The sequence below is a fragment of the Sciurus carolinensis genome, chromosome 9 (assembly GCF_902686445.1).
Source record: "Sciurus carolinensis chromosome 9, mSciCar1.2, whole genome shotgun sequence".
In the NCBI taxonomy this organism is placed as follows: Eukaryota; Metazoa; Chordata; class Mammalia; order Rodentia; family Sciuridae; genus Sciurus; species Sciurus carolinensis.
The window spans coordinates 18,448,193-18,520,281 of NC_062221.1; the positions used below are offsets into that span (position 1 = coordinate 18,448,193).

Genomic DNA, 72,089 nt, shown 5'->3' on the forward strand with positions numbered 1-72,089 from the left:
TCTTATTGGTTTCCCTCTGAATGTAATTTGATTCTTTTCTCTTGCGGCCTTTAAAATTCTGTCTTTATTTTGTATGTTAGGTATTTTCATAATAATGTGCCTTGGTGTGGGTCTGTTGTAATTTTGTATGTTTGGAGTTCTATAAGCCTCTTGTACTTGGTTTTCCATTTCGTTCTTCAGATTTGGGAAATTTTCTGTTATTATTTCATTGAATAGATTGTTCATTCCTTTGGTTTGTTTCTCTAAGCCTTCCTCAATCCCAATAATTCTCAAATTTGGCCTTTTCATGATATCCCATAGTTCTTGGAGATTCTGTTCATGATTTCTTACCATCTTCTCTGTTTGTTCCACTTTGTTTTCAAGGTTAAATATTTTGTCTTCAATGTCTGAGGTTCTGTCTTCCAGGTGTTCTATCCTATTGGTTATGCTTTCTATGGAGTTTTTAACTTGGTTTATTGTTTCCTTCATTTCAAGGATTTCAGTTTGGTTTTTTTTCAGTATCTCTAACTCTTTATTGAAATGATCTCTTGCTTCCCGTATTTGGTCTTTTAACTGTTGATTGGTGCGATCATTTAATGCCTGCATTTGCTCTTTCATCTCCTCCTTCAATGCCTGCATTTGCTCTTTCATCTCCTCATTAGCTTCCCTGATCGTTTTAATTACGAACATTCTGAACTCCCTTTCTGACATTTCTTCTGCTGTGCTGTCATTGGGTTTTATTGATGTAGTATCTAGGTTTGTTTGGGACATTTTCTTCCCTTGTTTTCTCATAATGGTCAGTTGTCAGTGGGACCCTGAGATATTGCAGTTTTCCGCTATTGGCTTATAGTGTCCCGGTAGATTTCCAGTGTATCACCTCCCAGCCTTCAGTAGCCTGATGTCTTGGAGGAATCTGATAAAGCAGCTCATTCGAAGAATACTGCCCCTAGCCCCCTACTGGTTCCACGTTTTGGAACTGGCTCTGTGCGGAAATGCTCTCACTGTGGGCCTGCACTGTGCAGCTGGCCGTGTGGGAAAAGCCCACTGCCGGAGTGTGGAAGACTACCTTGGGAAGACTCAAGCTGCCCTGCCCAGCTCTGCTAAGCCACCTCTATCTGGGCCTGCCACCCGGGCTGAGCTTTACCCAGTGGGCAGACTCACCCGTGGCTCCACTTCAGTCCGAGTCTCTCAATGCCTCCCCTTCTTAACTCCTGGGTTGTGGAGCGACCGGGGGTGCAGTCTCCCTCTAGGCCGCCATCTTGGATCGCCCCGTGAAGAGAGCCCGCAGCCGGAGTGGGCAGAGCCGCCTGAAGAGGTCTCCGGCTGCCCTGCCCTTATCCCTGAGGCTGATTGCAGATCGAGGTTCTCCGCTGGTTCTTTGCAGGAGTACACTGCACTGCAGCAGCTCCGGGACTCGGAGCCTGCTCTGTTCAGACAGGCTCTCACTAGCGGGCCAGTTCCGTTCCGAGAACCTGGAGAAGCTGGCTGTGTGGGCGGGGCCCACCGCCGGAGTGCGCAGGACTGCCTGTGGATGACTCTAGCTGCCCTGCCCGGCTCCGATAAGCCACCTCTATCTGGGCCTGCCACCCGGGCCGAGCTTTACCCAGTGGGCAGACTCACCCGTGGCTCCACTTCAGTCCGAGTCTCTCAATGCCTCCCCTTCTTAACTCCTGGGTTCTGGAGCGACTGGGGGTGCAGTCTCCCTCTAGGCCGCCATCTTGGATCGCCCCGTCGAAGTTTGAGAACTTATTAGAGGCTCAAAGGTTAGACTTCTACAGCTTTTCTTTTTCTTTTTTAAATTTGTTCTATTTAGTTATACATGACAGAAGAATGCATTTTGATTCATTGTACACAAATGGAGTACAACTTTTCATTTCTCTGGTTGTACACCAAGTAGAGTCACACCATTCATGCAGTCATACATGTACACAGAGTGATGATGTCTGTCTCATTCCACTGTCTTCCCCTCACCCCCTCCTCTCCCCTCATTCCCTTCTGTCCAATCCAAACTTCCTCCATCTCTCCTCTGCTCCCCATTATGTATCAGCATCTACTTATCAGAGAAAACATTTGGCCTTTGCTTTTTTGGGATTGGCTTATCTTACTTAGCATGATATTCTCCAGCTCCATTCATTTACCTGCAAAAACCATAATTTTATTCCATTGTGTATATATACCACATAAGGAAATGTATATTTCCTGATACAACTCACAGGACTATTTGAGTCTTGGACCCATCCCTAAACCTCTTCCTGTAGCCAGAGTAGTGTTATCTAACCATAGGAGGAAGTTGAAAATGAATTCCAAGAAAAGGTATAGAGAGTGGGAAAAAATCTTTATCACCCACACTTCAGAGAGAGCACTCATCTCCAGGATTTGTATATTTCCTTATCCATTCATCCGTTGAAGGGCATCTAGGTTGGTTCCACAGTTTAGCTATTGTGAATTGAGCTGCTGTAAACATTGGTGTGGCTACATCACTGTTGTATGCTGATTTTAAGTCCTTTGGGTATAAACTGAGGAGTGGGATAGCTGGGTCAAATGGTGGTTCCATTCCAGGTTTTCTAAGGAATCTCCATGCTGCTTTCCAGAGTGGTTGCACCAATTTGCAGTTCCACCAGCAATGTGTGAGTGTACCTTTTCCCCCACATCCTCGCCAACACTTAATGTTGCTTATATTCTTGTTAATTGCCATTCTAATTGGAGTGAGATGAAATCTTAGTTTTGATTTGCATTTCTCTAATTGCTAGAGATGTTGAACATTTTTTCATATATTTGTTGATTGGTTATATATCTTCTGTGAAGTATCTGTTCAGATCCTGAGCCCATTTATTGATTGGGTTTTTTGTATTTTTGCTATTAAGTTTTTGGAGTTCTTTACAAATCCTGGAGATTAGTGCTCTATATGAAGTGTGGGTGGTAAAGATTTTTTCCCACTCTCTATACCTTTTCTTGGAATTCATTTTCAACTTCCTCCTATGGTTAGATAACACTACTCTGGCTACAGGAAGAAGTTTAGGGATGGGTACAAGACTCAAATAGTCCTGTGAGTTGTATCAGGATTTTTTTCTCTTGCAGATATCAGAAAAGAGATGCTTCTTTTTATCTAGTTTCCCTCACTGAAACAGGAGCAACCTTCACTGCTACTCTGTGGGACAATCTTCTCAAGAAGCAAACCAACAAGTGGGGCACAGTGGCTCACACCTGGGAGGCTTGGGAGGCTGAGGCAGGAGGATGGCAATTTCAAGACCAACCTTAGCAACTTAGTGAGGTCCTGTCTCAAAACAAATATAAAAAGGACTGGGGATGTGGCTCAGTGGTTAAGTGCCCCTGGGTTCAATCCCCAAATCCTCAATACCAAAAACAAAACAAAAAACCCCCAAAACTGAATAAAAAGAAGCAAAAGAAGCAAACTGACAGAGGGGAAAGCAAAACTGAGGTGAGGGCAGAGAAAGGTAGAGTCTTTTATGATTCAGCAGTGCCTGAAGCCAACTCTGGTCACATATCTGCCAGTTACATAAACCAACATCCTATTTGTGTTAAAGTTGTCATAGTTGGGGGCCTGTCACTTAAAAGCATCCTTTACTTGCATTTTTCCATTATTGTTATCAGCCACATTTTATAGATGAGGAAACTGAGACTCAGAAAACTTAAATGCTTTTCTTAAGCTAATAGCTATGATGTGATGTGACATGGAGTTGAGGTTGGGTTATTCTGAATTTGCAGTTCACACTGTTCCTATAGCTTGAAGAGTCAGGGAACCAGCTTACTGAGCTGGTCAGCCAACTCTTGACAGCATCAAGAGGGCAGGCATTGGCTCAGGGACAGGCCAATGACATTGGACACTTCAGACATGTGCACTCAGGTTCGGGCAGACTTAGACCCCCACACTTCATGCCTGTTTGCCCTGGGAACCCCCTTTCATTAAGACTTTCCAACTTGCAGAATCCACTAACTGGGCTGGACCTAGACCAAGTTGGCTCCCAGTTGCCAGGCTGCTTCTGGCAAGATGAATTCAACTTTGAGGTGCTGAGACTTCCCACTTCCACTTCCCAAAGCTCAGGAAAACAGAACAGAAGATATTCAAAAGGCAGATAACGGTGTTTTTAATACTTGAGTAACAAAACATGCAGGTCAATATTCAATGCATATACAATAAGAGCAACAAAATTATAAAGCACAGTCTAACTACATGGAGGCTTTCAAACAATTAAGTGTTGAATAGAGAATGTGCCAAATGAAAACCCAACTGAGCCTTCAGCCTCAGACCTGATCAGGGACTTTCTGGTGATAGGGGAAAGCTCCTTGTGACCCATGGCCTTCATCTTGCAGGGATGAACCTGCTAATTCCAGCAAGATTATCTAATGGGGTTTCTTCTTCCTATTGCAAGTCAGAAATTGTGCCTTCAACTCAGTTCCTGAGAACCTTAAAAGTCTCCATGCCCTAGATTTCTTATTTCCTCCTCCTTCCCCCACCTTCTCTCAAATTGGATTATCTATCTGTTCATACTCTGCCTCAAGCCATGAGTTCCCGGAGTGTCTCTCCAATTTGGCCTAAAACCCTTACTGCCACAGTGGGAGGGTCTCTGAGTTCACTGCTCTGGCTCTTAGTGAAAACTACTACTTCCTTTTATTTTTTAAATATTTTTTTAAATGTTGATGGACATTTATTTTATTCATTTATTTATATGTGGTGCTGAGGATTGAACCCAGTACCTCACACATGCTAGGCAAGCGCTCCACCACTGAGCCACAACCCCAGCCCTACTCCTTCCATTTTAATGGGCCATGATCTGGTCTTTATCCAGCATGGTCCATTTAACCTGAAGACCCCTCAGTATTCATCAAGCCCCCTAGAGGCCACTTTCTTAGGCACTATTGATGTAAGGATTTTCTTTTCCTCTAAATAATAATCCCAAAGTCAGATTCTTCCAGTGCCACTGCTCCTCCCTGGTTTGGTGGCTTTCAGATTGCCTTTACCTCCATTTCTAAGGGAGCCTGTTCTGGCTTTGGTGCTGGGATGAGGTTCTGGTGTCCTGGAAGAAGGAGTTAAGGTTTTCTGTTCAAAAGGGCAGTGATACAAGCACTGGGCAGGGATGTGGCTGCAAAGAACTCTCAGTTCAGCCTACAGCTCAAATATTTCAACCCAAATATTTCAATTTAGTGAAAGGAACAGCTCTTAGTGTAAGTGCTACTGTCAACTGCTAGTGTGGACACAAAACATTAAATTCAGTCTCACCATTTTTTTAGGGGAACTTATTTTTAGCCACTTCCTAGGAATTTCTGCGTTCCATTATTTGTCTTTTACATGATTTTCATTTATTATCATGTATAATCAGGCTCGGAGGCCTCAGAAGGGAAGAATTAGAATCAGCGAGCTTTTTGTGGAATTTGGACTTGTATGTGACTTCACAAAGTAGTACAATATAGACAATGTCAAAGACAGTATTTTTTTCATTTTCTTCTTATCTATGTGTAAGGGTCAAGCTAAGTCACAAATACACACGGGGGTGGGGGGAGAGAATCATTTTGCTAATAGATTTCCGACTACACTTAGATTATAAAACATTCTTTTCTCAGTCCCCTAGGCCCAATTTCTGACTTGCAGAATCCCACTGGATGATCTTGCTGGAATTAGCAGATGCCAACAGATGCAGAAAGGTTTGGTTGCCTCAACTAGAAAATCACTTTGGTCCAGTAACTTTTAAGGTCATAGCAAAGAAAACTCAAGAGAGTGGGCTGGATAGATGACGCGTTTCCCTATCATTTCTTCTCCATTTAGTGTTTATTAGGAGCCAGTTGGGAATGGGAGAGGCAAAAATCAAACAGCAGAAAATAATGTCTTTGGATCTACTTTCTTTTTTTCCTTTTAACAAGCTGGAAAATAGATGGTCAATGGGTTTATTAAATAGAAGGAGCAGGAAGAGTCTATCTAAATCAAAGTGTCAGGGAGTCAAACCACATTCTATCATCAGATTTTAAAAGTTATATTAAAAAATAGTGTTTTGGACAATGTGAACTGTATGGCCTCTACTTTACAAATGATAACTCAGCTGTTTTGTGTTGGACTATTTAGAGACAGAGACATGTAGCCAAGACCATCTGGCCTCAGAACAGATGAAATCAAGTCTTTCTAACTTCAGACTCTGAGTCAAAAGCAATAAGGAATCAAGATAGAGTCTCCTTGTTTTGGTGTGAACTCTCTTGGGGGAGGGTTTCTTCTGTCCATTCTGAAGGATCTTAGAACATTACACGTAGTCATACTTGGAAGGAGGAGATTGTCCCTCATCCTCTGTGTGGGCACCCCCATCATATATCTTCTTATTTTTAGTGTTGGAACCAAAGCCAGTGCTGGCCTTGAAGCCTCCAGACTTGTAGCCAACATTGTGACCCGAGGCATGATAAGACACGGCTTTGTAGCTGAAAGAAAAAGAATTGTTCCATAACCACAGATGTTCACAGGAGGACAGACACCCTGTTACACTGAATTGTCTCAGACCTATTAGTCTGGGGCAAACTAAGATGTTTAGTGATCTTGCTCTTTGAGATACTAGTTTTTTCTCTTTCTTTTTTCTTTTTTTGTCTCTAGGGCAGGATTTCTCGCTTTTATATTAGAGCTTCACTGTGCTGGTATTTGGTGACTAATGAGTTCTCTTAATCTTGAAGGTGAACTACAAGCAGAAGAATCATGGGACTTGTGAGTTGGAAGGTAGTTATTATGTGCAACCCATCTCCTCCAGTTTTCTTATTTTATGGATAAGGTAATACAACTGCTATGGTTTGATGATGTACTTTTCAAAATTCACATTGAAACTTAATCACCACTGTGGTGGTATTAAGAGATGGGGCCTTTGAGGAAGTGATTAAGTTATGAGGGATTAGGGCCTTAGATGAGGGATTGATGTTGAAGGAGCTGTCTCTTGCCCTGTGAGGACAGCGCTCCTTCCCTCCAGAGAAGGCAGCAAAATGGTGGTCATCTTGGAAGTGGAGACTGAGCCCTAACCACACACCAAGCCTTGGTCTTGGGCTTCCCCACCTCCAGGACCATGAGAAATACATTTTTATTGTTTATAAATGAACCATTATGTGGCATTTTGTTATAGCAGGCCAAATGGACAAAGACAGAGAGGACAAATGACCCATTGGAGGTCACATGGTTAAGTTAGCAGTAGAACCACACTGGAATTCAGCTCTACCAACTCCAGGTTCTTTGTGGAGTTAGAGTAGGGTTGCTCAACAGCAGTGCTGTTGACATTTTTGGAATTGGATGCTTCTTTGTTATGAGGGAACATGCTGTGCATTGTAGGATGTTTACTCTGGCCTAAACCTACTAGAAGTCATTATCACTTCCCCCTGCCTCCCACCACAGTTGCAGCAATCAAAAATGTAAAGTGTCTTCAGATATCGCCAAATATCCTGGGAGGTGGTACAAATTCTTTCCCAGCTGAGAACTACTAAGTTGTGGAATATTGGAGTGAGAAGCAACCTAGAGGGATGCTTTTCTTTTCCTTCAAATAATAACACTCCTAAATATTCCCAGGTTGAAATCTTCCTGTTCTATTCTTTAGAAAAAGAGCAAGTTATCATGAACCTTTAGTCAATAAATTTCTTCTGAGTACCTGGATTAATCATGTTGGCTATAAATTATATATTAAAATGGATTCTGAACAAACGAAGTGTCTAATTGCATTGGGGAAAGACGACTCACTTGGTATCATCCTGTGTCAGGCCACGGCAGGCGATACACATCATCACGCCCCCAATTAGTGTGAGTCCTCCAGCGACCCAGCCCACGAACAGAGCTGCACCAAAGGTGTACCTGGGTGGGGTAATGGTGAATGTGAATGAAACTGACTCAACTTTCCAGGCTCTTCCCACTGCCCCTAGTCATGGCCATTCTGTTTGTCCCCATGGTTCTTTGAGCTCTTATTATGGATCAATAATACTCATCTTTCCTTATCTCAGGTAATGTTGTGCTATAGTTTTTGTGTTGAATGACTCCCAAGGGCCCATGTATTAAAGGTTGGTCCCTGGATGGTGTGATTGAGAAGTGATGGAATCTTTAGGAGGTGGGATCTCCTAAAAGTGGGAGGTTCTTAGGTCAATGTGGGAGAGACTTCCAAGAGGATTGTGGGACCTTGGTCCCCTCTCTGTTTACTTTTTGCTTCCTGGCCATGGGGTGAGCAGTTTGCTCTGCCACACATTCTCCTTCATTGCTATCTGGAAGCCCCATCAGAGGCCCAAAGTAATGGGTCCACTTGATCTTGGACTGGAATCTCCAAAACCACGAGCCAAAATAAACATTTTATCTTTATAAATTAATTATCTCAGGTATTTCATTATAGTACTGGGAAGCAGACTAATATATCTTGCAAATATTCATGCAAGTAGGAGTATTATCTTCTGAAAGAACTAGGTTGAAGTGATTACTCATTCACTTTCTCTTTTGTTCAACAAGTATTTGTTGAGCTCCTTATTACATGTGCAGAACTTCCTTGGCACTGAGATAGGGGATGAACGAAGTAGATAGAGACCCTACCCTCCTGGTGCTTCCTGTTCTAGCCCACACTAGAATTCTAACCTGGTGGTCTGACTCCAAAGCTGGTGCCCTTTGCTGTGAGAACTGCCTCCAATAGGACTCAATTACATCAAACCAAGAATGAGAACAAAATCTCCTTAGAATAAAATAATTTCCAAATGGACATTTTTGGATGGTGAAGAGAGGTATCCCTAACTCCTCAGTGACCAAAAACTGTTAGACTGTTAGAATGCCAGTGGGTATCTTGATGCTGGCCAGTAACTTGATTTCCATCTCCAAAAGACCCGGCAGAAAAAAGGAACCAGCATGATGGATGCCACCCTGAGAGGTTTCCTCTTGTGCTCCTCCAAGAACTTGGGGGCTGTTCGTAGGATACTGAGAATCACTAATATATTTAAAATATACTACATGAACTAAAGACATTATGCCAGCAGCACACAGATGGCATTATGTGTGCAGACTTCTGCAACTAAGAATATGATATTTTAGATGTGCTTGAAAAGTATACAGATTTCAATATGATTAAAATAAACAATATAAGACTTGTGGGCAAGTGTAACACATAGGGCAGAACTGGTTGAAAGCTCAGATAAAAAGTTCTGGGAGAAAACTACTACATAGGCTATTTTAATTTCCTTTGGACTGGGAAAAAGATATTTGGTTTGAGGGTAGCTGCCTTGGAATGAAGAACCCTGTCCTAACCCCATGTTCTACCTAGTGTTGCTGGGGAATGAATGGCAGACCCCTTCCTGTGGCTCCTCCTATGGGGACCTTGGTGACTTTTGCAGCCCTGGTCTCTCCACCCTAACACAGACAGAGTCCATGTCCTTGATGTCCCTATATTTGGTTGAATGGCAATATAATGCTAATGATAAAACAATAATTGCTACCATTTATTGAGCTCTTACTGATATTGTGGTAAGCATATATTTCACCACCATCTCATTTAATTCTCATAATAGCCACTGTAATAGGATTTATCATTGTCATTTTACCAAAGAGAAGATTGAGGGTCAGAGAGTTAAGTAACTTCTCCAGACTCTCAGAAAGGACAAGGCACTGTCAGGATTTAAATTCAGGTCACTCTGCCTTCAAATCCCTCATTGTAATTGTTAAGCTATACTTTCTTCTGTGATGGGAACAAGGTTCCTTTTCACCTTAGACACTCTCAGTCAAGGTTAGCAAACTTAAACATTTATGTGGGATAGGTGAGGAACTTAAATGAGTGAAGTAACTGGATATAAGAAAATATTTAATTTTCTTGATTCTTATGGGAAGGAATCCTATAAGCACGATGATAAATGGCTTCAGAGTTGGACCCTTCAGTGGGGCCGAAGGAAACTGAGAGTGTGATGCCTTGCTAAAAAGGACAGGTGCCTCTCCACTGCAGAGATGGCTGCCCTCTGAGAGTGAGGGTCCAGTGCTGCCAGGTCTTCTGATTTTTTTATACAGAGAGCTGGAAAAATAGGTGTGTGTGTGTGTGTGTGTGTGTGTGTGTGTGAATGTGCACACGTGTGCTGTGAAACCTGTTCCGGTGCTCATGGTGCTCTGCCCCTTCAGCCACTTCTGTGTGTCTCTTCCTGGCCTTATCCTACTGGCCCTGTGACTCTCCCTGGATTTGCTGCAGCTCCTGAAGCCACTTTGCCCTTGTGACAGCTCTGAAGCATGGAGGCTCTTTAGATCGGGGTGGAGACCACCCTGAGGTGTAACCCACCTTGCAGAGCTCCCATGAGGACCAGCCTGACCCTGAGACTCACGCCTGGCTTCCCCTTTCCTGTCTCACTTCACCCCTTTCCTAACCACTCGTCCCTTCCTCCATGAACTCTGGCCCAGGCATCTCCTCAGGATCCATTCCTGAGGATCCTAACGTGGGATGCTTTGAATTTTAAAAGTTGACGATTAATTCAGATTATAAGATGAAAGGTTTAGGCTAATACAAAATTGCTGTGTGCAGTGTGAGGCCAGGGAGTTTGCAGCCCTGGTCCAGGGGTTAGGTTCTGCCAGTGTTATAATGCAGCATCGGTACAGGTGGGGGACAGGTGAAGGAGAGGTGTACAAATGGAGCATTGAACCCAAAACCCCATCAAACGAGCTGCAAAGATCCTTCTTGTCAGCTGGGCTGTCTTGTATGATTTCTGGATAAGAAAGTGAGAAGAAAGAAGGAAGGGGAAAGACAACTGCACAACCATGGAGGGAGAAGTTAGGAACGCCTTTCAGAATCTAATTTTCTTATAGGACTGAAGTGGCCTGCCCAAGGGACAGGAATGGGTGCTCAGGAGATGGAGTGAAGGAGTGGTAGTGTCAGGCATTAGCTCTGGGTGCAGAGGAGGTGGTGGGTGTCTCCAGGTATTGAGATATTCCTGGCAGGTGGGGGTTTCTAAGTAGGATGGCCAACCATTCTGTTTTGCCTGTGATAGAGAAATTTCCCAGGAGGTACGAATTCTAGTGCTAAAACTAGGAAAGTCCTAAGAGAACTGGAATGAGTTGGTCATCTTCTACTTCTAAGTTACCCTGGCAACTAAGAGACCTTCAGGAACATGGCAGAGAACAAGGGCAGCTTATGGGGACCATTTCCTTCTTATTCTTGAAGCAAAGTAGAAGCATAGGTGGGGATTGGAGTTCCAGGGAGCCAGACAGGGGTATATTTGTCACCTCCTCATACCCTACCTGTACCTCATGTTGGTTGGCTGGAGAGATACCAAGTGCATCCATTGTAGAGAGGGAAGTCACTTTGGTGTACTATTTATATCATTCTCCCATAACAAGATCTTCCTCCTTCAGGATTTCACCATTGCTTCTTGTTATCCAACACATCCATTTGAAGTGGCTAAGTGAATACAGGTGTTGGTATTGCTTTTCCATCTTTTTAAAGTTCTACTCTTCTTTGGGCATCATATTATAGAAAGGTTTCAATTCTCTTTGCTAGACTGTGACCTCTGTAAGAGTGGGGACTTGTCTATGTCAAGCACTGAGAACACTTCCTGGTCCATAGGTGCCCAATGCACTTACAGAACAAATGAATGAATGGGGGAAAGAGGCAGTTGTACAAGGAAGAAGCATCCCTTTTCTTGCCTTGCTCATTTCTATTCAAGCTTTCACCTGTTCCTAGCCAGGTTCTCATTATGGACTGTAAATGTAAGTTGAAGTTCATTTACATGCCTGGGTTAATAGTGCCTGTTTCATTGCCATTACAATGGGGCCTGTGTAAGAGTGTTAGATAAATACTGTGAACTGTCACTGTATTTCAATGCAAATGTCAGATCAGCCTCAAGTCATATCGCCAAGGATATTTCACTGAAACGAAGTTTATGAATTTATAGATCATTCTTGATTTATGATATGGCATGGTTGCTGCTGATAAATTTTTGCTATTTCAGGCCCTGACAATCACATTAGGCACATGTGTTTAATCAGATTCTTACAAAAGTATTCACCATGGAATGGAGACACGGATTAGGAATTTACCTGGTCTGAACAGTCTGTACCATCCCACCCATGCTGCTGTACATGCTAGCCGAGGACATCCAGAAGTTGGTAACCAGCATGTTGGCAAACACAGACACGCCAATAATTGCACACACACCTGTGGGCAAAGAACAAGAAAGCTTCAGAGTCAGCTTTAAGGGGTTGCGATCTTTCTGAGGAAGTTTATGCTTCCATGAGCTTAAATGAGCAGGCTTCAGAATATTCCCCTCCTAAAAAAGAATGGTCAGTCCAACCAATGATTATTGAATTCCTGTTATGTGCCAGACTGGGCAAGGTACTTATCTCTTATCTCATAATTCTGGTAGGATGTGTGTGTGTGTGTGTGTGTGTGTGTGTGTGTGTATGCACAGAAAGAGATTCCATGCATGTTGGAACCAAGGATAAAATGCTTTGGGTCTGATCTAGATGATGTCAAGAGCTTGTCCCTTGCTAGTGCCTCAACAGGAACATGACTTTTAGGGATCCAGTCACAATACTACCTTAGGGTTGAGCCTCTTGTGTTTGGGTTGGGGTGGTAGCTGAGAGAGACAGTTATGGTTTGGATCTGAATTATCCTTGTGTTGCAGGTTTAGTCAGCAATGCAGCAATGTTTGGAAAGTGACTGGATCATGAGGGCTTTCACCTTGTCACTAGGTTTAATCCACTGATGGATTAATAATTTGAAGACATTAGTGGGGGGTGGTGGAAACTTCTGGAAGTGGGGCCTCAGAGGAAGTGGTTACTGGGGGTATGTACTGGAAAGGTGTATCTTGTCCATGGCCCTTTCCCTGTCTCTCTGTTTTTCTCTGCTTCCAGCCTGTCATGATGGAATAGTTTTGCTCCACCACACCCTTCCACCATGTTTTGCTTTACCTCAAGTTCAAAGCAATAAAGCCAGTCAACCATGGACTAAAACCTTTGAAACTACATAGAAAAATATTTTTTTCCTCTTCTAAGTTGTTTTTCTCAGTATTTGTGACAGTGATGAAAAGCTAACACTGGGACCTTAGCATTCATGATGGTTCTGTAGAGTCTTATTAGGCCTCCACACTCAGATCTTGAATCCCAGGGAGAAAAGGTCTGAACCATGTTCCATAGCAGGGAGGGAGCACATTTCTTCTACCAGAATGATTTTTCTTTGACATTCCAGAAGCGTGTTTGAGACTGGGAATTCATGTTTACCTGAGATAATGAACACAATTCCAGAGGTCAGTGTCATTTTGGCCTTGGCGGAGTCCTCCATGTTGCCAATGCGGATGCACTTCAGGGCAAAGATGGACACCAGGAGGCCGATGGCACCCAGTACTATGCCCACGATCATTAGGGCTCGCACTGCCTGCAGCATGGCTGTGGGACAAGGGGAAAGACACAAGTAGAAATTAGACCACCCCAACATGGTTGATTAGGTTCTAGGTTAATAAAACTCAGCAACCACAATTAACCAGCACCTCTGAGGAACAGTAAGTCCATAAGAGAACTCTGTCATTGTCAAAAGATGTGGAACTGTGGGAAATGCAAAACATGCCACTTAGAATCCTTGGACTGATGTAGGATATGGACGCAAATGTCTACCAAAGGAGAAAATTATGAATGGTTGGAATTGGGAGGACCCTTGGAATTCTATTTCATTTCTTCATTTTAAAACTTGATAATTTGGGGTCCAGAAAGGGAAAAGGATTTGCCTAAAGTAGCAATCAAATTATTGATAGAGATTATAGTGAAACCAAGTCTCTCTGACTCTTAACCAGAATATCTTTCTTCTCTTTCCATGTGAGTTCTAAGCTTCATATAGTTGTGTCCACTTGAGGAAAATTCACTATTACTTTATAGCATATTATGAAGTCAGGGTTACCAAGTGAGAAGTCAAGTGTACTCCATTTTTTGATTTCCAAAAACAACTATGAAGGACATGGTGAGCTGTGGGTGTCAGATATGTATAAAGAAGATTGGTATATCAATACCAGGCCTTTCAACATGTTGATCACAGCTTATCAGTAGTTGACATTCTAAAAATCAGTTATAGCTGTAGATCCTGCTGGATCCTCCTATAGTGACTATACCTGCAGACATTGTTTCTAGTGCATCCTTGAAGAGCAGCAGCTCATCACAACAATTATTTACTGAGCCCCCACAAGTGGACATGGGATGATGGTATGTAGCAGGTCAGACCTGTCTCTGGCCTCAGAGAGTTTTTGACAAAGCGTGGAAAGGCAGTCATTCCATTACAAGTGTGGTGAATTTTACAAGGAAGACACATTAGTTTTGGTGTCTTCCAGAGGGCAAGTCTGCTAGCTTGGGTCAGTCTGCTTGAGTTGACCACAGAGCTGTGTAGCTATACAATGATCTGGACACCAATTGTTTTATCCCAGGATCTCCCTTTTTCTTCTCTGAAGCACATGACTCCTGAAGGAGCTGCCAAATCTTATATCTGTGCTTTTCAAAATTTTAGTTTCTATGCTGTCACAAATTGCTGCTCTAGGAAAAATACAAAATCACATGCTTGAGTGTCATGGAAATGGCAAATTATTATAAAAATTTAGAAATGTTTATTTTCAGTTTTGATAGCAGAATTGTTCAGTTGGATAACAAACAGTTTGTGTACCGGTGTGGTCTATAGGACACATTTTGAATAGCACTATTGACCCTAATATCTTGTCCCTTGACCACAGCATGGGCATTTGACTCAACCCACACAAAGGAGACCCTTATGTAGGATGTATGTACTTTGGAAACAGAAGCATCAGGTCAGTCTCTCTTCAGGTGCTGAAAGACCTAATATATGGCTCTGGGAACCCATATGGAGAAAGCTGCTATATAATGACAACCAGATGAAATTCAAGAGGGAGGTACAGTCCTGATGGTGGTTGAGCTCTGGGCTCCAGCAATTCTTGAAATCCAGGCACATTCTTTCCTTGGGATCCAGGAGCTATCACAGCATTATTATTTTTAAAAATCCCCTTATCTCTTGAAGCTAATTTATGTTGGGTTTCTAACTTGTGAAAGATGGTTTCATCAGTGCCTAGAAATGCTAACCCATAAAGCCTTATCCTTAATGGAGAGTTTCCACCCCTCAGGGGTCACGTGAGCGCAGTGTTGCTGAAGCCACTTGGAGACAATATCTCGTGTCTAGTCTTATGGCTACAAAGGCACCAATCCCACGATGTGGAGTCAGAGAAGGGGTGAAGGAATCAGTTTTCTTCTATTTGAAATAGCTGAATTTTTTCTAATTATGTAAACAATAAATGGTCATTATAAAAATTGCAGAGCCTATAGAGAACCATACACTGGAAAAAACCTAAGAACTCTTCATCTCACTTCTTGGAGATGACTTTTAGTATCTTGGCAAGTAGTTTCCCAGGAAGGTATTTTTAAAAAGGAGAAAAAAGCACCAGCGAAGGCCACACTACTACTTGGACCCAACAGAAATGCAGGTGGTTAAAGACCTTGAAAAGTATAGTAATAAGGGGACTGTCAGGTTCACCCAAAAGAGGTGTCTTTCCCATCCTCAGGGAGACCAGTTAATGATGCCCTGCAGAATTCACACTTGGGAATGGAAAAAACAAGCAAAACCCAGGGAAACACTTAACATTTTTTTTTCTCCTTGGGAACACCAGGGGACCTGCCCACAGTGCTGCAGGCAAAAGGCTCAGAGGATGCTGTAAACCAAGCAGGAGGTCTGTCCTGCCTTCCCTGTCATAGCCAGTTGCTGCATTTGACTGAGAGCTATTAAAAAAATTCCATCCACATTTAAAAAGCCCTGTAATGCAGATAATAAAATTAACTCCATTGTATAGTTGAAGAAACTGAGACTCAGAGGTGAAGTTGCTTGTCTAAGGACACACTCCAAAGGAAAGGCTGATCTGGAGTTTCAAACACAGAGCTGTCTGTCTCCAAATCTTGCTTTCCCATCACAGCACATGACTTTGAGGTACCTCACTCTGGAAAAACAGGTAGAGTTCTGGTACAGGGATCACAAAACTAATAGAATGTATTCTCCAAAGTTGGAGACTTGGCCAGAAAATACCATACTCTAAATGCATGCTAAAAATGTATAAAGGGACATTCTTCCAAAATTGTCTTGGGAAATAACCTATCCTGGGAAACCATTTGTAAATGTGATGCTCAAGATGAGGGCATTCCCATCTGACCAATCACCTTGGGAAAATTTCCATCTCAGGCAAAGCCAATGCTAGTGGTTTGGCCATGCACTCTAAGGTGTGTATCACAAAGCAATGTGTCACGATGCAAGAATTGGCAAACAATGAGAAATATTGAAAAAGAAGAGGTAGATCATGCAGAATTCACTGAAGTGGCTTCTGCAAATAAAAGCATGGGTCATCAGCTCGAGTATTCATTTATATCTTTGCCTTCAAGCCAGCACACATTGGCAAAAATCTCTGTATCATCAAGTAATATACACTCATCCATGAATTCATTTATTCATTCATCAAGTATTTTAAAGCCCAGATCCTCTGCAATGGCTTTTGCCAGATGCTGTAGAAGGTCTACAGTTTCATGAGAAATAATCTCTGCCTTCAAGCCTTTTAAAACCTGAGAAGATGATGTTTACCGGAAGTCCTAACCTCCAATTTCTTTTCACCTTGAGAGTACCTTGGCTGAGTAAACACAAAAGAACCACTTGTGACAGTAGCCCAGGGTGTGGTTACTTCTCTTTGACATACTTAGTTAAACTGTACATCGACCCTGTGATACAGGGCGGTGGTGCAGAGGACATTTGTGGGGCAGCCCCTGCCTTCAGGAAATAGCCTCAGAACTGATCTGTTTTTGGATATTACTCTCATGAAACTGGGTGTTAGGAAAAAGAACAGACTTAGACATTCCTCCATCTTGTTTCCAAGGGCCTCTTACAAACTTCAGATCTACCCAGGAGCCTGTTAGAAGTATAAATATCTGTTCTAGTTCTGATTTTTTTTTTTAAGCCTGAAGCTATTCAGAGAACAAAATAACTTATTCCTTTTGAAAAGCACTTGTCGAGGTATCTGGTTAAAATAAAATAACCAAAAGTAAGCAAACAAGCAAGCAAGCAGCCAGCCAAACAAAAAATAATTAACCAAGTGAGGTAAAAGATACCGCTTCCTCGTTCTGTGAAAAACTACACATATCCCCACCTTCAGCAAGGTACTCTGCTGATTGTGTCATTTTAATATTTGTTCCAGAACACATATCATGTATGTACTGTGGCTGTGGCCGAGGAACGTGGTCTTCCCTGATATCGTTGGATGAGAACCAATGGGGGATGCTGGCAGGTGGGAGGGGAAACACTGTGGGTTTGCCAGTGTGAAGAGTTGGCTATTGGTGTGTGAAGAGTTGGCTATTGGGACTGGAACCCAGCTAGTTTGCCCTGGTTAGCCTTTGTCTCAGGCTCTCAGAAGCTCTTCTGTCTTTTGCTGGTCAGGTTTGCATAAAGCCTCATAGCTTTCCTGTTCTCTCTAGATCTCAAGATTTCTGATGAACCCTGAATCCTGTTTTGAATCAGGGGTCCACCATGACCCTGAGCTCCTTTTCATTTTTTTTTAAGAAACTCTTTCTAGTTGCTTATATCCCACCTTATGCCTTTGGTTTGAAAAGACACAATATTTCTTTATATCTTGTGAGGCCATTGCTAGAGCCAGAAGTCTGTGCTTGGGTGGATGAACCAAGATCTTACCTGCTTTGGAAATCAGGGCCCTTGAAGAGTTCTTCTGGGAATGGGAACTCTGCTGGGCGCAGGTGTCAGGAAGTGGGAGGAAATGTGCCCTGCCAATCATTACTAGAGACCCCTTAACCTAGTAATGATCCTGGGGAATTGCAATGTAGTGTTTTGAAGTTCCCTACCAGTTGGAATATTCTGCCACCTGGGATTCAAATTTTTCTCCATTAATAGGTAAACAGAGAAACTGCCCCCCAAAAGGTAGGTTTCTCTTTTCAGCATTCTGTCTCTTATTTGATATTCTGATCAAGAGGCCTGGTCTTATCAGCTGATAAAAAGGGAGTCAACTGGCTCTGAAACCTGATTCCCTGCACCCACGGTGTGACTCCTGCATTCTTCCCAATGAGTAAGGAGGTGTTATCGGACGTGAAGGGCGGGCAGGATTGAGGCTGAAAAAAGTAAACAGTGAAAAGGGAACTCAGTGTTCCCTCCCTGTTGCAAAATGTCTCATTCTGTTAAAATAGCCATGGACTGACAGGTGAGGCGCGCTCAGGTGTGATTCTCAGTGCGGCTGTACCTGAGCATCTCCTGGGGAAACTTTGAAAGACATAGTAATGTTTTGACCTCACCCTTGAGACTTTCATTTAGTTGTTTGATTTCATTAATTTCAAGGAATAATGTAGGAAAAAGAAGGGATCAGAGTGGGAAGTTGAGAGGAAAGAATTCCAGGGCTGACAGTACTGAGATGTCTAAGGGTGGGGCGATGAGGCAGCAGTTCGCTTGGAGCCAGAGATCTGGTCCGGGGCTTTGGTGGGGCAGGGAAAGGACCCACACCTCCAGGCAGCCTGGCCTCAAAGTAGAGGCAAGGAGAGCTGATGGAGGAGAAAGAAGAAGGAAGTCTGAGGCTCACCCCAGATGAATGTCCCTTCAGAAGAAGGTGTAAGAGCCTAGATTCTCCAGAGATCCCAAGGAACCCACATGGAGGTCCGCTGTGGCCCATGAAAACCTACAGAGCAATGTGATGCCACGTGAACGTCATCAGGCACGCCGTTTGACCTCATCCAGGTCTGCACCCTCAACTCAGTGGTATAAAGATATGTCTTGCATTAAGATGTTTGGATTATCAGATACCACTTAAGCCAGGCTTGATAAGTATTCATTTTCTCCTCATCCCTAAAAGAATCTGTCCCTTGCCAATCCTCTTGCTTTGCCTTTTAATGACTGTTCGCAAACCTGAATCTTCTCACATGGTGATAAAATCAGACTGAGGATTTGAAACAGTCACATATATGGGATTGTGGTGATGGAGAGGGGAAGAAGTTTGAGAAGAGGAGCAAGAGGAAGGCCAGGCCTAGTGGCACCAGGAGGCAATCAGGATAATCAGTCACAAGATCTGGCTAGTGATGAGCAGGGAGCCAGCTGATGGAGAGGCAGAGGCTGCCATAACTTATCAGTGACTTAAAGTTCTCCCTGTTATGCAAACTCAGTCGCTAGAAATGTTTCTCCTGGATTTCGATGGAATCCTGTTCCTGTGACTCAGACAGGTGGGGTTGGGGTACATATCTGAGTGGCTGCTGGGAATTGTCCCTGTTCTTATGACTTGTCCCAGCATGACTTTTCACAGTACTACCAGGAGGTAGGAGGTAGAGTGGCACCCATCTCCCCCTGCCCCAGCCCTGTCACCCATTGTGGCCCATGCTAGGTGTTGTAGAGATTCAACACAGGCACCTCAGGGTCCTCTGGTCCATGCTTACTGACTGAGAAGACCACAGCTTCCAAGAGCCCTACATGTATTGTGGCGGGACCTTACATTCATGCTCGCAGTCCTCAAAATATGATTGGTAAAGCCCTTCTCAGCTTGCTTGCCCTAAATCTCTCCTAAAAAAGCCCAGGGTATCTCCTTTTGCAGATTTGGAACATCTCAATACTTCTTGGGGAGCAACTGGGTCTCCTCTCTATGACCTTTTTGGTTTGACATCTAAAAAAAGTACCTAGCATTACCAAATCTTCATCCTTCCTCCTCTTTTCCTTCCTTCCTCATTATTTTTTTTTTCTGAAAAATTGGCTTTTTTTCTATGACCATATTTATATCCACTTGATATTAAGAGCTGGGGAATTTTTGTAATACAGAATCTCATCTCAAACCCTACCTTCTTCCTAATTTCAGGCCACACCCATCAAAATGTCTGACTTCCATATGTGGTATATTATCTTGCATCAGAAAATATTTTACACATGGAAGAATTTAACAGTATTTGAAAAATTAATATAAATTAATGCATGTCTTCTTTTGCACTGTCATTGGTGGTTACCATTTGATGTTCAAGGAAGGTCTTGTAGAACTGAAATCAACCTGGCGGATAAAGTTAACCTAGGCAGTTAGTGTTCAAAGAGTCCCTTCATAGAGGCAGTTGCTGTGCACCAAATAGCTGTATGCTGCTACATCTCCCAATTCGCAGGGCCATGAGACTAGTTCTGGCCAAAGTACTATGGTTAGATGTCACTTGCAGGTTGAGGTGATTAGGAAAGCTCCTTCAGGACTTTCTTGTCATGCCCCACCTTCTTTGAATAATGCATTTCCCTAATGGACCATGTGGCAGGAAGTAAACTTTTGTTGTGCTAAGCCACTGAGATGTTTAGGTTTGTTTGTTGCAGCAGCTGACCTTAACTACTCTGACTAATGGAGTCCCTGATATGCTAGTTTCTGTAATGCAGCAAGTGTTTCAAAGATATTTGTTGAATACATGATAGAATTAACAATAAAATTTGCTTAAGGCAGGAGGAGGACCAGGTCCCTTTCTATACATGGAACCATAATAGCAAAAAACTATAATACTATCCTTTTTTGAGTGAAATCTTTTACTTATTATTAGTTCACATGGCTCATATAAATAATTAAACTATTATTATTTAGTTCAACTTAGTATGACAACCCTTTGCTAAATACTCATCCAACCAGGCCCTGTACTGGGAACTGGGGAAAGAATTCTTGTCTAGTCAATGGAACCTGTAATGCAGACACTGAAGAGACATATGTACAAATAACCAAGTTAGAGCTAAGAATAACCATGTTCTTCCTTGTGCTCCAAACACCCATGTAAAAGCTTTGTAACATGCATTGTATTTCCTTTGATATATTTAAAAACATGCACATGCCTTTTTTCACTAGTGTTTACCAGTGCTGACAGGACTGGTTTGGGGTCATGCATACTCTGCAGGTAGGCAATAAATGCCTCTCAGATTAGCAGTGGCATGAGGAGTGCATATGCTCAACCCCGTAAGAGTGCTCTGGTTTTTCTCTAGTTTGTGAGAGTCTATTTAATGTGAAAATGTGAGCAGGCTTCGGGGAAGATTTGTGGAGAGGGCAGTTGGGGTGCCCTCTCCACAAGGCATTGTGGGCAGTAGAGTCAATGGGTCTCCAGGACCAAGTCAAGAGTGCAGTAAAAGAGAGAGAGGTCAGGGAAGGTAGGTTAAGGATGGTGTCCGACTGTCATGTCTGTACCCAGTTAAGCTGGGAATAGAGAATCATGGAAGGTGCTTGAACTTTGACATGTGTAGGGAGGTGAGAACTGGGAACTGGGAGCTGGTGACTGAAGACTCCCCTAATCTTGAGCCATAATCAAAGGAGCAAATACTTTAAAGAGATGAAGGACAGAAGCCACATGAGAAAGGTGATGAGTGAGAAGTGGTGGAAAATTTTAGGCTTTGAATCTGGTTGTCAGCGACCGAGGAGGGGGATAGAACTTGACAATGATCAGAACCAAGAGAATATTTTCCAGGAAAGGAGGATAAGGCATAAGGGGGAAGGGAAAAAGGAGGAGGGGAGAAGGAAGGAGGTTCATCAACAGGGCATGGTCCCAGGCAGGGTGGCACAGGGTCTACAGAGCCGATGGAGAGTTGGCTTTGGCTAGGAGAGGGGAGGGTGTCTAGTTCCACAGAGAGCAGAATTATCAAGGGTCAGAGGAGATATTCTGAGTGGATTCACAAAGGACAGGATACCTCCATAGAATAAGACAAGGTAGGGTGGTGGCAGTGGGTTTGGCCATTTAGACCCAATGCAGAAAATACAATGCAAATGAAGAAGAAGGAAATTATAATGTAATGGTGGGGCCTAGGGAAAATATCACTGAGCATGAAATCATGGGATGCTATGCTTTTCTTTTTTCTTCATCTGGCAGTTAAAATTAGGGGTAGCCAGCAACTCAACCATCCATGTCTTACATTTCCTCCCTCTGACCTCTCCCCTCACTATAGCACAATCCCTGGCAACTCTGGCTTTCTTGCCTCTGGCTGAGTTCTACCCACTTTGCTTCCCTAAGCAGGTCTTTCATGGAGTCAGTGATCTTATTGATCCTGCAATGAGTGGCTTCCACAAATGGACTAAATAACTCAATTCTTGTCGTCTGATACCTATCTTCTACTTCTTTATGAAAATGAACATTACTTAGTTGAATTGCTTTCCACAATTCATTTTTAAGGACTCCACAGCCTTTTTACAGTTTCTTGGAAATTTATCTCCGTTTACCTGTTTACAAGGTACTTTTTTCAGACACACCTCTTGGATCCACTGATTAGGTTTCCCTATTATTTTCGTATTTATTTTTAAAAAAATAATACAGAGTTCCCAAAATGCAAAGTTTCTATGGTGCATATTTGAAATAAATATCTGTATTAGAAATGAGGTTAACTTATTTTATCTTCGAGGATGAAAGGATGTCACATTTGTAATTATATTTACATTCTGACATCACTGTAATTATAATTTTATATTCTAACATATTGATTGTTAGGAAGAGCATACCAGATGTTCTCAATACAAATGCAGAAAAAGGAAATTGTAATGGCAATATTTTGGGCAGAAAAAGGAAATTATAATGGCAATATTTTGGGCACTTACAGAGACTTCAACTTGTCAAAGAAAAATTTAGTTGGATTGAAAATAATTAAATTAGCTATTGATAAACTTTTTTGACTCTAACGAAAGACTCAACATCCCTCTTCCCCACTCCCTTGTCTGTACAGGCAGAAGTGAGTCACACTCACAGGGAAGCAAACAATTTATTTTCTCCTGGAGAAACGATGATTCCAGGTATCACCAGCCTGCTCTCTTAATAGACCTGCTCTTCTGGTGGCCTGCCTCCTTACTAGCAGTTCCTTCGACTCGGTGTGATTTCCCCTCTTTCCCTATTGCCCTCTGACACAGAGCCAACTTCTCTTATTCACATCTTTTATCCTGGGCCAGAGCGGCCAGGGTCACCTGCCGTGCCAGGAGCGTGGCTCGCTCGGGGCAGTGGGGCTGACCGCGCCTTGGCCTGTGCTCGCTGGGTCTTGCCCACGGCACGGTGCCTACCTGGAAGGCCCAGGATGGTGAAGTAGGGCCGGCACTCGGTGAACCCAGAGCTCTGCCTCACGCAGCTCCTCCAGAGCCCTTCGTACTGGAACACGGCGGTGACCGGGTTGTCGTACAGGTCCTGGGTGCTCCACATGTCCATTCCTGTGGCGGCGATGCAGCCCGCCAGACCCAGGAGGGACAGGAGGAAACCCACCACTTGGCACGTGGTGGTGGACATGGCCTTGGCGCTCTCGTCCTGCAGCGCCACCAGGGAGAAGCTGCCTCCTTCCTGCTGCCCACGCTGTGCACCGACCTGCGCCCAAGGGGAGCTCTGCTAATCAGATGGTTTCCCTCGGCTCTCAGTGTTTGCTCACTCTGTTTTCCTTAGATAGTTCAGTTTCAGTCCTCGTTCAAGGGCATTATTTTTTCATTTGTTGGGGAAGCAGCCCCAAGAGGCACTTGTCCCGCTGCGCTCCACCGCCCCAGTGGATTGGAGCACCGAGCAGTCTGAGTGGACAGGACTCCCCCCTCCAGGTGGTATCAGCCTCCCAATCCCAGGACTGGCTCCACCCCATACAGGTCACCATCAGGGGAAAACTCTGACATGTCCACTACCACTGAGAGCATCACAGGAGAGCACTCTGCCTGACCTCATTTAAAATAAAATGGACCTTGGTGTTTTCTCCTGGACACTCCTATGTGACCCTTCACTTACACGTTTCCATTTTGATCTTACAGAAATGGGCAGGGCAAGTGTTATTATTCCCTTGCTTTTTTTTTTTTTTTTTTCTTTTTTAAAATTTTAAATAAATCTTTTAAAAAAATTTAAATTTGTTTTAATTAGTTGTAGCAGCTCAATTCACAATAGCCGAACTATGGAACCAACCTATGTGCTCTTTGACAGATGAATGGATAAAGAAAATGTGTTTTATATCTACAATGGAATATTACCCATGTGTTCTTTACATGAGTCAAATGAGGTGAGAGTAGGCTAAGGAATATGTCCAAGTGCTTTGATCCACAGATGCTCCAAAGGGTGGCAAAGGTGGGGCTCCCACCCCAACTTCCAGCCTAGCTCTCCTCTATTTTCATGAGCAGTAGAGAGGGTCAGGCGAAGTTTTCTCCACTTGTGAGAACAGAAAACCAAGTCCTAGAGATAAACTGTCTCCACAGGTATTGGAACTGAGATGAGAAGCCAGGAATACCTTGACCTCCATCTTGTGCTGTCACTCATGTCACAAGAATCAGGTGAGGACCATGAAAGGGACACAGAAGGTGCTATGAAGGTCCAGGGAGGGACCAAGGATGCTCAGGCCGAGAACCCTGGCCTGGTCACAGAGATGTAAGGCCTACTCCTGACTGTCACTAGTGCCTGGTCTGCTGGTGGTCTGGCTCTTGTAGGTCAGGTTCTTCATCTGGGGACAAATAGAGAACATTTTGGAGCCCTGTCAGATCTCACACGCTGTCTTCTACATTTGTAGAAAGGTTTCCACTACAGTCGATCCAAATAATAGAAGCTGTATAAACACAGTAAAGAGATATGTGGCTGAAGAGATCAGGTGACGTGTTCTGTGTCTACAACACAATTCTGTTAAGAGAATTGATCAACCTGCTTCTTCTTGAGGGTCATGTATATCTGGTCTCTGAATTCAGAGACATTTTAATTAGATTTGTGCATATCTGGATTTCAAGGTCCTGAAACACATGCACGCCCACATGCCCCCTTGCCCCAATCTCTAACCATGACAGGTTCTCCAGGAAACGAGGCCTTGTGTCTGGACGTTTCAATGTTATCTTGGGTGCACCCCGCTACTGCTTCCATGGCTTTATTCCCAGCAAACACAGAAGGCAAATAATTTGAATGGAGGCAACCTCCCCTTGACTACACACCTTACCTTAGAAGGTAAGACCCAAAATAAGGGCATAAGGAAGAGTTGTTTGACTTGTGAAACGGTGTTGATGGTGGTGTGTCCTCTGAGCTGAGCTACAACACCAAAGCTAAATGGCAGTGAGGGGGCAGCCAGAAATGACATTGGTCTCTGCTGGTGGACAGGGATTGACCAGTTAGGTTGGTTAAGTGTTGTTGGAATAATTCAGAAATTATTCAGGCACTTTTTTCCATGGACAGGGTCCATCTTACTCTTCATTTAATCAAGAGGCAGGCTTAAAAAAAGGCAGACTTTTTTTTTTTTTTTTTTTTTTTTCTTGGTATGGGATTGAACCCAGCGGTGTTTAACCAGTGAGCTGCAGCCTCAGCCCTTTTTTGTGTTTTATTTAGAGACAGGCTCTCACGGAGTCGCTAAGACTGGCTCTGAACTCGTGATCCTCCAGTCTCAGGCTGTCCTTATTCATGGAAGTTTCTCCTTCAATTTCCCTATGTTTATGCTAAATTTCAGAATCAGAAAAAGTTATTCAGAGAAAACTTAATAATGAATTAATAAAAACTTAATAATGAATTAAGTTTTCCTTCTTGGTTGAAATGTGGCAATGACTTTATTTATTTATTGAAAGAAGGGCAAATTAATTTTAAAAGGTGAATAAACTAAAGCTATCTTAACCCAGGCAGACAACTGAATAAGAGAGAAATCATAAATCTACACACTTCTGTGTTTTAAAACACACAGGAGGGGGGATTTTTAATTTTCTTGTCAATCTTTTGTGGCCCGAAGTGAGTGGACCACTATGTTAGTTGTCTCTGCCAAAGAATGATGGGGGATCCACAGAAGAAAATCTGATGTCCTTGTTTATGGTGACAGGTTTTGTTGAAAGTTATCAAATGTCACGTTCTGCACTAACTCTGTCTGACTCTGTTTATGGAAATAGGTTTGGTATGATTTTATTTAATCACCTTTAAAATGGAACAAAATGTTTTTCTGACTTTCTAGAGGGAACCATCCCTGCATTCACGTTTAATTATGACTCTGTCAGTATCATTTCATGTTGTAAGTTTCCAGGAGCTCATGTTATTTAACTGACATTGGAGAAATTATTTCCACCACTCTGTTAACTTTTTAAGAATATTAATAGAATACCATTTGTGGTAATTAGGCAAAAATGGTGTACAAATAGCAGTATAAAATATTATAGCCAGGAATTAGGAAAGAGTAAAGCTAATTATACTAACTAGAAAAATAATTGACATATTAATTTTTTCTTTCAGAAGGTTACCACAATATATATATTCCTAATTTCTGATTCTATGTTTTGGTGTTGATAATTGAAAAGTTGGAGAAAATTTTAACAGATCACTCATAATTTTAAACTGTAGACAAAACATTTGCCAGACTTCTTTAATTTCTGTTCTGTGTATATTTTTCATATGGTTAAGGGATTATATGGTTTGATGTTTTGCTTTTTCCAATTCATTATAGTTATGTTATATAAGCTCTTGTAGATATAATTTAGTTCGAGTGTATTATATAGAGGTATTATTCACCTAAACAGTGTCTCTTCTTCCTTTCTTTCTCCTCCTTCCTTCCCTCCTTCCCTTCCTCCTTCCTTCCTTCCCTCCCTCCCTTCCTGCTTCCTTCCTCCTTCCTTCCTTCTTTCCTTTCTCTGAGGATTTATCACAGGGGCACTTTACCACCAAGCTCCACCCCCAGCCCTTTTTATTTTTTATTTTGAGACAGTCTCGCTAAGTTGCTTGGGGTCTAAATTGCTGAGGCTGGCATCCAACTTGCGATCCTCATATCTCAGACTCCCCAGCTGCTGGGATTACAGGTAAGTGCCACCATGCCCAGCGTGTGTCTATTCTTATATAGGTAAAATATATAGTTTTCTTCTGTCTGAAAGCAATGTTAAGATGAACTTTTACACATAACACTTTGCCAGCATTTCTGGTGACTCTTTTTTTTTTTTCTTTTTTTGGTGCTGGCCATTGAACCCAGGAGTACTCTACCACCGAGCTATACCCCAGCCCTTTTTAGAATTTTATTTCGAGAGGGTTACCCAGTCAGGCCTTAAACTTGCTGTCCTCCTGCCTCAGCCTCCTGAGCTGTGTACATTCCCCTGTTCAGCTCTGATGACTCTTTTAGGATAGATTCTTAGAAGTGGACCTAAGTGGCCGAAGAGTGTGAAGTTTTAAAAAAATCGTTTATACATAGAACTACATTGCTTTTTATGATTTTTATTCCCAGTAGCAGTATTTGAAAGCTCTTACTCCACCCTTTCATACATTATATATTTGATGTTCTACATAATTACTTATTTAAATTTGCATCTTTTTGATTACTGAGTAGGAACTTTTTAAACAAATATTTATGATTTTTTTTCCTTAAAAACTCATTTATTCATTAGAGTTTAGTAGTTTTCCTATCAACTTGTATGAACTGTTTAAGGATCTTAATACATCATAAATAATACAAATTATAAAATTTATTTATAACTATAAAAACATCTCAGTTGTTTGCTTTTTAGTTTCATTTGTGGTTTTAGAAAGAAAAAACATGCAATGTGTGTTCCCTGGTGCCTGGTGCATAAAATGTGCTCAATAAATATTTGTCAAATGATGTAGTCAAACAGATTTACTTTTCCTTCTCTAAGCATTGTGTCTATGTTTATAGAATTATTTTCCATTTAGGAAATAAAATTATAAAAATTTAAAAATACATAAAAATATTTTATGTGTTTTCCATTTAATTCATCTGGGATTTATTTTGGTATGCAATGTCAGTTGATACTACCATTCTTCTTTTCCCTTCAAAAAAGCTAGTCAATAATTTTTGTAGCATTTATTGAATATCCTTCCATTTTCCCCATTGCTCCGTAGAACTCTTTGTAACTTAACTAAATTCACCTATGTGTGTCATTTTAGGTTTTGTTCAAGTAATCTGTTCATGCTTGTGCCAAAATACAATATTTAATTATTAAAGTTTTAAAATTTGATTGAACATCTGGTAGAATTAGCTCATCACTTCATTACTCTTAAACAAATAAACAAAAACTTTTAAGAATTTCTCATCTGCTTCCTTTCAGAGATATATACTTCATCAAGTTCCCAGAGAACTTTTATTGATAATTTCATTAAAGTTTCTTTGCAGTGCTGGGGGTTGGGACAGGACCTTGGGCATGCTAGGTAAGTGCTCTACCACTGAGTCACATCCCAAGCCCAGATTAAAATTCTCATAATGGAGAAGAGCCCAGGATCTGGAGAAGTTCTCTCGGTTTGAATCTTCACCCTGCTGTTTACTACTACAATGCCACCAGACAATTCTTTTTTTATAAATTTTTTTTAGTTGCACACAATATCTTTATTCATTAACTTTTTTATGTGATGCTGAGGATTAAACCCAGTGCCCCACATGTGCGAGGCAAGTGCTGTACCACTGAGCTACACCCCCAGCCCCACCAGGCAGTTCTTTAATTTGTCTCAGTTTCCTTATCTATAAAATGGAGATCATAAAATTTCTTACCTCATATGGTTGTTGTTAAGATTAGGCAGTTTACTTAAATTTATAGAATTGTATAAATTGTTTATATTTATAAATGTTAATTTCTTAGAAACATGGCACATAGAAAGGTCTCCATAAATTCTATTATTATTATACATTAATTATATGCATTTTTATAATTTTCTCATTTAGGAACCTGTAGTATATATTGCTATGTAGGTATTTTAGAAATATCTCTTATCAAAGCTTTTTAATTTTTTTCATTTTGATTCATGCAAAATATTAAAACATATTTTTCTTTTTTCTTTTCTTTTTTGTACTGGGATTGACCCAGGGCCTTGTGCATGCTAGGCAAGCACTCTACCGCTGAGCCGCACCCAAGCCCACATATTATTCTTAAGGATGTAACACACATCACTGTTCGGTGTTGCCTGTCCTCCCCCTGCCCATGTCACACACACAGCTGAGTTCTTTTAGTTCCCTGAACACACCTCACTTTCTCATGCCCCTCGGTCTCTTTTTATGCTTCTTTATCCTCTTGGGTAACATGTCGTTAATGGACTCAGTTCACCACCATTTCCTTCAGGAAGCCCACCTCTCTTCATGAACTCTATCCTGTACCAGACAGGACACTTACTACCTTTCATTGCTGTGGTTCATAACCAGGATGAGTTTGTCCCCTAGGGAATATTTGGCAATGTCAGGAGACAGTTCTGATTGTCTGGGTTGGTGTGGGGGGGCATCTAGGAGGTAGAGGTCAAGGATGATACTAAATATCCTACAATGTACAGGATCCCTTCACCCCAGAATGTCAATCATACTGAGATTGAGAAACCCTGTGTTGCAATGATCTGTTTATTAAATATTTCTGTTACTAGATTTATGAGCCCTGTGATATTTGTATTACCCACATGCAGACAGTTTGGAACATAGTAGGTGCTCAACAATGTTGAATGAATAAACATTTCTTCTAATGCCACAAGTTCTATATCATTGCTTATTTCCCAATTATTTCTCCACATGTGAGAAGACCAAAGTCCTTTGCTTTTCCTTCCTTGTGTACCCTGTGAAGGAACCTGGTCTATACCCTGTCAGTCCAGAATAGGTTGACTGGTTGAGTCTAGTGAAATGACATTTTCTAGGAAGGTGACCAGCAGTTCTATGCCTAGAGTTTTTCTGGAAGGTTTGATTATGTGTGGTTGCTTCTCTTTGAACCTGAGAAACTTTGTTTGCATTTTTGGAGTGTGCAGCTTCTCAATGGAAATTTTAAAATTCTGTGTTTTCATTTCAGGGGCAATGGAGAACAAAGTAAAACAAACATGTTCCAGATCTGCTTGTTGGTTACTAATGGCTTATGTTTAGGTTGGTTCTTATGATTATATTTGCACCAGGTGATAGTCAAATGAAGTTCTGAACTGTTAACGAACAAAGACTTCTCTGTAGCTCAAACAGAGAACAGCTGGAGGAAATTTCTCCCCACACAGCAATACTGCAAGTTCAAAGGCTTGTGCCTTGGTGGTCAGCACACTAGCACCACCAGCCTATCTTTGAATACAGCTGATTGCAATGTTTATTGGTAGGAATACACAGTAAAGAACCGATTCTGTGTAATTCCAGAAATAATTGGGTCAAGAAGGCCATTAGAGCAGTTTTCAGGTGGGCCCCCAAACAGCCTTTCCTCAAATGAACATGACCACTGTAGGAAACTATGGGTCACAGACACCTTATGACCACGATGTAAGAGGATGTTTCCCTGCCGGGGTGTGGCTAAGTGTGAGGTGTGATCTCCTCAAAGTTATGAATACAGTTTTTATAATGCAAACCTATGTGAATAGAGAATTTGCATCAATAATACTGAAGCAAGGTGAAATGCAGAAGGAGACTTGAGTTTGAACCTTTGTTCTATTACACTACACCCAAGTGGAAATTAACACTATGCCTCACCCAAATTAAGTTTCAGATTTGAGCTTATTAGTTTTTTGGTTTCATTTATATTACATTTGCAAGTTTGGTTTTTGTACTTGTGTAACACTTCTATGCATTAGGAATTTAAATCTATTGCTACACGTTGTTTATAATAAAGTAACATTGAAATAAGTAGATTAACATGATCAAATAAATTTAAATAAATAACGTTTAATAATTTAAATCAACACTGAGTATCTGCAAAAATATTTTTAAAAGGGATTTCCACAATATTCTCTTTGAAAAACACTTCTCTGAACTCTCTAGTCATAGGATTTACACACGCACATACACAATTACGCCCCTATACATGAGGTACAATAGCGGTCTCTGGCTTGTTTTCAGCTCTTGGAGCATGGGCAAGTCGCCTTGTCCCTGTGGGTCTCCCTACTTCATCTGTAACATAAATACGGGGGATGTTGACTGCTGCTGTTAGTCTAGGACCCCATCCTAGGAGAACTCTGAGTGGGGCTGCAGAACCAGACTTAGGCTAAAGATGAGGACAGGAAGGTGCCTCTGTGGTGGAGAGTTACACTTTGGGTCAGGAGAGATTTGGGCTTTGTGTCTTAGGGCCGTGGGGATTCTTATTAGACCTATCCACTGGGGCTTAGGCTCAGACAGGACAGGTTTGGAGCCCTGGCTACCCATGTAGATGGCCTTGGGAAAGTTACTCGGACTCAGTTTCCTTGTCTCCAGGGGTGATATAACAATCACATCAAGTTCACAAGGTGTTTTAGAGACTGTACAAAATACTCAAGGATTATTGTCTACGAGCATACAATTTACCATTGTCATTTCCCCTTTGTAGATGGTATGGCAGCTTCCCAGGTACCCATAGGAGCTATGTGGCATGAGGTCAGCTGTAGGCTGATTTCCTCCCCTGTGGCCTCTAGCTCTGAATTGACCCGTGTCCTACCCTCTGGATAGGTTTTGGGCATTTTGTGTCTGAGGTGAGGGAGAATCCCAAGAGCAAGTGGCTGGACCCAGGCTAGGATGGGTCAACTGGACATAGGGACATGGAAGTAGCTCATCGTCCCTCCAACCCCTATTAGCTGGCTATATCTGGCTCATCTCCTGCAGATCCCTGGACCTCCCTCTCACCCTGGTTCTACTGTCTTTGTCTTCAGCTGTCCTCCTGCTTTGATCTATTCTGCATTCTCTTACCAGATTTACATTCTTGAAATACCATCATCTTAAACAAAACAAACAAACATACCTCTCTTGGGCTTCCAAACACTGTAGATTGGCATTCAATAATCTTTATAATTGTCCCCAAATAAACCCTCTCCGCCAGCCAAAGTCATTTTCTCATTTGCTCCTAAGTGAGACCTGTGTGACCTTTGGCCAGGATTTTTTTTTCCAGTAATGCTGCCCCCTCCAAATCCTAACAACCTTACAAGGGTCCTGTGGGACTTTCCCCCTTTGTTGAGTTGTTTTTTCTGAGCAAATTCATTGTCATCTCATGTCCTGCAGCACTGGCCCTCTGTCCTCCTCACTTGGCACCTGGCATTACCCATGGGAAGTATTGTTCCCTATTTTGGGGGTGCTTCAGAATCCTGAAGTGGTAGCACTCCATCAGCAAATGTTGAATGGAGCACTGCATCCAAAGATGTTGAATGCATAAAAGAATAGTCATATGTCTGCTGTCTTCACTTGTTACCTTTCTTGTGTGTCTTGATTTTGACCCTACAGTCAAATGGCAACTTCAGGTGGGCGAACCCCTCTGTATTCTATTTATGATTCTCCCAACAATGCCCAACGTTGATAAATTCCCATATCTGTGTTTTGATTTGTAATCATGGAAGGAACAAATAAGCAAAAATAAAAATGACAGGTTTATTCATTGTCTTACTCTATTCTGAGTGAAGGACACTTTTAACATTCTCTCATGACTTGAATTTTTCAAGTTGAATCGATCAGTCTGCTACCCAGTCGAACACACAATCCTTGCGTAGCTAACTTGCCAATCTGGGAAGGGACAGCATGACTGCAACACCTTTCCTCATGGCAGAGCTCACTTGCCAGGCAGAAGCCTGGTGGGGGTGTCTGGCATCTTATCTCGTGTGGTCCATACTTTCTGGAGGTTAGAAACCTGGAACCCAGAGCAGGGGCTCATCCAGCGCACTCCAGAGAACCCTGGCTCTCTCTCTCTGGTCCTTCCCTCTGCCCCAGTTCTTTTGCTGGTGCTTATCTAGGCGTCCCTGAGAGCTGGGGCTGGCAGTGGAATCATTAGGGAGATAGGCAGTCCCCACCTCAGTGAGGGGAATCTTGGGGCTAAATGAAGAAAATGGCTAAAGTCTGGGCTTCTTGGGTCCTGGTCTCGTGTGTGATTGAGACTATGCCTTGGCTCACATAGGAATTATTAGAAAAATGTGCCCATGGGGACGTTCTAGCTCTGGACTAGGAGATCCAACAACTCCAGAAAGTTTCTTTCCCTAAGGTTCCTATACTTCTGTTTCAACCCTTGAGGTGGTTGCAGTAACCTTTGTCAAAAACAAATCTCATTTCCCCCATCCCATGGTCCCTCTGCCTCCTCACCACCCCAGTCTCCCTGCCATCCAGCCAGGTGCCCAGCCCTTACCTGGCAGCCCCAGCAGGGTGTAGTAGCCCCGGCACTCGGTGAAGCCAGAGCTCTCTCGGACACAGGAGCGCCACAGCCCTTGGTAGTTGAATACAGCTGTCACTGGGTTGTTGTACAAGTCTTGGGTGCTCCACTGGTCCATGCAGGTGGCGGCAATGATGCCTGCAAACCCGATCACTGAAACCACAAATCCCAAGCCCTGGCAGGCAGTCACAGACATGATGGGGTACAGCGTAACACAGGGTGCTAGCAGACGAAGGACAGCCAGTTCTGAGGGTGCTAAGAATAGGGATGGTGTTTTCTTGCAGAGGCTGGTGCACACGTCACCAATGGATCATGTAATGGAGGGGGGGACTCACCAGTGCCACCTGGGCTTGCCTTGCTCCTTTATCTACCTAAGTGAGATAATTTCTTGGTACCAAGAGCCATTTGTTTTCCACCATATGTACACTCAACTCACTGTTTACCTTTTGAGGGAGTTTCTTTCCTGATTAGCCAGGTTCCCCTTTGTAGAGGGTAAAGCTGGTATAGAGGTGGCTGCTGGGGAGGCGCTGCAGGTTGGTCCTGTGGGGCTTCCAGTGGATAAGCCAGAAAATACTTGGAGACACAGTGGCTTTGTCCATGTGGCCTTCCCAAGTGAAGGGACGGAGATACATGCTGCCATCTTAGTCAGAAAACTTAGGCAAAGCTGGTTAGGAGGCATGAGGAATTACCATTGATTCTTACTCATCACAGTCGTTATGTTCTATAAAGTCACAAAGGTCACTGAATTAGCAAATACTGAATCACTGCCCATAGGGACAAATATAGGGTTAGGTTCCTGTGAGTCTCTGGTCACATTTTCACCAATAGATAACCTTATGTGTGTTTCTGTTTAAAGACACTTTGTTTATCATATACTGTTGATTCATTAGCGTCCAATTATAGTCAAGAGCAAAGTAATTGGTGCCCATCATCTAACACATGCGTTTTCTCCATAAGGTGTTTAACAGCCTCCTGATGTTGATAAACAATAAATAGCATTTCAGCACTGTGCACGGAAACCATTTTAAATAGAGAACCCAACAAAAAGCACAAAAATACAAAATGTGTGGCATTAGATATGCTTCCAAAAGGATACTGGTTTACGGTATGAGAGCTGAAAAAAAGAAGGCAGAGCCTCAATGTGTCGGCCCTCAACTGGGATCATGCAACTTAGCAACTTATTTCTCTCCCCTGCACATGTTCAATTATGACTATGGAAGTACAGTGGGCATTGATTTTAGAAAAAGTTAAAATATGGAATTCCTAAATAGTGAGAACCAACTGTAGTAGTTATTTGATGTGGTCATGCTATGACTTCTATGGTGTTCATTCAACCTTGATGTACAGAGACCATGGAGGAGAGGAGAGAGCAGAGGTAAACAGCAGGAAGGCCTTTGGCTCTGAGTCCCCACTCCACCTCTCACAGGTTAAATGTAACCCACAGAGAAGTCACTTAACCTTTTTGAGCCTCATTGTCTTCATCTGCAAAATGAAATAATAATGATCATGTTTCATTTACTGGATTTTTTAGGTTAAATGTAAAATATAAGCAAAAGGTTAAGCATTGCATGTGGAGCCCAGTACTCAGAAGGAGTAATATTTAAAAGCAAATATTTAAATATTAAGACTGATAATAATATAAGCAAAAGATTTAGCAATGGTCAGTCACTGTCACATTGTATCTCTTCACAATAATTAGAAAATTAAATCCCAACTTTCTCACATGAAGTGTCTCTAGTTACAAAAAAATCTTAATTTTTTTTTGTCTAAATGTCATGTCTACTTATTTTGTTCAGAATATCTTTGGATTCAAGTATCAACTCTTTTCTCTAACTCACAGAGATATACTGTATATCACTGGTTAACATTTCTGTGTCTCAGTTTCATTACTTCTAAAGTTAAGAGTTCAGAATATCTCAAAAATTTTGTAATGTTAAAAGAGGAATTCCATCAGGAAGCCTGATGTGTCATATAGATAAAGAGTGTGTGTGTGTGTGCATGCTCACCTGTATGTGTGTGTGTATACTGTGTGGCAGTGGGAGGGAAGGTGGAAGGGCATGCTTGTCTGGATTTTAGGATGGAAGGAAGAGGCCACCCACTTTCCCTTTGCTCCCTCCAGGGTGATTTATTAGAATTCCATGGCCTCCAGGGAACATAATTTGAAAACTACTGGAAGAGATTCATTCAGTAATCTATGCAACAACTTACACAGTGAAGGAATGGACTAGAAAAATCAACTCATTGACCCAGGGAGAAAGCAAGAAAGCTTATTAAGCTTAACTTGAGTTGGTCCATATATGGAAAAGAAGGGAAAAAATCTTCTGAAGTTTCAGGGGGAGAGGCCTGCTGCAGAACTGAGGCAGCCACAGAGGTCTCCGTTCACCCTGATTCTTGAAATCATGCCAGAAAGATTTCAGACATGTTGCTCAGAGTAACAGGCATGAGTCTATTAGAAGGGATATGGAAAAGGGGACACTCTGAAGGGCTTCTCAGAGAGGAGAAGGATAGAGTACTTCTCCTACCCTCCAATTTTATTGAGGGTCCCAGGGAAGTTTCCAGAGAGTCTTGCCCAGGTCTGCCTCTTGACTTTTGACTGACAGCATAGAAACTGAATGGACTACCTTCAAAGAGGATGGTATGGTGCTCACAGTATAGGAAACTTTAAGGATACTGAGTCCCCCTGTTTTGTTCCCAATTTCTTGCCCCTTTAATTGGTTTACTGCCCTTTAACTAGCCCTCATGGAACTTTCTTTGTGAGGGTCTAGATGTTTTAGTTGCCAGGGTGATTGGGGGTTGTAACAGTTTTGTTGATAAGGGAGGTTCCAGTCTACCTGATAGGGTGAGACTAGATCTTGAAACCATAGTGTTTCTTAAGGGGATGTAATTATGGCTGGGGAGGCTTTAACATACCATGATGCTTCTTCCAGGTCCTTATTTGTCAGGTAAGTCTTCCTGCAGTTTTAGTTGCCCTTCATTTTCCTTCCCTTGCTCATCCATTCACAGCTGACTAGCCACCTAACAGTGAGTCTACTCAGGCTGAGCGCCTGTCTTGTATATGACTGAGGGTTAAATCTGCACATTCCACATCATGGTCCTGGAACTCCCACATTAAGAAAGTACCTTTAAAAGGTGATTTCACGCTGATAATAATACATCTGGAAGGACTTGTATGGTTTTTGCAACTGCGAAAACCTCAGTGAAGTTTTCATAAAAGATTTTGACATTTAATGCTCTGTCAGACTTGAACTCAAAACCCCCTCAATTCAAAATCTTGTAAGCAGGAAAGATCTCCCATGTTCTTGGATAGGCAGAATTAATATTGTCAAAATGGCCATACTACCAAAAGTGCTATACAGATTCAATGCAATTCCAATTAAAATCCCAATGATGTACCTTACAGAAATAGAGCAAGCAATCATGAAATTCATCTGGAAGAATAAGAACCCAGAATAGCTAAAGCAATCCTTAGCAGGAAGAATGAAACAGGGGTATTGCAATACCAGAACTTCAACTATACTACAAAGCAATAGTAACAAAAACGGCATGGTATTGGCACCAAAATAGACAGGTAGATCAATGGTATAGAATAGAGGACACGGACACAAACCTAAATAAATACAGTTTTCTAATACTAGACAAAGGTGCCAAAAATATGCAATGGAGAAAAGACAGCCTCTTCAACAAATGGTGCTGGGAAAACTGGAAATCCATATGCAACATAATGAAACTAAACCCCCATCTCTCACCCTGCACAAAAATCAACTCACAATGGATCAAGGACCTTGAAATCAGACCAGAGACCCTGCATCTTATAGAAGAAAAAATAGGTCCAAATCTTCAACTTGTTGGCTTAGGATCAGACTTCCTTAACAGGACTCCCATAGCACAAGAATTAAAAACAAGAATCAATAACTGGGATAGATTCAAACTAAAAAGCTTTCTCTCAGCAAAGGAAACTATCAGTAATGTGAAGAGAGAGTCTACAGAGTGGGAGAATATCTTTGCCACTCATACTTCAGATAGAGCGCTAATTTCCAGAATATATAAAGAACTCAAAAAACTCTACACCAAGAATACAAATAATCCAATCAACAAATGGGCTATGGAAATGAACAGACACTTCACAGAAGAAGATGTACAAGCAATCAACGGATATATGAAAAAATGTTCAACATCTCTAGTAATAAGAGAAATGCAAATCAAAACTACACTAAGATTCCTTCTCACCCCAATTAGAATGGCGATTATCAAGAACACAAGCAACAACAGGTGTTGGCGAGGATGTGGGGAGAAAGGTACACTCATACATTGCTGGTGGGGTTGCAAATTAGTGCAGCCACTCTGGAAAGCAGTATGGAGATGCCTCAGAAAGCTGAAATGGAACCACCATTTGACCCAGCTATCCCACTCCTCGTCCTATACCCAAAGGACTTAAAATCAGCATACTACAGAGATACAGCCACATCAGTGTTCACTGCTGCTCAATTCACCATAGCCAGATTGTGGAACCAACCTAGATGTCCTTCAATTGATGAATGGATAAAGAAACTGTGGCATATATATATATATATATATATATATATATATATATATACACAATGGAATATTACTCAGCCATAAAGAATGATAAAATTATGGCATTTGCAGGCAAATGGATGAAACTGGAGAATATCATGCTAAGTGAGATAAGCCAATCTCAAAAATTCAAAAGATGAATGATCTCACTGATAAGCGGATGATGACACATAATGGGGGGTGGTAGGGGGGCAAGAATGGAAGAAGGAGGGACTATATAGAGGGAAAAGAGGGGTGGGGGGAAAGGAAAAATAACAGAAAGAATCAAACATCATTGCCCTATGTAAATGTATGATTATGCAAATGGTATGCTGTTACTCCATGTACAAACAGAAACAACATGTATCCCATTTGTTTACAATAAAAATAAATTTTAAAAAATCTTGTAAGCAGTGGCACACTAGCACAGCTATTCTCAAAAAGAAAAATCACTCTGATTTAATAACGTATCTCAATTTTCCTCGTGTAAATACCCGACTATGACTGATTTCGAGCTGCCAGTGTGAATGTCATCATTGAATGCCATATTTGGAAGAGACGCATAGGATCAGCTCAAAGGATCAGACTTCAGTGCCTTACTTAATTATGAACAATGTCACAAGACTTAACAAATGGTTACCAGGAACCCTCCCTCAAGGAAATCAGATTAAAGACAGAAAAGGAACTAAAACCACAAGTAAATAACAGTGATCATGAAAAACAAATAAGAAGATTTGACCTCCCTTTCTCAGAATTTTTAGAAATTAAACATGTAGACAACAAAGAAAAACCGAATGGACAGTGTAATAGCATAATTTGATCTCTGGACCGTGTGGTACTTCTGTGTTTATAATGTGTTACATGGCAAAAGGATTTTACAGATATATTTAATGTTACTAGTTAGCTGATCCCCTGCTTTTTTTTTTTTTACATTTTAATGCTTTTATTAGTGTATTACAATTATATGTGACAGTTGGGTTCATTTTGACATATAAGGAATTTGCTCCTTTTTGTCCCTGGTGCCTCCCCTTTCTTTCCCTTCCTCCCTCCCCTATTCCCTTTCCTCTACTCTACTGGTCTTCCATTTACTTATTTATTTATTTAAATTGGTGCTTTATAGATATACACAAAGGTGTATATCTGTATACACTGCAGTGTTTTAATACATACACATAGCATAATTTTGTCAAATCCATTCCACATTTCCTCCCCTTTCACATCCCTCCTTTCTTCCCCTCAATCTCCTTCTTCTTCTCCACTGATCTTCCTTCTATCTTTATGATATCTGAACCCACCCCTTTCCCCTTTTCTTTGCTTGAGCTTCCACTTATGAGAGAAAACATTCAATCCTTGATTTTCTGAGTTTGGCTTACTTAACTTAGTTTTATATTCTCTAGTTCCATTCATTTACTGGCAGGTACCATAATTTCATTCTTCTTCACGATTCAGTAGAACTCCATTTTGTATATGTGCCACATTTTATTAATCCATTCATCTACTGATGGACATCTGAGCTGCTTCCATAACTTGGCTATTGAGAATTGAGCTGCTATGAACATTGATGTGACTGTGTCACTATAGTATGTTGATGTTAGCTCTTTTGAATAAGTACTGAGGATTGGAATAGTTGGATGATGGTTTCATTCCTGGTTTTTAAGGAATCTCCATGTTGCTTTCCAGAGCAGTTGTACTAATTCACAGTCCCACTAACAAAGTATGAATGTGCCTTTTCCCTCACATCCTCACCAGATTTTGTTAATTATTTGTATTTTTGATAAGTGCCATTGTGACTGGAGTGAGACGGAATCTCAGTGTAGTTTTGATTTGCATTTCCTGATTGCAGAGATGTTGAACATATCCAGGGAGCTGCAATGTAATCATATGGTCCTCGAAAAGCAGAAGAAGAGAACAGGGAACAAGAGAAATACAACAGAAAGGTAAGTCAGAGAGATTGGAAGAATGAGAGGGATTTGATACATGGTTGTTGACTTGAAGATAAAAGGGTCACATGTCAAGGAAACAAGGACTTAATTCTTTCAACTAAGAGTGAGCTTGGAAGAGAACCCCCCAAGACTCACATGAGACCTATAGACATGTCAATTCCTTGATTTAAGCCTGGTAATAGCATACACAGAGTGTTCAACAACATTATGCCACAATCTGATCTACAGTAACTATGAAATAATAAATAGATATTGTTTGAAGCTGCTAAGTTTCTGAAAGTTTATTATGGCAGCATTAAAAAAGTAATAACAGTAATTAGAAGATTAAACATAGATGAATATAGCATTCATAAACTACAAGACAAAATTTAGAAAATTACACAAAAATGTAGAGAGAGAAATAAATTGATGGAAAATCTGAAATACAAGGAATAACTATAGCTCTGTCATATGATTTGAAGTCAGATATTGTGATGCTTCCAGTATTGCTTTTTGGCTTAGAATTACTTTGGTTCTTCTGGGTCTTTTATTCTTGATGGGGATTGCGTCGAATCTGTCTATTGTTTTTGGCAATATGACCATTTTAACAATATTAATTCTGCTTATTTGTGAACATGGGAGGACTGTTGATCTTCTAGGTCTTCTTCAATTTCTTTCTTTAGTCTTCTATAGTTTTCATTGTAGAGGGCTTTGAACTCCTAGGTTAGACTTAGTCCTAGTTTTTTTTTTTTAGGTTGTTGTGATGGGATTATTTTCCCAATTTCTTTCTCAGAATATTAATTATTGGTGTATAGGAAAGCTTTTGCTTTTTTGTATGCTGATTTTGTAATCTGTTACTTTGATGGATTTTTAAAATCAACTCTAGAAGTCTGTTGGTATAGTTTTTTGGATCTTCTAGATATTGTATCATGTTATCAGCAAGCAGATAATTTGACTTCTGCTTTTCCTATTTGTATCACTTTAATTTCCTTCTCTCGCCTGATTGCTTTGCATAGAGCTTCAAGAACTATATTGAATAGGAATGATGGGAGTGGACATGCTCGTCCTCTTCTGGATTCTAAAAGAAATACTTTCAGTTTTCCCCCATTCACTATGATGTTAGCTCTGGGTTTGTTGTATACAGCCCTTGTGATGTTGGAAGTAAGTGCCTTCTATTCATTAATTTCTTCAGTGTTTTTTTTTTAATCATCAATGGGTTCTGAATTTTGTTGAAAACTTTCTTTGTGTCTGTTGAGATGATTGTGTGATTTCTGTCCTATATTCTGTTTATGTGGCAAATTACATTTATTGATATGCATGTGAAACCATCCTTTCAATCCTGGGAAAACCAACTTGGTCACGATGTACAGTCTTCTCAATATGCTGTTGAATACAAGTTGTGAATATTTTATGTAGGTTTTTTCGCATCTAAATTCTTAAGGAATATCCATCAGTTTTTTTTCCTTGATGTGTCCTTACCTAGTTTTGGTATGAGGGTGATACTGACTACATAGAATGAATTTGAAAGAGTTCCATTCCTTTATATTTTCTGGAAATTTTTGAGGAACACTGAAATTAGTTCTTTTTTCAAAGGGCTAATAAAATTCAGCTGAGAATCCATATGGACCTGGGTTTTTCTTTGTTGAAAGTCTTTTATTACTGCTTCTTATTGTTAATTATTGATCTGTTTAGGTTTTCTATGTCCTATTTTTCAATTTTTACAGGTCATATGTGTCTAATAAATGTATTCATTTCTTCTAGTTTTTCCAATTTATTGGAGAATAAGTTTTCAAAATAATTCCTAGTGATCTTCTGGATTTCTATGATGTCTGTGGTGATATCTCCTTTTTCATCACTAATTTTATTAATTTGGGTCATCTCTCCCTTTATTTTGGTTAGTTTGGCTTAGGTTGTATCAGTCTTTTTAACCTCTTTAAGAAACCAATTCTTTATTTCATTATATGTTTGTATTTTTTAAACATCTGTGTCTCATTGATGTCAGTTCTGATCTTCATTAGTTCCTTCCTTCAGAATTGATTTTGTTTCAGAATTGATTTGTTTTTGTTTTTCAAGGGTCTCGATATGTATCATGACATTGTTTACTTGGAATCTTTCTGGTTTTCTTATGTAGGCACTCATAGCTATAATCTCTCCTCTTAGAACCACTTTCATAGTGTCGCAGAGCATCTAGTATGTTGCATCACTATTTTCACTTGATTCTAAGAATTTTTAAATTTCTCCCCTGCTTTCTTTTCTTACCCATTCATCTCTTAAAAATTTATTGTGTAATCTCCATGTGTTTATTTTGTATCTTTAATTTTGTTTGTGTTGATTTCTAATTTTATTACATTATGATCCGGATATGAATATATATACATATATATATATATATATATTTATTTATTTATTTAATAAGAATTGCTTTGTGGCTGAAAATATGGCCTATTTGGAGAGGGTTCCTTGAGCAGCTGAGAAGAAATTGTGTTCAACTGTTGGATAAATATTCTATAGATGTCTGTTAAATCCACTTGATTTATAATATTTTTTAGGTCTGAAGAGTCTTTACTGAGTTTTTGTCTGGATGAGGAGAGAGATGCATTGAAATTACCCAATGTTATTGTACTGGGAGCTATCTGAATTCTAGTTTTATTTGTTTAATTCTAGTAGTGTCTGTTTTATATAATTAGGTGCACCAATATTTGCGGCATAAATATTTACTGTCATTGTATCTTGCTGGATTGCTTCCTTTTCCAGTATGACTTGAATCCCCCTGAGTAAAATCTTCTTTGTGCCTATTTCACTCACATTCTGCTAGTTACACTCTCATTGGAGAAGTATGGCAGTGCTTACTCTGATCTCTTGACTGTCACAGCAAGCTCCAGTGTAGTCACCTCCAGAGGACTCCTTCCTCAGCTCTCTGCTTGCCCCATGAAAAATACAGAGCACTTTTCAAACACCAGTTGACTTCACAGCTTCTGGATCAACTAAGTTCAGGCTGCTTTTCTCTTCTATAGGTTTTTCCATTCATGAATTCCCTATTTCACCCATCTTTCTGAGAAGCAGTACTCTAACTATTTGAATCCAGAGCCATGGAGCAGATGGAAATGCAACTTTCCTCTAATCTGCCATATTGAATCCTCAGGAAAAGAGAATTTGGACTCAAAATGCTTTAGTAACTGTGAGGCAGGCTCCTTGTAGCTCTACCCTTCTGGTTGCCATGGTACCAGATGACCTTCCAGATGTATAAATTAGCCCTGTGGCCAAGAAAACATACCTTGCATCTAAACTTCTCTCCAGATTATCAGTGATCAAGGATGTTTTGGAAACTTGCAGGAAGTTTTTGTCAAATCCGACAATCAGAGGCAATCTTATTATGTATGATAACATGTAAAGTAATTCATGTTTTAATCCTAATAGTATTATGGAATCTTTATAAATCTCACCAAGTAGGGCCTCTGTTTCCCAGAGAAATAGAGACATTTGGAAAAAATAACTCTGAATATCACTATGTTCAGAGGTCTTTAGCTCTGAGGATGGTCTCTGAAAGAAATAAATTCATATTTCCAAAAGTGAGAGAGTCCATCTGTTCTTTCCAGATGAAATGGCTATCACAGATGCTGTAGGAGAAACTCAGCATGTTCTTGTCATGAGCTCACACTGAGCTCATGCTGAGGCAGATATGACTCAGAAAATGGTCATGGAACCCTGAGTTTCAGTCTAATGTGGGTGTTCCAAGGACATGGTGCAGCCAAGTAGTGACTCATTTCCACTTGATTTTGCTTGTGGGAGTAACGAGATAATACTACTCTTGACTGTGGACAGGAGGTCAGTGGCCCAAGTGATTGACCCCATTAGATTCAAGTTTCAATTTTAAAGCCAGAAAGAATGAATAACCCAAAATACTGCCCCACATCCATTGACTTTCTAGTTATGGCTGTTTTTGAGCCCCAACTGAATAATTAGTGGTATATATATTTTCAGTAAAATAAATGTAAGCCTGAAAGGAGTTCATAAAATCATGCTTATTTGAAAAAGAAAAGAATCTGTATCCTCTCAGGCTAGCCCAGAAGTAGGTCTGTGTTTGTTCATGAAGCAGGGTTTCAGATATAAAATCCAAACCTTTTCCATAGTTGATAAAAAAAGATGAAGCAAAAATGAGGGATACTACCCACGGTATTTGATTTTCCTATTGCCAGCACAGTCCTATATCAGGATGTACCTAATTAAGAGAAGGCCTTCATAGGACAGAAGTTCTAAGACAGAATCAGCCCTTAGCAAGGGTTTGATTCATCACAAATAATCCTCAGGATCTCACCCGTCTATCTTTCTGTGAGATTGTCCCTCCTCTGGATGCTCACTGTCCCAAGATCCTCATGTTCCCTCCCATTTCTAAAACTTCCATTAAGAAAGAAATATGCTAAGACATGATGATTAGTTGGAAAGACTTAGTTTGCAAATTCTTCCTCACTATTTGCATTTTTACCTTAGGAATCAACTTCTCTTCTCTCCACCTTAAAAATAAATCAAAAAGTTTTCTGTTTACTGATGGTTTGGTGACCCCCCAGACTTTGATATTTTTAAGAATGAATACATTTTTATATAAGAGATTTTGGGACCCACAGAGAACAGCCAAAATTATTTTGCCAACTAAGGACAATAAACTAATTTCCATAATCATAATAAAAGAGAAACAATATTTTAATATAAAAAGAGAAAACCATGATCTCAGAATAAAAGAAAATCATCAATAGCTAGAATATATATCTGTATTTATGTTTTACATCATCTAACTTTTTTTTCTCATTTCTTTTCATGTGGGGAAACCATTATCATGGAGCAAGCTGATACATGGAGCACCATGGGTACAGAATCCTGGAGCTACAGGGCTAGTTGCTGCCTACAACCTGTGAGATGCTCATGGCTGAGGTTTGTTGAGGGGAATCTATGCCAGAATATGGGAGCCAAAAATGTGACTCTTGAGATGAAGGTGAGGCTATAAGTTTTGGTGACCCTGAGAGGAGGTGCTAAATTTTGATATATGTGGGCAAAAATAGTGAATTAGAGGACACTTGGTGATCTGGTTGAGAGGGTAGGGATGGAGGTTGATGGAAGTGAGGGCAGATGTTTGAGGAAAAATCATCCATATCAGCGACAGAGAAAAGAAGGAATGAAATGTCCACAGGGGCCATGGCTATGAACTTATAAGGGACCCATTTAGAATATTCTGTGGACAGGCACTGAAGAACATTATTGATTGATTTCATGACATGTATTTGATTCATTCATGGATACATTCATCTAGAAATCAATTGTTGAGGTAGGCAGTGTATTAAAAATTGGAGATATGGAAATAAATAAGGAACAGTCCTTGTACCCAGATACCTGTAATTATTTATGAATTATATACATGTGCCGATACATTTATGTATTACATAAATTATAAAACATACTCTCATGTGAAAGTTAAAAATAGGATAATACAAAAATGATTATAAACAGAAGTTCTGAAATTACATTCCTGCACCCCAGTGGATTATTTTATCTGTTCCTGGGCAGTGCACATTTCCTATTTGGAGATTATTGGCCAGATCAGGTATGAGCAAACTAAGAGAGCAAATGATAAGTAGGAATGCTGATGGCTTTGGGGAGAGATTACTATGAGGCTGAGGAATAGACATGAAGTTCAAAGACAGAGTGGCCCAAGCTCTTTGCGACCAAAAAGAAAAGACAGAAAAGGAGTACACTGAAGTGAAATGAAGTAAAAAGAAGAGGGAAAAATATGTAGTTTGGGGCTGGGAAAAGAAGTTGGGTAATCAAGAAACATATAAGTGCACCTGTAGGTAGCGCTTACCCAAGATCGAGAGCTTAAAATTCTGGTTGGAGTAGATCAGGCTTATTTGGACTCAGATGTGGAGCAGCATGATGCTGGGTCTGTGATTTGCCAACTCTCTATTCTATCAGAGGGCAACGACTGATGGCTTGTGCTTAAGAGGACATGTTGGGAAGGGCATACTTGAAACCTGAAAGAGGGAAAAGCCAAAAATCTGTGATTCTGATATACAGGTCACGAGACGCAGTGTTAGCTTTTTGAATAATCTGATAACAGTACTCGGGGACCAGCCATCCTGGTTTGTTTAGGACTGTCTGGTTATAGCTTAGCTCTGGGAAACCCCTCAGTTTCAAACTGGACAGCTGATTAACCTCACTTATCACACTTTGCTTACTCGTTTGAAGAACAACTTCTTATCCATGTCAGTCTACTATTTCTACTGAGATGGATTTCTTTCTAGAGGTGAGCATGTGACTGAGGCCTGACCACTTGGTATCCTCCACTCCTTGGCCACAGTGTTTGCATCATGGATGGGCATGTGATACAAATCATGTTGGTGAGAGTTAATTCTGGGATAATCAGGAAAGAAAAGGGGCTGTTTCCACTGGGAATGTTGATAGTAAGTCTAATGACTGCTTGGAGATGCTAGGAATCATCAAATAGAATCTTGAATAAAGCAACCAACTTGAAGAAAAGTAGAAAGGAGAGTTGGGGAAAACTACTAGCTCTTTAATGATATTTATCTCGACCAGCTTGTGTCTGAAGAGAGCTTTGCTCTTGGATGTTTTCAGAGCAAATTGGTTGATGGAATTTTGACAAATAGATTGTAGTGGTCATATAGAAATAAGGAAATACATGTGGTTCTAATCAGAGGTAAGGTTCATTCTGCATCTTGATGCTTAGAGAAAGGGATAGAAGTATCAGCAAGCCCTCCCTTAAATAAGGTAATCAGTAGTTGTATGGAGTTTAATGATCAGAAATACAATCATTTGTCTAATGGGAAAGTAATCAGAAATAGTAATGCATGACTAATGCTATAACAGATTTGAGAAATTCCAGATGTTGGTTAGTCCATTGTAATTGTTATTTTAATTTGCCTTCCTGCCCAGAGCAATTAATAGTAAAATCATGACAAACTATATGAAAAATTGGCTTATGTGTGGCTTTTGGGGGAACTCCATTAGGGAAAGAAGAAATCAAGGAACAGGCAGACAAATTATTTGAAGCCCTGTGTCCCTCTATCTAACAAGAAGTCTTTTTTTAAAAAATATTTTTTCTTTTCTTTTTTTTTTTTTTTTAAAACCCAAGATAGAGACGTAACTCTAAAGAAACAAACTCCAATAATATTTCACAAGGGGAAAGCCAAAGGTTAAGGTTAAGTTGACATAAATTATTCAAGAAGTCATTGGTCTTGTCCTGGAAACCATGAATTGGGATCTAAATTTGCTCAGGGTGGTGGAGGACAGCTAAGCTTGAGAAACCAATGGTGTAATCTCTCTTTGTTGCTTAATATTTATTTAGAAGAAGAATAAAACTTATTTTATGACAAGAAAAATTTATTTTTGTGAATAATTTGTTTTCATTGATGAAAGCTGTCCTAAAAATTATATAAAATGGTTTGATATTCCATACATACTGTCCCTATTATTAGCTGCTTGGTTGGATTGGCCCTTAATCAAGCCATGAAGAGGGAAGGTGGCATCAGATTCTGAGAGGGAGAAAAAGCTGCATCCTTGAATCTGCTACAAAAAGACCCCATGACCAATGTGTTCCTGCAATATGTATGATCAGAAAAATGAGAGATCACTCTCCATTTACGTGTGATATATCAAAATGTATAAATGCATTCTACTCTCATGTACAACTAATTAGAACAAAAAAAAGTTAAATTATAAAAAAATAGCAGGGAGAACTGGTTTGTGGTCCTCAGGATGGGCAGTAGAAATACCATGAGGGGAGGCTTCCTGTTTCTAGGAGTGTGGGCGAGGCTATTTGATCAACCCTTGTGCTGAAAACAATTTAAAAAGCTGAATGAAATATTAATAAAAAAAACTTCTTAAAAAATAATAAACTAACAAGGTAATATGGAATTACCAGGCTAAAAGTGAAGGAAAAACAGAACCCCGAGATGTAAATGAGCATGGAAATCACTTTTACCTGAGGACATTTGCTGATCCTACAACATTAGGACATTTGCTTTGACAATCTGTGAAGTATGAGCAGAGGACAAAAATGAAAGTTTCATGGGTTCTGAAGGTGGGGAGATAAGAGACTATCCTCTAATAAACTGGAAACCTAAAAAGGCTAAGTCCCCAGGAAAAGGGTGATACATAAGTTGAGAACTGTAACTTAAAAAAAATTCCCCGGTATTCCAGATAATTTGGTTGAAGGTGCTTCCATACTGACAATGACCCCAGGCACCTGACATCAAGCAAACTCATTTTTTCTCCTTTTGGGGGGTGGAGCTTACATTATACTTTCAAATACTTTTTAAAAAAAGATATAATGTATTACATGTAACCAAAGATAACCAGCATACACATAAATAAGATTCCGTGAGAGTCAGCAAAATAAAACACAAGATAAAAGCAGATTAGACACAGCTATAAAGGGAATTAGTGAACTAATAGATCCATACAAAGAAATTATTCAGAATACAGTATTGGGATAAAAAGTGTGGTGTGGGCAAGAGGAGTCTGGAAGATACAGTGATAAGGTGCAAGCCTATGTTTAATTGCATTCCAAAGAAGAGAAGAAAGAGAATGTAGCAGATGTGAATTTGAAGAGATAACCACTGAGAATTCAAGAATTTCTCAAATCCTAAACAAGATAAATCAAAACAGATAAACCCACAGCCACATCAGGACATTGCAGAAAATCAAACATAAGGAGAGTTTTCAATAGCAGATAGTGAAAAAGAGATTACCTTCAAATAAGTAGATGTCAGCAACCAAGGAAGAAAGAAGGCAGTTGAATGCCATCTTCAAGGTGCTGGAAAGAAAAAAAGCTGTCAATCTAGAATTTTATATTTGGCGAACAGATCTTTTAGGAAACATGATTTTTTCAAATAAATAAAGCCGAGGGCGTTCTCTAACAGCAGATCAGTAACAGAAAATTCTAAAGGGACGTTTTAGAGAAAAATGATTCCAAGTCTCCTAAATATGACAGAGGGTATCCTTACAACCCCACAACTATTATCATTTCCAGGGGTGAAAGACTGAATGTTTTCTCCCTAAGATCAGGAATAAGTCAAGGATGACTGCCTTCACAACTTTATTCCATGCTCTAGTCAGGGCAATAAGGACAGAAAATGAAATAAAAGGCATACTGATTGAAAGAAGTAAACTATCCTTATTTGCAGATGACATGATCTTATGCATAACATCTTTCTTCTTAAATCTTTACATTTAAGAAAAACCTATTGAACATACCAAAAAAAAAAAAAAAAAAAAAAAAACTAGTAGAGATAATAAATGAGTTGTGTCAGGTTGCAGGATACAAGGTCAATGTTACGGTTGGATATGAGGTGTCCTCCAAAAGCTCACATGTCAGACAATGCAGGAAGGTTCAGAGGAGAAATGATTTGGTTGTAAAACTCTTAACCCAATCAATTATTTAATACCCTGATAGGGATTAAATGAGTGGTAGCTGAAGTGACAGGGTGTGGCGGGAGGAGATTGGAATTAAGGCATGACTTTGGAGTATATATTTTCTATCTGGAGAGTGGAGACTCTCTCTGCTTCCTGATGATCCCAGCTGCTTCCTTCTGCCATGCTCTTCCACCATGATGTTCTGTCAAACTCGAGGCTCAAAGAATGGAGTCTGCCTTCTATGGACTAAGACCACTGAAACCTTGAGCCCCCAAATACTCTTCCTCTTCTATAATTGTTCTGATCAGATCCTTTTAGTTGCAGCAGTGAAATAGCTGACTAAAACAGTCAGTATAACAAAGTTCATTGCATCTTTATATTTTTCCAATGAAAAACCTGAAAATAATGTAAGAAAACAATTCCATCTAGAACAGCATTAAAAAGAACAAAATACATTGGAATAAATTTCATAAAAGAAGCACAAAACTCACATTCTGAAAGCCACAACAATTTGTAAAATAAAGGAGACCGAACAAAATGAATCAAAATTCTGCACAAAATGATAAGGCTTTATTTTTAGAAATGGTATTATTATGTTGTGATTACCTCAATGAGGTCATTAGGGGCTAGGTTGAGCTCACAGTTCAGCCTGCTTTGCATCCTTATAGGGACAGCGGTGTGGACTCTTGGTTAGGTGTGGCTTGCTTCCTTATAAGGAGAGCAGGGCAAGTTTTGATTCAGTGTGACCTATGTCATTCTGCCACTCTTTTCTCTTCTGTTTAGTTGATGTTTGAGGTGAAACATTTTAATTCTTGTACCTCTCACCTTGTCCTATAGGCATTTCTTTCTGGTTCCCACCAGGGGTTGATGGGAATCTGCAGCAGGCCAACTTCCGCAGTGTAGAGATGCTGCTGCTGTGCCTCTCCGTCCCCACCCCTCAGCTGCTGGTGTCACATGGCACATGGGCAGGCCCCATGTGTCCAATACCACAGAACACAGCTGGGGTTTTCTGCAACAGGAATCTCTTGCATCTTGTAGAAAACAAAAGTGGCACTAGCCTTTATGATTGTCATGAACTTGCTTTGCCAGAGATCTTTCTGCCTTCGTGGAGATCTGAGTTCCTAATCGGGTGTCCTTTGGGTCAACCTGAAGGACTCCCCTCACACAGGGCACATCTAAGGGGGAATCAACTCCCTGGGCTCTTGTTTCCCTGGTGCTGTGGCTGGAATGTGTGTGTCTCCCAAAGTTGCTGTTGACACTTGGGCCTAATCCTAACCATATTGAGAAATGGGCCTTGAGAAGGTGGTTAGACCATGAGGCTTCAAGCCCAGGGATGGGATGTGCACATTAACAGTGCTTCTCCCACATGGGCAGTGGAAGTGAGCCAGGGTTCACTTCCCAGCACACTCCGCATGCGCACACACACACACACACACACACACACACACACACACACAATTACATTCGTCAAACTGGGCATGTTGGTATATGGCAGTTTTTTTTTTTTTGGTCCTGGGGATTGAACCCAGGGGTGCTTAACCATTGAGCCACATCCCCAGACCTTTTAAAATATTTTATGAGAGACAGGGTCTCACTTGCTAAGTTGCTGAGGCTGGATTTTAACTTGCCATCCTCCTGCCTCAGTCTCCTGAGCTTCTGGGATTGTAAACATGTGCTACTGTTTGTGACTGTATAGCAGGGTTTTAATGAGCTTTTCCATCACTGTGGCCATGACACCCGGCAAGGACAACTTAGAAGAGGAAAAGTTTACCTGGGATTACAGGTTCAGAGGTCTCAGACCACAGAAGGCTGACCCAATTGTTCCAGGCCCAAGGTGAGGCAGCCCATGATGGGGGAAGTGCCCACCACAGGAAAGTGCACACTGAGGGCAGCAAACAGGCAGAGGCAGAGCCAGAGACAGAAAGAGGGTGGGGAAGGGTCACAGGGATGAAGCACCCTGCCAGGGCATGACCCCAGTGACCCACCTCCTCCAGCCACACCCCACCTGCCTCCAGTGATCAGACAGTTCATCCAATTATGGACTGATAAGGCGACAGCTCTCCCAGTCCCACCGTGCCACTTCTGAAGAGTCCTGCACTAGCAGAGGCGCCTGTGCGGGGACACCTCGCATCTGGTGGTCAGCCATAAAAGGCTGTAATGCTCTCAACTTGGGACACCGAGGCAGGAGGATCACACACTGAGGCCCAACTTGAGCAACTGAGAAAGACCCTGTCTTCCAAATAAATAAATAAACCCAACAAAAACAAAAACAGCAAGACACCAAAACCAACCCCCCAAAACAACCCAGGAATGATGGGGGGCTAGGGAAGTACTTCAGCGGTAGAGTGCTTTCCTGACACACCCGAGGTCCCGAGTTCAGTGGGCAGCATGTCCAAAGGACACCAAACACAAACCCAAAGAAACAACAAGCGGGGCTTGAGAGAATGTGGTCACACTCCTGCCCTTCCCATCGCGTGAGGATACGGCAACAGGGCACTTTGACCTTGGGCTTGCAGGTCTCCAGAAAGGAGGGAAGTGGATTTCTATCGTTAAGAACCTCCCCAGTCCAAGGGTTCTGTTAAGAGTAGCAGGAAGGGGCCCTGTTGTGTGGGAACACCTCCATTCTTTCCCCTGATGGGAAGGACCCTTGCTGGTTCTAGGATTGTCGACTTCCTTATTTGATCCCTCATCATTATGAACTTGCCAACCCACCGCCTTTTGCGTTGCAGGGTTTCTAGAGAGAAATCTGATGAGGACCTTGTGGGGAAATGGTGATGAATGCTCCCTCCTCTCAACCCCGTAGCGTCTGAGGGGGCAGATCGTTTTGTTAGAGCAGGCCGATGTGAGTGAAGCGCTACCGTCCTGCGGACCCCATTACCGTGAGTCAGAAAAAAGGGGAACTGGATAGTTTGAGTGTAGATATGATGAGGTCTTTCAAAGCTGACATTTATTATGGATGTTCAGACTCCAAATGGAAAGACCACTGAAACATGCGACTGGTTTTCATCCCTAAACATGTAAATATCAGACTCCATAACCCACGGAAACAAAAGCTTCGGGGTCCTTACTCCTCCTTATCATGAAAGTCAAAAAGGTCCTGGAGGTCCCCAATTGAGATGACCCGTGGGGGCTGTGCCCAGGTGAGATTGGGTCATTTCTTGCTCTGACTTCACAGGAAGCCAGCGTGAGATCATCTCAAGCTCTATAAGAGAGAGGCTGTGGGGAGTTTTTTTGGCCATAAGTACAGGAAGCCCTGGGTGGTGACCTGTCCGACTCTCAGATAGTTAGCGTGTTTGGTGGTTGGTGTTTGTGGTGGTTTGCTGTTGTTTTTTTAAGATATTTGTTTGCTTTATGTTTTGCTTTTTGGTTTTTGGTTGCGCAGAGAGAATAGTGAGAGTAGTGTAGTGGCTGAGGGGCCCAGCTCCTGCTACAAGGGGGCTCTCATGGACCATTATCGCGTCCTGAGGACCACTGGGGAGGGGGGCTTCATGCAGGTGGTACTTGCCCATCATCTTCTGACCAGGACAGAGGTGGCAGTGGAAGTTGTGCTGAAGACAGAGGAGATGGAGCCCGTACTGTGAGAACATGATTGGTTGATGGCCCTGGACACCACAACATGATCCAGCTCTTCCAGGTCATCGAGACCATGGACAACATTACCTGGTCATGGAGCATGAAGGTGGGAGACAGCTCTGGCATTGCATTCTGCTGGCCGGTGGCGTTCCAAAGGAGAAGGTTCCCAGAGTGTTCAGGGAGATGGTGCGTGTGGCACTTTACTGCCATGAGAAGGGCATCATTCACCTGAACCTGAAGCCAGAGAACTTCATGCTGGATGCCAGGGGCCACCTGAAGCTCATCAACTTTGGACCGAGCACGAGCTTCATGCCCGGGCAGAAGCTGACCAGCTTCAGGGGCACTCTCCTATACTGTGCCCCTGAAGTTGTCCAGATTTAAGTCCCCCACCCCTCCAGCGGACATCTGGAGCCTGGGTGTCACTCTGTACTTCATGCTTATAGGGAGCAGGCCATTCGGGGGAGCCCCACTGAGGGGCTGCAGAAGTGGATCTTGCAGGCAAGCAAGACGACATTCCCCTGCACTTGTCCCAGGAAGTGCGCAACCTCATCCAGCAGATCCTGACGGTGGCCCACCCTAGAGCAGGTAATGAGGCACCACCCATGGCTGAGCCAGGGCGAGGACTCTTCACCCAGTCATCCCAGCAAGCCACTTCCCAAGCGACCCAACCCAACCATCATGACCATCATGTTTGGCGTGGGTTACGACCCCTATAGTGCCCGGGTGTCCCTGGCAAATCACCAATTCGATGAGGCCATGGGCATTTACCTCTCCCAGGCCCTGCAGCGGATCTCCCAGTGTCCACCCCAACAAGTGCACCAGTGAGCCTGCCCTTCTCTTGCCCTGTGAGCAACAGTAGCCTGAGGAGGCCAGGCCACCAGGGCAGAAGGCCACTGCACGTGCCAGTGTGCCAGCATTTCTCTCAGCTTCCTCCAGGTGAAGACCCCCCCCTCCCAGCCAAGCCTCCTAGCAGGACCCTGGGCCCCAGTGGCATGTGTACCTCAAGCCCAACCCTGGTAGGTGGGTGGCAGAAGGTGGCAGGCCAGCCTCCCAGGGTACCTCCACAGGCCATCCCATCACCGAAGCAGCAGCTGGACGGGGGTCACTAGGAGGATCGCAAGGTGCCTTCAACAACTCTGCTGCTGCCTGCCCTGCTTCTGCAAACCCACCTTCAGAAGGACAGTGGCTCCGATGGACACAGGCCACAGACCCCCTCAGTCAGGCAATATGGTGGCTCTAGAGAACATACCCAAGTGACACAGACAGACCAACGGACAGCCTGAAGACCCCGAGCTCCCAGTATCCCAACATCACGGTGCGGGTGTCGCTCAGGAAGCAGCCTCAGCTTCAGAAGTCAGGCGTGTCAACTGGCTCAGGCTTCTCCGTGCAGATTCCAGCCAGGAGCGCATCCGGACACACCAGGACTCTCCTCTGCCTCCACCTGCCAGAGACCTCACAGATCCTTTCCCCTTGGACACTTCTCCCTGCCCCACTCTTCTCTGCCGTAGCAGAGGTGGTTCCTAATAAATTTCTTCTTTTCTCATATTGTATACACAGTTTATGTTCTAAAGGTTAAAAAAAGAAGGTTTTGAAAAAAGGGAATGGAAAATAAAAAACCTAAGAGGGAGTCCTCAGTGCAGGTGTAAAAGCTCAGTTCAAGGCTGATCCACTTTGTGTCCCTGTTCAGGGTAGTTATTTTTGGGCTCTGAGCCAAATTAAATGGGGACTCACTTCCCTTAAGCCAATATATTTGGTGAGTGGCTCTTCTTGACCTAGTGTTGACCGTGGTTTTCCCCTTCAGTCACTGCAGACTTGAGTCCTTGTGAGCTGATTGATTTGTCCAGAAAGAATCCCTTTCCTGGTTTCAGGCTTCTTCGTGCGTTTGTGGAGCTGGTGGGTGGCAGCTCTTTGGGAACACACATCTGTAAAATCATTGGAGATTCTAGATCGTTCTTTGGCATCATATCCATAATCTCATGTGCGGGGAAGTGAGAGGTGGGCCAGCGGGTGGGGCAGGCCTGCCTTCAGCAGTAGTTGGGTGCTTCACCACATGCTTGCAGTCTGTGTACCCCAAATTTCCTTTGGGTCACAGTTAGAGATCCCAGGATGTGAGCACATGGGACTTGGGAACTGGAGATATTAAACCATTTTAGGGTTGCTACTGACTTCATGGCCAAGTGCACCCATGTGGAATTGCTCTTTGAGTTATAGAGACAGTGAATTTTTTAAAGTGAAGTGCGCCCAAATAAACAGAAACCCTCAGGTCAATTGTGGGGAGGGTCACATGGATCAGTGCAAGTGCACAACTGAGAGTAGTTTATGGGTAGCAGTCCCGAAGGCCAAACTTGTTCAGGTGTTGGAAGATTTAATATTTGTTAAGGTGGGAAAATCACCCAAATAGATCTTGAGATCTGTTGCAATCCATGTAAAAACCCAGTTGACATCTTTATAGAAATTAACAAATTATTCTAAAATTTAAAGAACCTAGAATGGCTAAAATCATCTCCAAAAAGAAGAAAGAGGAATGGAGGACTCATGCTTTCTGATTTCAAAACTTATTACAAATCTATCATAAAACAGTGTGGTACAGGCATAAGAATAGACATATTGATGCAGTGGAACCAAGAGTTCAGAAACAAACCCTCATGTTATTGCCAAACAATTTTTTAAAGAGTTCCAAGACAATACACTAGGGGAAAAATAATCTCCAACAAATGGTGCTGGGATAACTGGATATCCACCCCTACCTCACACCATACACAAAGATGAACTCAAAATGGATCAGAAAGCTAAATGTAAGAGTTGAAAATGTGAAACTTAGATGAAAACAGACATAAATCTTCATGACCTTGGAATAAGGGGATAGTTTCTCAGTAGGACATCAGAAGTATAAGCAACAAGTGAAGATCAAATTGGTCTTTATTGAGGTTAAAATTTTTGTGTTTCAAAGGACATCAAGAAGGGGATATTGTGAGAAGTCATCTTAAGAATTTGAAATCAAAATTTCAGTTGGGAAAATGGACATTAAACTAAAGGAAGAGATACTGCCAGTCCTCCTGGGAGGATTTCTGCATGTCTCTCTGGTAAAAGGAAGAATAACTGTGCTTTGAAACACTTCTTAGCAAGGTGCTGTATAGGGACTGTGTTTTCCAAACTAAAGTGTTAGTGCACGTGAACTGAAAACAATTTTCCGTCTGACATTTGATTTGTTTAGAAAAAATTGAAGTATGAAATTAAGTGATTTGTGGCTAATCTATGTAATAAATTAATTTCATGATGACATTGAGACAAAACCCCTGCTTGGGATGTGGTTGGGATGATGGCCATGGCGGTTTTCATTTGCCCACCAACACACACCTTATCTGAGCCAACTTTCAGTATCAGGACGACGCAGGACTGTGTTTCCTGCTCTCAGGAATCAGGAGGTGAGGCAAGAGGGCAAACAATGCTGGGAGGGCTGGTTTCTGTTTGACTAGCTGTAGGCCTGCTTGGCTTCCTGCCACCTCCCAGTGTTCAGTGCACAAGCTACATGTTCACTTTTGGGTGATTTTGTTTAGGGGAGATGAAAATCTACACAAGGGGTCTCTGTGTCATGGGAAACCTGCATATTCCTTCCCTAATGTTTCCTTTAAATTTCAGTACTTATATTTTCTTTTCACAAAAGTAATACAAAATGGTAGAAAAAAGTGAAAATAATTTTTAACTATTCAAAAAAGGGATGAGTTGGTGGAGCATCGCAGATTTTCAGAGTAGTGAAAGCTAGGTATGATACTACAATGGTAGATATGTGTCATTTTGTATTTGTCATATTATTTGTGTTGTACCCATACAATGGACAACACCAGGAACAATAGGGGGGGCTCTCATTGTGAGGGGTGCTGGGGCACTGTATGTGGAAAACCTCTATACCTTCCTCTCAATATTGCTGTTAACCTAAAACTGCTCTAAAAGTTAAGTCTAATAAAAATAAATAAATGCATAAATAAGTTTAAAGGAAGAATAAAAAATCTCCAAACCAAAAACCCATAGAGATAGACTTTGACCCATCCTCTAAGAGTTGCCATTGTTAAAAATTTGTCTTTAATTACCTTTAGTCTTCCTTCCCTGAATATTGTACACACTTTTTTTTACATAATTGAAATCAGACTGCACCTATGATTTTTATCAAGCTTTTTCAATTAACTTCATGTTTAATAAAATATTTTATTACTTCATCAAAAACCCATTCCAAGTACAGATTTTAATGTTTTCTCATGTAGACATATCATGTTTATTTAACTCTTTCCTCTTTTGTTGAATGAATAGGTTGTTTCCATTGTTAACTTTTTCAAAGAAATGGTGCATATTAATTAAACAAAATAGTGAGTTTCATTGTGGCATATTTGTACGTCCATATAACAATTTGAGAAGTTTCTTTCCTCAGTACCTCCCCTTACTCTTCCTTCTGCCTTCCCCTCTCTACCCTGGTCCCCCTTCTCTACCCTAACAGTCTCCTTTCTACATTCACAGTATTTACATTTTAATGTGTAATATGATTCTTGAAAAACTAGAATTTCTAATTTTTGAAATATTGGTAGATGTTGAAAACTAGCAGTTAAGATTCAAGTAGTTTCCACCTCACTAGTGATAGATGTTCTAATACTCCTTCGGGACAAGCTGTATTTTGTTCTGGGCACTGTAGGACTTAACACTATAGTTACACAGATGTCAATTATGTGCCCACCTGGTATTTTTAGGGAAAAATGGGATGTCACCGCCACTCCTAGTGTAGATGTTTGTGAACTGAGACTCTAAGTGTCCTGATGGGTAAGGTGTATTGTTTTCGGTGTTTGCTGGAGTCATAATTGTGTCTCTGCAGAATATATTTTTTTTTGTTTGCTAAGGAGAAGTGAAAGGAGAAAAAAAGAACACATATTTTTCTCTGATTGAAATGAAACTTCTTTGTGTATAAAGGCTTTTTTTTCTGGAGGTGGAAAGAGCACTCAGCCTCCTGAGATCATTCTATGACCCAGGGTCTCCACAGTTCTGTCCAAGATTTCTGGAGGGCCTTACGTTGTTATTACCTTTGCCTCTTGGGATCCTGTCTCCCTGCATCTGTTCCTGCCCCATACTCTGCGTACCCAGATCTCAAGTCCAGCTTCTTCACTTTCCGCAATACCCATTCACGCAGAGGATCTGCATGCGGAGCAGTAATAATAGTGGTCTCTGACATTATGGAGCACTTACGCTATGCCCGTCATTATTTAAATTCTTTATATGTATTGACCAATTAGTCTAAATAACACCCCTGTGAGATAGAAATTCTATCCCAACAATATAGATGAAGAAACCAAGGCACTGAGAGATTAGGTGCAATTTATGTGCAAGTGTTTTCTAAAGCTGGTTCACTTACTCAAATCATTAGTGAGCATCTTAATACCTCTGCAAGGTGTTGAGGATTGGGTGGTGAAAGATCTAGACATTGAGTTGTCCCTTGAGGAGTTCACAGTCAGGAGGTGGGAAATAGCAAGGAAATGACCAAAAACAGGGAACAGGTAAAGTACAGGCTGGTACTCTAGTGAACTTCGTTTAATCTCTGTAGTTGTGAAAAAGTCTGGAGACCTGAAGGATAATTGTAAATAAGCCAGAAACAGGGAGAAGAATCGTGGGAAGAGTGTCCCAGGGAGAGCTGTTTGTGCAAAGGCTGGGATGAGGAATGAGGATGATGAGGATCACGTGCTGAGGGAGTCTGGCATGTCTGCAGTGCCAGGAGATATGAGGAGAGTGTGGAGAGAGGGTAGGAGAGTTGGGCAAAAACCAGGGCAGGGAGGCCTGTAAGCCCTGGAGGGCTGCCTTAAAGAGTTTAGACTCCATCTCAAGGGTGACGATTAGCCAAGGAGGAGTTTAAGTAAGGGAGGTTCATGCCCATATTTACATCTAAGGTTACTTTGGTAATACATGCAGAATGGAATGGACCAGTGGGCAACTGACTAACCGTGGGAAATCCAAGAGGCTTTGATTGAAGTAGGCAAGAGTTCATGGCGGCCTGGATCCAAGGAGTGGCCAATGGAAAAAAAAAGTGATGGATTGAGATTTGCCTAGAAGGTTGTATTGGTTTAAGTTCTTATTGGCATCAGCTGCTGTCAGTATTCTGCCCACCCCTAACACACAGCATTTTACAACCCAGATTGTCAGTCTGCGAACATCCTAGCCAGCTATTGGTCCACTTGTCAGCCTGTGAACATTCTCCGCAGTCATTGGTTCAGATTGTCAACCTGTGAACAGCCTAATCAGTCATTGGTCCTTTGTTATTAACCTGCAAAATTCTACTATTTAAGAATAGCTCCACCACTATTCTCTCACCTCCTCACTCTCACTCACTCTCCTCCTCACTCTTGCTCATACTCTCTCACCTTTTCTCTCTCTATCTCTCATTTTCTCTCTCACCCTGTGGGCAGACACTCTTCCTGCCTGTTTAATAAAATCTCTTGCTGAGTTCCTGTGTCTGGAGTGGTTTCTGGGTGCTTTCAGTTCTTAGTTGCAAACAAATTCCAGAGCCCATTCCAGTTGATTTAAGAGGGAAGGATTTTGTTATGGGTTATTAGATATCCCACAGAACATATGAAGGCTCATGGAATAGATTCTAGGCAGTTTCTGGTGAAAAGCTCTAGAGGAGATAGTAGAGAAATCTTTGTCATAGCCAGAAAGCTGTCACTGCCACCACCAGACCCAGTACCAACTGCCTCTGCTACTGTCCATCCCAGCAACAGGGTCACCCCATGTCTGGCCTCTTGTCCTCCATAACTTGATTCTGATTAAAGCCCCATACAGGGTCATTTAAATAGAAGAAACTTAATCACACAGGTCTTCCTTAGTGGCAGGGACATAAAGGAAAACTTACCATCTCTGTAGGAAGGCATGCTAGACTGCACGTGGAATGGCAATGGAGGGGTCAACCTGCAGTACTTGTCCCAGAGGTGGCAAGGTCAATAGGCTTTGGTGCATAATGTTGAGAAGAAGATGTTAATAAATGTCCCTAGTTTATCCCTTCATATCTAAGGGGATTTGGGCAGATTTTATTGGCTTAAGAAATGTGACAGAAGGAGAACCACTTCAGATAGGAGGGAGATGTGTTCCGTTGGGTATGGGTTGACTTTGAGGCATCTCGTGCTATTCATGTAGAGGTCCCATAAATAGATGCAGATCTGGAGGTACAGGTTTTTGAGTCATCAGCATACGGATGATACCTGATGAGGGAGGCTAGATTTTTCAGAGGAATGACAACCTAGGAAGAGAGTCAGAGTGGCACAGAGGTTCAAAGTCAGACCTTTTGGAAAAACTGTCAATATTTAAGAGGGTAGGTAGAGCAAGAGGCATCAGCAAAAAGACTGGGAAGGATTGAATAGAGCGATGAAAGAAGGCTGGACGTAAGGTTACGGAAGACGAGAGAAGAGACCTCAGAGGAGAGTGTGACAGTGCCCAGTGGTGGTGCTGGAGGTCAAGCAGGTAGTGGGCTGTGGGGTACTCAGTGGATTGAACGAGAAGAATGTTCACTGGTTCCTCTGCTGAGGATAACTGTAGTACAGTGGGAAGGAAGACAGCCAGAGAGTAGGGAGCAGAGAAGTGAGTAGAGTATGAGGGAGGGAAGAGAATTATAGTAGATATTCCTTTAGGTAAGTTGGTCCATGAAGAGAGAGATGAGATATAGGATAAGGGAGGGAAAGACTGAAAAAAAGGGAGGGTGGGAAGGCATGGCTGAAGTATGTAAACGCTGATGGGAAACAAAGAAAGAAGTAAAAATCCAGAAGAGAGAAGAGATAAATGAGGGAGTAAGCCCTTGATAATGCCAGAGTTAGGACAAATAGACAGACATTCATGCATTCAATTCATTTTTATACATCCATTCATTTGATTTTTTTTCTGAACCATTTGCCTCCTCTTGGCCCTTGTGTAGTTCAGAATTCACTGTGTATTTATCCATTCAAACGTCCTTCTGTTTGCTCTTGAATTTCAAATATTCATTCACCCGTTCAGCCAATCATTCATTCACAATTTTTTTTATCCACTCATTCACACACAATTCATATACTCAACCAACCTTTTTGTGGGGATAAGGAGAGGGGTGGATGGATTCAGAGTTTGGAATTCAGGGCTGTTTCCCTTGCCCAGGGGCACTGGAGGTCTCTATCTTTCTTCTCCTGTATGCTTCCCCTTAGCTGGTGACTCTCAAACTGTTTCTCTCAGACACTGAGGTCCACAGGAATCACCTGGGAATCTTGTTAAACTGCAGAGTCTGGTTCAGTAGCTGTGAGTAAGATTTGTATTTCTGACAAGCTTCCAGGTAAGACCTATGCTGCTGGTCTTCAGACCACACTGAGGAGCCAAGACTCCAATCGGTGCTGTTCGATAGACATATTAGGGTGGCCAGATTAAATACAGGATACTTTGTTAAATTCAAATTTCAGATAAATGATGAATATAGTATGAGGCATTTATACTAAAAAATACTGAATATACTAAAAAATTTTGTGTTTATCAGAAACCTAAATTTAACTAGATATCAGCATTTTAATTTGCTCAAACTGAAAATCTTACATATGATCTGAGCCACAAATATTAGCCACATATGTAATTCTGTATTTCCTACTATATTTTAAAAAGAACAGGGGAATTAAATTAATAATATAACTTATTTAACCCAATGTAGTCAAAATATTATTTTAACATATAATTAAAATAACAATTATTAAGGTATTTTGCTTTCATTCGTTCTTTTTTTTTTTTTTTTTTCTTCTCCCCGTATTTAGCTTTTGAAATCCTGTGTCAACATCTCAGTTTGGACATGTCAAATGTTTAATAACTGTATGTTGCTAGAGGCTACTGCATTGGACAGTATTGGTTCAGATCTTTGCGGCATTGGGATTTCAATGGCTTGGAAGAGGAACACGTTTAAAAAGCACCCAGGTGATTCCAATTTGCATCCAGGTTGCTTCTATGGTCCTTGCAGCAACCTGGTCACAGAGCATTCAGTGATGAGCGGCAGCTGCCACAAGAGGGAGCCATTCCCTTGGAATAAAGGCTCCTCAAGGCCACCTGGTCTCACTGGACCAGGACTCAGGAAATGCTGGGTGAAGCCAAAAGCACAGACCAGGACCCTTCCTCAGCTTCCCTCCCCTGCAGTGTGAACTACTCCCTCCTGCGGGACCCTTCGAGTTGCTCCATTGTCCCTTCCATCTTGATTTCCCACCACCCCTTAATGAGGTCTCTTCCCCTTCAGTAAAGGGGGCAGATACGAAGACTAAGGACCAGGAATCCTGCAGTTTGGGGTCTGAACCCAGTCCTGCACCTCTCACCACCTCCCACTACTGTCCTTGGATCCCTCACTGGTGTGCAGTTAACACCAGTCTCAGTCGTGTCCAGGAAGGGCAACGGGTGGTATGTGTTTAGGGTAATGCCCAGGAAGTGCTTGTATTAAAGTGAAGCCAAGTAGGTACTTAGTAAATAACAGTTCATTTACCCCCTGCCCTGCACATATTTTGAGGGTGATGTGATTCACTTTATAAAGTAGTTCTCAAGCTTGCCTTACCTCAGGATCACCTAAGAAGCTTATGCACAGATCCTGCTTCCTGGTCCTCTCTTCCAGAGACTTTGATTTGTTAGGTCTGGGATGAGACTAGGGATTATGGATTTTTCAAGGGTTCTCCAAATGGTTCTGAGAAACCAGCTTGTTATAAGTTTTGTAGGTTGTTGTTTGAGAAACAAAGACATGGAAGGAACAGGGATTTGGGATAAGAGGACCTGGGTTGAACTTCTTACTTGGCTTCTTGGAGCCTCAGTTATGCCACTCGTTAAAGAGGACTAATAAGACCCCTTTCTCAGGGCGTGGTAATAAATACCACTGCCTGGGTGAGTGAGGCTGGGTAGCCAGGGTCTTCCCTCCTCCTGCCCTCTTCCTCTTTCCTAATTCTCTGCATTATCCCCTGTTTCTAGGGCAGGCCATTCTTTCTCACCTCCTGGTCACTGTTCATCACTTCCCTGCCCCTTTGGACATCCTCCCATTCTGTCTGCCTCCTCCACCAGAGTTGGGCCGCCACACCAATAGCCCCACCTGCCTGCTCTGATTTCAGGTTGGATTTTGTCTTTGGCGTCCCTGCGGTCCACTCCTCATTTCCGATTCAGTTTCTTTGACCCAGCGAAGGGTTTATCATTGGAAGGTGACCATTGCCCCCCCCCACCCACCTACTTCCACTTCCCACCTACTTAGCTGCCAGGGGATAGGGGTGGGGGACATAGCAGGAGCAGAAGGGAAAGGAAGGAGCAGCAGACCTGAGTGAAGAGGTGCAAAGAAGACAGGTCCTTCCTGCTTTTCAGTGGCAGCCGTCTGGCTGGAGACAGGTCTGCTACATAGAAAAACTTACAAAAAGCAAAGCTGAAAGACAAAGGCCAAGCTGGGGCAAACAGGCAAAGGGTGAATATCTTAATAGATCTCATATACAAATGATATTGACTCAGGTTTGCAGTTTTAATTAATACCATGGACCAACCATTCTGATTTTTGAATTGAGCCGGTAATTGTAACTTAAGGCGATGGCAAGACTGCTAATCAAGAGTGAGCAGCAAGATCAGGGCCTGCTGGGGTTTTCATCTACTTGCAGGGTAAAATTAACATCCGCTGCCCAAATTTTAAAATGGCAACCAAAGACCCAAAATATAACAGAATCTTTATCATGTCCAAAGTGATGTCTATTTAATGTGCTCGTCACACCCCAAATACTAGACCCTTTTTATTTTTTACTTAATATATCATGGCATAGTTTCTTTTTCCATTATATCCAGATTTACACCAGTCTTTTAGAAGGCTTAATAGAATTCCATCATGAGACTCTTGTCATTTATTTAATTAGTTCCATATTAATATATGTAAAAACATTGATGTTTTTACTATAGAGAATCATGGTATCAATATCTTTAGAACTTTTATCTTTTCCTCATTTTTTCCCTAAAGTGAAATATTTGGTAAGGACATAAAAGAGATGTAAGTTTAGAATTTTGATTGTATTATTCTCTAAAGAAGTTAGACCAGTTTACATGCTTGCTGACAGTTTGTTTAATGACAATTTCCCATATCCTTGAAAATTGAATGATACCAATATTTTTATTATTTCCAAGGTAGCAATGATGGCTCGTTTTAACTTGTGGGGTATTTGATTTTTGTCCACTGATAAGCACCTTTTCCTGCATTTCTGGATGTTTTTCTTTCTTTTCTTTTGATTTACTTGTTCATGTTGGTGAGTTAAGTTTTGATCAGATTAACAATCCCATTACAAGATTGTGTTTTAATATCTTCTCTTAGTTAATTTAATGTCAAATTGGTGGGCAGAGGTCTCTGCCCCCCAATTATAAATAAAATGAATGCTTCCAATTACCATTTTAGATTAGACTACTTTTCAGATTGTTATCTTCTGCGTGACTCAAGGCTTTATAGTGTTTATGTGTTTTTTTAATAGAAGGCTGTGAGCATAGGACAAAACTTGCTCAGATAGAAAGGAGCTTGTTAACATGGCCTTTGATTGGGAGTGCTGCTTACCTCGTTCGTCTCTCTGTGAGTGCCCACTCACTGCTGCTAAAAGTGAAGCAGTGCAGATCTGTCTGAACCAGGCTTTGGGATGTTTATAAAGACTTCAAAGAAGTTTGTTAATGAGACTGAACTCATTCTTTTGTTATATAGCTAACTGAAATATCTGTATGTATATGATCTAGCATATTCAGATAGATTCCGTGATGGATTTCAGTTTTCTCCTGGCTAAGGAGCTCCTACAAGCCTTCACTTGTGACGATGAGTAGAATGGTCATTTCTGGCCCATTTGCTGAGACCACGTTTCTGGGGACTCCCTCAGTGTGCTCAGACATGTCCCTAATGGGAGACCCACCATTTGCTATTGGAGACATTTCCTGCTCTTTCTTTCCTGTTTCTTTTCAGTTTAAGGGCCCAGTATAGTCATGAGAGTAAAGTTCAGCATTTTTATTTTCCTCTGATTTATTTTGCAAAATGCAGTGAAGGAACTGAATCCTTAGGGTGTAAGGTTAAGAAGCTCTCCTTCCCTAGGTCCACTCAGACCTGGTATTGCATTAGTTCTTTCCTTGCTTGGGATGACCATGGCTTTCCTGATCATTATTCCATGGCAAAAGGTCCACAAGTCAGAGCAGCCAAAATCAGCCACACTTCAGGAATCAGCACGCCCACTCTAACAATGATGGACCTGGTATGTGTGACTGACACTCCACAGGGATCATTTGTGAACATTGCCTCCCTCTCTGTGACTAACTCGTTCTTGGTAATAATCTTTTTTTAAAAATTTGTTTTTATTTTAAACAAATGTGATACATCTTGTTTCTCTGTACATGAAGTAGAGGCATACCTTTTGTGTGATCATACATTTACCTAGGGTAATAGTTTTTGATTCATTCTGTTATCTTTTTCCTTCCCCCCACCTCTCCCACCCCTCTTTTCCCTCTATACATTTTTTTAAAAATTTATTTTTATGGTAATAATCTTTTGATGAGACAGATAATAATAAGGACCAAAGAAGAAAGGTGGGCAACAAAAGCTTTCTTTTATCTAACTTTTACAAATAATCATGCCAGTAAACAAAATAAATAGATAAAACAAATGCTATTTGGAAAAGGAGGAAAATAATGAATTAGGACTTTTTACTTACATGAGAAATTTAAGAGGAAAAAAATCACACTGCAGTTTGCTCTCTGTTGTAAAGTTTAAATTCAAGAAAATCTCTAAGTTTAAACTCATAGAATGGCAGAACTGAGGTAAAACAGGTTCTTGGCCTGTAAATCATCACACTATCACTGCTTATTGCAAATCTTATTGCAAATCTGCTGATTAGATGTAGGAACTCGTAGTACCACAGGAGCTGGAGATAGTAAACTCTGCCCGCAGCAAACGTGAATGATTCCTAGTCCTTAAGAACTTGCTCCTGAAACTCTGTGTCTCAGTAACTTCTCACTACATAGGTTTGGTTCTGTTATTTAATGTCCATAGGTGTTAAGTTTTGCACTAAAAGCATAAATATTTGTAGCAGATGATTTTTTAAATATATTAAATATTTTGAGAAGAAGAAAACAATTACCTAGGTCCTATTACACAGAGTAGTCACTGTTTACAAGTAGTCCTTTAAAATATATTTAATAATGAAAATGATTTATTTTTCTTTTAAAAATATAATCATGCTTATTACTTTTAAAAACAGACTGCTGTTTGGAACTGTTTTAAATGTATAGAAAAGAGTTTGAACTATAGTATGGAGAGTTCCCAATTATCCCACATTCAATTTCCCCTATTACTAATACCACAGTTTCCATACAGTTCCCATTGGAAGGATGTCACTAGGCCCAGCCCTGAACTTAAGGAGTGGGGAGATTTTACACACACACACACACACACGTCAGAAATTTAAAAAAGGATATTAGAGGTGTGACTGCAGTTAAAAGGCATGAACATATTGAAGATTTTTATTTAAAATTATAACAATCAGTGCATATTAATAGTATAAAATGTGGAATTCTTTGTGACAGTTTTGTACATGCATATAACAGACTTTGATCATATCCACATCTCTTCCTGCCCCCATCCCCCAGGTGCCCTTCCCCATTCCCTAGTGATTTTCTTTCCATTTTTTTTTTCTAGATTTCACATGAACAAAAACATGCAATACCTGTCTTTCTGAGTCTGGCTTATTTCATTGAACATGAAGATCTTCCATTTTGTCCTATGAATGACATGATTTCATTCTTCTTTATGACCAAATAATATTCCATTATGCATATATCCCACAGTTTCATTATTCATTTATCCACTGATGAGCATCTAGGCTGATTCCAGAACTTGGCTATTGTGAACAGTGTTCAATAAACATGGATATGTAGGTTAAAAAAAAAGAACTTACTCTTAAAATGAATGTATGCAGTGAAGTCTGGAAGTATTGGAGCCACCTGAATAGCTGGGGACTTTCTGAATTAACTTCTAAATAGAAAATGCTTATTAAAATAGAAGTTGTAAAAATGGGCTAATTCAAAACTTACAAATATGTTATTAATATCCAAGAGTAAATGCTACAATTGTTTAGATGTTAAGCCCACAAAATATATTTTGGGGGAGGAGTACTATCATTGGCAAAACATGGAAAGGCCATTTAGTGATAATAAAAAGCCTATGTATAGTGAATTGATTATTGCCTTTAAATACTCTACGTATGATGCATCCCTGATGCCTGGGTACCATGTTGACTCTGGAACTTGGAGGAGAACATAGAAGGAAGGCCCAGTTTCTGTCACTGAGCAAAATGGTACTTAACATATAATTTATCCTTAGCTATCAAAGCTTAGATGGTTATTTTCTTACACATCTGGGTTTGTGTCTGGAGATCCACACTCCATAACTTATTATTCTGGAAACTGCTTCTCGGTGCTGTGGCTTTTCTTTTCACTCTCACCTTCACACTGAATCTTCTCCCCCTGTGGTGCGATCTTTCTTGTATGAACAGAAGAAAAAGTTGCAAACTCTTTTTTTGGAGATAAGATTTACTTCTTGAATAGGAACCAGCTGAACCCCGAGCAGAGGCATGAATGTGAAACCCCAATACACAGTTTGCACAGAGTTTGGGGTTGTCCAAATTCAATGTTCAGTGGGTCCCAGAGACTCTTTCCTCCTCACCACTCTCCCTTCATTTGGGGAACGCCACACCTTTATCTTCTTTGGCTATTCCTGGCTTGAGGATGCTCCAAGGAGCTAAAGTGGCAGTCCCTTGGTTGTAAATATCTTGGTTCAGAAGAGCATTGACATGAATATGTGTGCAGAGAGTGATGAGCCTATTACTAATATTACTAATACCACAAACGTGAATGATTCCTAGTCCTTAAGAACTTGCTCCTGAAACTCTGTTGTTGTGAGGGGGCCCTCTCATGGATCCACCATTTTCTCAATGGTGAAATCCAGTGTAGCTTTGCAAATGATGCTGGTGAGTAGGTGTCTTCAATCAGGATGTCTGTGTGGTGGTGTTTCAGCATGCAATTATCTCCAAAGTCCTCAGAGGGAGGCACAATCTGCATGGTTCCCAACTGGGCCTGATAACTCTCCAAAGCCTCCCTGGGGTGTGGTTGCCCGTGCCAAGATGGCGCTGCAGCAATTAAAGAAGGTTTTCTCCTCGAGCTCCGGGGTATATTTATCTTCAAGCTAATGTTACAGTTTATGCTTCCTTTTGCCAAGCTTCATGACAACTGGGCCTCCTACTCCTTCACAGCCTTCTAGCAGAGCAAGAAGAGAGTGAGGAGTAGAGTGCTAGTGGAATAGCCATTAGATTCAAGTCAGCCTCATTTCAAAGGCATCGTGGTGACCTATTATGGTAGGTCCTTCTGAGACTGTGACCTAGAAGAGGCGCTGGGCCTTTGGTCCCCCAGGTCTGGCATGAGGGAGGCTGGGCAGCCGGAATGACGCCCTGCTGGACAATGGGGAGCATTGACGAAGTGCTCCCATTTATTGGCTGAGCGACTGCATCAGTCATTCATTCACAGGCACAAGGTCTAAATTGCAGAACCAATTAACAGCACTAATAGCCCTTGCCTGAATTAATCTTTGAGACAAAAGGGAGGAGAAGTGGAAGTGCTATTAGCAAATCAAGCTGTACCATCCCTGCTTTATTGCGGAAATCTCAGTGTCTGTATGTGGCTATTGTGTGCTGACTGCAATTACAGCCCTCATTTAAAAATGATTAAGTGGTTATAATTATTTTTCAATTAAAACTTATATCTTCCATTTATGCAACATTTCAGACTTCAATTAAACTTCTTTTTAAAAGTGCCACTGAACCAAAAGATTCCTGCTTCCTCTTTTGCCAGGAAAACCTACACTCAACCCAGATAGGATTTTAAAGGTTCCCAGCCTTCAGAATTAGTTCCATTAAATTTATACATTGGAATGAAGGTGAACATGCTGCAATAAAATTCACAGTACCTTCTAGAATTTACCACCACTGCCATCATGGGTTGGGAGAGAGAGATGATTCTAGGTGCTTCCTTGGGAGGCCTGAGATGTTCTTGACTACTTACTGGGAAGAGTGTTCCTCTCCTCAGAAGGTAGTGTCACTAAAGCTGCCAATGGAGGCTCAGTCTTCACAGCAAGACTCAGCTGTGTCTTACGACAGTGATGAGTTGGTGTAAGGAAAGTGTGAAGTTTTGAGCAATTTAATGAGCTGAAAAACTAAAGCAATTTCAGGGGGTCCCCCTATGATGGTTAACCTTGGTTGTCAACTGGACTGAATTGAGGGTTGCCTAGAACATTGGCAAAGCAGACTTCTGGTGTCTGTGTGGGTGTTTCCAGAAACAAGTGGCATGTGGGTCAGTGAGCTGAGTGGGGAAGACTTACCCTGAATGGCGCAGCACTGTCTGATGGGCTGGGGGCGCCAAAGGAACAATAGTGAGAAAGTGTGAGGAGGGAAAAGTTCAGATGCCCAGGCAGTCTCCACTCTTCTTGAGTGGGTGCATTATTTTTTGTTTTTTAGTTAGCTGCTACCACTGTCTGCAGACATCAGACTCCAGATTCTTCAGCCTTTGCAGTGGACTTGCTCCAGTGACTGTCCAGGGAGCTTCCAGGCCTTTAACCTCTGACAGGGTGGCGTTGATCCCTCTTGTTCTAAGACTCCAGATTCTTGGACTGATCAACTACTGGTTTCTCTGTCCCTTCAACCTGCAGAAGGCCACAGTAGGACAAAATATCTATATCTACCTATCTATCTATCTATCTATCTATCTATAGATACATGTATATATAATATGTGTATCATATATGAATTATATAATGAATATATAAAAATATATATCATATATCCTATTCTATCATAAACATATATAATATCATCTATTGTGTCCTATCATATCTATTCTATTTGCTCTCCCTCTGAGGTTCCCCAGACATACCTGTTCCTCTTCTCCACACATTCTATTTGCTCTATTCCTCTGAAGAGTCCTAAATAACACACCCACTTAAAACCTATCTTTAGTGTGATTTCTTGAGGAAGAGAGAAAGGAATTATTAGGAATTATGCATAAACCATGGCCTATTTTATCTTGTGGTTGGCCATAATTACAGCATGTCTTATGAGTATGACCTTCATGGGGGCATCTTGTGTCACCTGTGTAATAGTGTAAAAAAGGGTTGAGAAAATCTGGGGTCTAGAGATATCAATCAGAACTGTTTATAAACCCTGCTCACCAACTTTAATGGGGACCAGAGTTGCAAAAGGCAATTCTTGGGTTCGGAGTTGTAGTATAAGTTTTTATCCCATTACGGGCCGACATTGACTTATTTTAACTGATATTCTAGATTAATAATCTCAATTTGGTTCTGTGATGTTGAAGGCAAGCACGTTACATGTAATAAGTTTTAAAATCACACAATTAAAAGAAATCACTTATAACTTTTGTTACTAAGTTACAAAGTCCCTAGTTTCTCTGAGCTAATTATGACACCTGTAGGGAAAATTATGTCTTAGTGGGAGACAATGACAATATTGACATCTGGGACCTGAAGGTGGACCAGACCCTGCCCAAGAAACTCAGCCAAAACTATGGCCCTTTCCTACAAGGAAGAGATGTACTATTGCAATATACTTTTTCCCACTAAAAATGAATTAAAATATATCATTTAACATTGTTTATACCTCCAAAGTGCCTCTAATTTTTTATGCTTATAAAATATATGTTAATTATAGAATAGAAAATTTGGGAATAAACCTAAACAAACAAATCAAGTCAAATTACCTATAACAACTGTTGAAGATTCATATAATACCTTCTAGTACTAAAAAGTTATTTCTAATTAAAGTTAAATCCCCTCAACATCTTACTGGCCGCGTAGCCACTGAGCAGTGATGTTGTATTCTCCTCCTATGTGGGCTGTCACCAGAGTTGGGAAAGGACTGAGATTTTTCCTCAGCTGTGTGTGTTTGGGTGGGTAGGGAACACCCAGGACAAAGACACTTTCGAGAACCTCTGAATTCTCAGCAGGGTGAGGGATTGCATCTGGTGCAAACAAGCATCAGAAATAAAACACAGCAGCAGCGGGAAGCAGAGGGTCAGGAATCACTGGATTTTTTTCTTTTAAATATAGGTCACACAGAACTAGCAGTAGAGCAGAGAAGGCCCTGAAGATTGGATGAAACCAAAACATTTGGAAGTGGGATTTTCCCATTTAATATTGTTAATAAGGTTCGTTATAGCTTAATTACTATTTTTAGTAGTTAATATCAGACATCTATCCACCCTATTTATGTCACTACTATTTCCTACTGAATTTACCAGTGGTTTTTTATAGCCTATCTAACAGACCTAGGATAGAGATATTTTAAAACCAAATTTCCAAATGACTTCAGAGAAGTCATTCGGAGGATTTTGCCCTTGGTTACATAACTAATAAGTGGCAGAGTTGGAGTTCTTTGTCTGCTGTGGCACCGGCACCACTCTATCTTGGTTATGGTGGCTTTATAGAAAGTCTGATGTCTAGTGGCACCAGGACCTGCTCCCCTCCCTCTCCCTCTGAGGTTCCCCAGACATCCCTGTTCCTCTTCTCCACAATAGCCACTGACTTTCTTGGCTCTTCGCTCTTCCCTGCAAATTTAAGGATGAGCTTATTACATTCCATAAATAAGACCTCTGTTAGAATACTGATTAGACATTGATTGGAATTACATTAAATTTAGAGGTTACTTTGGGGAAGTCTTGACATCTTTATGATATTAAATATCCCTTTCTATGAAGGTAGAGTATCTCTCTATTTATTCAGATATCCCTTCAGGTACTTCAATAATATTTTATAATTTCTTCCCATAAAGTATATGTTTATTCCAAGGCCCTTGTAGATTTTTGTATTTTGATGTTAAGAATGAAATATTTTCTTATTATCTTTTTAAATCAATTATTGTACAGAATTTCAATTGATTTTTATATGCAAATTTTTCTCCACAGAGCTAGCTGGATTCTCTTTTCTTTTTGCTATGCTGTGGATCAAACACAGGGCCTCAAGCATGCAAGGCAAGTGCTCTACCACTGAGCTATAACTCCCACTCCAGTGGAATTCTCTTATTTGCAAATAAAGATAGTTTTTTTCCTGTTTTCAATTCTTGAGTGTGTTAGAATGGAATTGCTGATATTCAAAACAATGGTGAATAGAAGCAATGATGTAGCATTTTTTGCATTGTTCTTAAATGGACAATGTTTCTAATGTTAATATACTAATTAAGTATATTATTTGTTTTAGGTTTTTAATAAATTCCCTGTTTCAGGTTGAAGACATTGTTTTGTTTCCAGTTTGCTGAAAGTTATTTTTAATCCTGAAAAACTTGGACCTCACCAAATCTTTTTCTGTATTTGTTGAGATAATCACGTAGTTTTTCTCATTTATTCTAACATTATGGTTTATTATTTTAATGGAGCTCCTTGCCTTCCTCAGATATGCCCTACTTTGTCATGAATTCAATTTGGTGATATTTAACCTAAGGATTTTAAAATCTAGTTTTATAAAGAGATTAATCTACGATTCCCTCCCTTTCTCCCACCTTCCCATTGCTTCCCCACCTTCGTTCCTTCTCTCATTTTAACACTAAGAATTTACTTACACCCCTCTATGAATTAATTTCCATCTTTTCCTTT

At 41.2% G+C, this 72,089-nt stretch overlaps 1 protein-coding gene across 2 annotated transcripts; it reads right to left on the minus strand.

Moving 5' to 3' along the window:
- Positions 1–4,068: 4,068 nt before the first annotated feature.
- Cldn18 (claudin 18) lies at positions 4,069–33,121 on the minus strand. 2 transcript variants are annotated; one of them, XM_047563100.1, is made up of 5 exons: positions 32,902–33,121; positions 13,166–13,330; positions 11,984–12,101; positions 7,688–7,798; positions 4,069–6,399 (listed from the first exon to the last, which is right to left on the minus strand). In XM_047563100.1, exons 1-5 carry the CDS (start codon positions 33,119–33,121, stop codon positions 6,228–6,230), a joined length of 786 nt encoding a protein of 261 aa, XP_047419056.1. In that variant the 3' UTR covers positions 4,069–6,227. The 2 variants fall into 2 exon arrangements, with proteins under 2 accessions (XP_047419056.1, XP_047419054.1); XM_047563098.1 differs by lacking the exon at positions 32,902–33,121 and adding an exon at positions 22,984–23,407.
- Between the last annotated feature and the right edge of the window lie 38,968 nt (positions 33,122–72,089).

Excerpts from the sequence above, each read along its gene's own strand:
- Cldn18 (XM_047563100.1), bottom strand. The coding sequence starts at position 33,121 with ATGTCTGTGACTGCCTGCCAGGGCTTGGGATTTGTGGTTTCAGTGATC. Across the intron at positions 13,331-32,901 it reads CACCCTGCTGGGGCTGCCAG|CCATGCTGCAGGCAGTGCGA; the intron begins GTAAGGGCTGGG and ends CTTGTCCCACAG. Across the intron at positions 6,400-7,687 it reads CTGACACAGGATGATACCAA|CTACAAAGCCGTGTCTTATC; the intron begins GTGAGTCGTCTT and ends TTTTTCTTTCAG.